Source organism: Ursus maritimus, unplaced genomic scaffold, assembly GCF_017311325.1.
Source record: "Ursus maritimus isolate PB19 unplaced genomic scaffold, ASM1731132v1 scaffold_6, whole genome shotgun sequence".
Classification (NCBI taxonomy): Eukaryota; Metazoa; Chordata; class Mammalia; order Carnivora; family Ursidae; genus Ursus; species Ursus maritimus.
Genome location: NW_024426774.1, coordinates 2,578,370 through 2,639,317, shown reverse-complemented (window position 1 = coordinate 2,639,317; position 60,948 = coordinate 2,578,370). Strand labels below are relative to the sequence as shown.

At 45.6% G+C, this 60,948-nt stretch overlaps 1 protein-coding gene across 3 annotated transcripts; it reads left to right on the top strand.

The window, feature by feature from the left end:
• Positions 1-793: 793 nt before the first annotated feature.
• Positions 794-52,798, top strand: GRHL1 (grainyhead like transcription factor 1). Of its 3 annotated transcripts, none has more exons than XM_040622810.1 (16): positions 794-954; positions 4,141-4,302; positions 7,956-8,026; positions 10,146-10,536; positions 11,577-11,653; positions 13,078-13,234; positions 13,423-13,534; positions 14,492-14,586; positions 34,278-34,436; positions 41,702-41,789; positions 43,032-43,171; positions 44,486-44,523; positions 46,657-46,748; positions 47,087-47,172; positions 49,932-49,996; positions 51,136-52,798. In XM_040622810.1, exons 2-16 carry the CDS (start codon positions 4,237-4,239, stop codon positions 51,248-51,250), a joined length of 1,752 nt encoding a protein of 583 aa, XP_040478744.1. In that variant the 5' UTR covers positions 794-954; positions 4,141-4,236; the 3' UTR covers positions 51,251-52,798. The 3 variants fall into 3 exon arrangements, with proteins under 3 accessions (XP_040478744.1, XP_040478743.1, XP_040478745.1); XM_040622809.1 differs by having other exon boundaries at positions 4,116-4,302; XM_040622811.1 differs by lacking the exons at positions 10,146-10,536; positions 11,577-11,653 and having other exon boundaries at positions 4,116-4,302.
• The last annotated feature ends 8,150 nt before the right edge of the window (positions 52,799-60,948 follow it).

Sequence of the window (60,948 nt, the reverse complement as noted above, 5' to 3'; positions counted from 1 at the left end):
GGGTGCCCGGGGATTAGAGGTGGGAGACGCGGCGGCCAGCAGTGAGGTGCGGCGCAGAGGAGGGGGACAGGCAGGCCCTTTGGGACCAGGCGGCTGGGGCTGGAGGTTGATGCCACCGCTCGGCAGGTCCTCACCCCGGCCGCAGGAGGGGAAACAACGGTTGCCCAGTGACTGTCACATAGCGGCCAATGTAAGATGGATGCGCAGGAGGTTCCAAAGCCGGACAGCTGCGGTGGGCTCGGCGAGGAAGGAGACATCTGAGCTTTCTCAGGTAAAAGCCAGAAGCCTCATAAATAAGCGGACTCGGACCAAGAGGCGGCACGAGGACTGGGCGCTTCACAGACCCGGGGAGGGAAGGTACCCAAGGCAGCCGAGCGGCGGACCCCGGGCTGCGAGGCTCCGTTACTGGAGCGCGGAGGGCTTCGGTGGGCTAGCGGGGCGGGACGGACCTGCAAGGCCCGAGAAGGGGGCGCCAAGACACGGCCTGTCCCTCAGGTGAGCCGCCAAGGGCTGCGGGCGCGCGGAGGCCCGCGAAGGGGCGGGAGGTGCGCGCAGGGGCCGCGCGGCCACGCCAGTCCCGGCGGGAGGCAGGCCGAGAGCGCGGGGCGCGCCTCACGGACGCGGCCACGCGGAGCGGCGGCCCCCGCCCCGGCGCCCCAGGTACCGGCCAATCAGGTGGCGCCGCCGGCCGCCCGGTCCCGAGGCCCCGCCCCGGGCCGGCGAGCCGCCAGCCAATGGGCGGTCGAGCCCGGGCGCCCAGAGCGCGCAGCCCGCGCGGAGCCGGCTCAGAGCGAGAAAAGCTAACCCAACCCGTCGGGGCCGCCGCTCCGGACCCGCTGCCGCCGCCGCCGCCGCCGCCTACTCCCCCCGGATCGGGTGTACTGTCCCAACCCGAAAGTCCAGTTCTGCGGCCCGGCAGCGGCGAGCAAGCGCGATGACACAGGAGTACGACAAGTGAGTGAGGCGCCGGCGCGCGAGTCCAGCCGTGCGGCTTCAGGCCGCCGCTGCACACCGGGCTGGCCGCACCTGCCGCGAGGCCGGGAGAGGCGAGGGCGGGCGGGGGTGCGACGCCGGGCGCCGGGCGCGGGGCGAGGCCTGGCGGGCGGGGACGCGAAGAGGGCCGGGAGGGAGGGGGGCTCGTCTCGCCGTCCACTTCATCCCCGCCGCGGCCTCTGCCCTCGGCACCCCCTCCCCCGCGCCTTTGTTCCACCAAAGTCCCCGGGGGAGACCCTTGCCTTGGGGACTCAATTTAGGAGGGGAGACTTCCCTCCTTGATCCCCACCCCCGTCTCAGCGGCCTCTTCAGGGGGACCACCCCGCGGGTGCGCCCCCATCTCCGTTCTGCTGCTGTCAAGGATGCGGGGAGGGAGATTCGGGGCGCCGCGCGGGACCCCCGCCAGGGTCGCTTTTGCTCAGGGGGGCCAGCGGAGCGTTTTGGGACCCGCTCCCCCGCTGGGAAGGTAGACGTCTCGGGTAATCAGCCCCTGTCGTCCAGCCATCTCCTTCAGTCCGCCTGCTAGAACTTCCGAAAGGAGAAATTAGGGAAAAGTTGAAGTGCTCTGATGTCCTGGCATTTTCCCCCCTCTGGCTGGCAGTGTGAGTGAGAAAATTGTTGTAGGAGTTATTTTGCCACTTGCATCATTGATGGTAATTACAGATTACTGTAATTAAAAATCTTCGGAAAATATCAAGAGGATGAAATCTGCTTCGAAATCTGGGTGATAAACAGAACGTACTGTACTAATACACCTTTTGAAGTTCGTGATTGAAGAAATACTTTTGACAAATGCAAGGTGATAATGTAAGATATTAACATTGAGGGACACTGGGTGAGGGATATTTCTATGTTTTCTTTGCAACTTTTCTGTAATTGTAAAATTGTTGCGAAATAAAACACTTATTAGTAAAAAAGTATATTGCACCAAACCAATCTGTATACTTCAGATGGGTAAATCCCTATCAGAGCTGTTCCTTCCAGTTTTATAATTATTTGTTAAGGATCATTTTATTTAAGTGTGCTCTTTTTCCGATTGGGAAGGTTAGATACTGTGTATGGGGTATCTTCAATGGATTAATCTTGTGTTGTAGAATGTGCAGTTAAATTATCACTTGAAATATGTTTCAGAAGTCTTGAGAGATCACCGATGAAGGGTTTGAGACTTACCAAAGGCAGTGATGGGCCTTTAGGGACTAGCAACTGCCTGACTGTCATATGAGGAAGTAGACTAAGACAGGCAACTGGTTACTGTTTATTTCTTGACTTATGGTTTAGATAAGGCAAATTTCCAAAGCTACAATTTTGGCCTTAGGCACACTTTGGAAATGGAAGACACCTCCAGGGTGATCACAAACAAAACCATTTGCAAAAAATATTTTCTGTTGCCTGTACAAATTTGGGATGGGGGTGGGAGAAGAAGGTAAGCTGAAAAACTAGCATTACGGGAATTGAATGAGCCAAGCGCTGTCATAATCTCCTGGAAGTAGCTATTACACTATTAATAATAGCTTAGCCGCACACCAGTAAATCACCCCAAGATACCACTGTTATACTCTGCTCCTAATGGTGTAGGGAATGCCCTTTTGTGTGTTTATTTATTTATTGTGAATTTGAGGTTTGTACACATCGCCTTCATTTTAAATAAACTGCTTCTTTGTGTTTCTTTTGTGTTAGCATAGTACACCCCCTGAAGACCGCTTTTCCTACTAAATGTAATTAGCATTTGGATTTTATGCCTTGGATTTTATGCCTAGACATGAGTTTAAAACACCGACTTCCAACTAAGACCTGATTTTGAGGATAAATTAAGTTGTTGGTCCGCGTTCCCACCCCTTTTCAAAGATGTTCTCCTTTTTAAAAATCTGTATCTGTTTTTAAAGGGCCTGGGTGACTGCCAAAAACCTAACCTTTGTTGATTACTTGAAAAGATAGTCAATCTTTCTACATTCACTTTTAGAGTAGGTAGGTCACCTTTAGGCCATTTACATATTTCATTTGTGTGTTGCAATGAGAGCTGAGCCTTAAATTTGCTTGTTAGAATACTGATAATTCAGAGTAGTTTTGAACATTAGCAATTTTTTTTCCCTTAAAAAAAACCCTGCTTCATTTTGCTGGAGTTTGTGTTTTACTTTTTCTCCTTATTGACTTATTAAATAGTACCAGCTGAACGGTTGTTGAGACTGTTGACATTTCAAGTTTTTGGAATCAGTAATGTTTGTTTTAATCCTTAAAATTAAATCTTCTGTAAGACTTTACTAAGATCTCCGTTGATTTTCTGGATTTTTCCCATCAAACTACAATGTTAAAATGAAACCGTTCTTGCCCAGTGTGAAAATCTAGTAAAGATTTTTAAAAACAGATTTCCCACCTACTTTCTTTAAAAGCTCTTTTTGTTCAGTGGCTTTATTTATTGTTGTAGATTCTTAAGTGTTTATCTCTAAGATAAACAGTTAACTCCCATGCCAGAAAATTATGGCTCCTTATTGATTTACAGTCCCCTTTGGCCACATTCCATGCTCAATCTGCTGGTAATCAGTAGACTATTCTAACTTTCTCATATACCCCCGAGGATTAACCGAAGTCGCTCTTTTTCTTTCCGCCCCCTCCTCCTCTCTCCCTGGTTTGTGGGTAGGAAAGTTTTTAAGGCATGGTATCAACAGGAGAAAGAGGGAAGTAACATGTAGCAGCATGATGAGTGAACAGTGTACACTCTCTTTAAGAGGGTACAGTCCTAACTGTAGATGTCTGAGGAGAATGTTCTATTTTGCCTTGCATTGTCCTTGTGTTTGTTTACTGAAGTATTTGAATAGCCTGGCATTTTCTTGGAGTGTTTTGTTTTGTTTTGTTTTGCCAAATAGTATATCCTGGGTCACATGTGTAGGTTAACTGCAGGTTCCCTGGCTGCCTCAATACCGTATATCTTACTGGGGGACCCGTCGGTGTGCGTTCCAGTGGGTTGTCTCCTGGTCTTGTCTTAATCTACTTTGCTGGGGGGGGTCATTAGGCTATTTTATTGGCATATCAAGGAATTGGTTGTTTGGGTCTTTAAAAGTTTGCTTATGGTTCCTTGCGGTAAAGTATGAGGTGTATCTATATGTGTGTTTTTAATTTCTCTGAAGCAAACGGCCAGTCTTGGTTCTTCAGAATGAAGCCCTTTATCCACAGCGGCGCTCCTATACTAGTGAGGATGAAGCCTGGAAATCCTTCCTGGAAAACCCTCTCACTGCGGCAACCAAAGCGATGATGAGCATCAATGGCGATGAAGACAGTGCCGCCGCGCTGGGCTTGCTCTACGACTATTACAAGGTACACGCGCCTCCGCTGCTGAAACTTCACGACAGGCCGAGATGCACTTGATTCAGCAGCATGTAAAACAGTAATTTGCTGGGAGAATGTAATGCAAGTTGCTTCTCCAGTGACTATAAATAGTTTAATGAGTGCTTTGACTTACTGCGGTTCAAAGCTGAACATCTGCAATCATAGAATCAAAGGGTTGTTTTTAAAATGGGTGAAGCAGCCAGCTGTTCTAGCTCGATCTGACAGGTGAAGCTACCATAAAAGAAGCTGGTAGATGTGTCTTACTGCGATGGAACGTTTTACCAGAGGCACTTGTGCGTGCCCCGAGGAGTAGACAGTGGTTCGTTTACCTGCGCTCTAACCTTTATTCCGATGTAGTCAGAGTGATTTGCTTTTCCTTACATGATCTCACAGATCCTTTGATTTGATTGTGGGATTCATGAAGGAAAAAAAGCTAATTTTTCTAGCCTTGGACTTTCTAATTCTAAGATCGGGATATATTTTCTTGCCTATTTCTATAGATTAGTCTTAATTAAATAGACTCTGTCCTCTGCCTGGAGTTTTATGTGACGTTCCTAACCGGAGATCTGTGTCCTCATCGCCGTCCTAATAACACCGGCCGCCACTTACTGATTACCTCTATCATGCTACACATGTTGCCGGCATGCATGCTATTTCCGATTCCTCCAGAAAGCCTGCAAAATATGTGGTATGATCCCTGTTCCGCAGATGGGAAAAAATGAAGTTCTCAGGTCACGTAACTGGTATGTGTGGCGGTTAGGATCTCAGGCCTGGTGTGGATTGTGCCAGAGTTATCCTCTTCAGCCTGCCACGCTGTCTCCTGTGGAACGTCCTTTGCTTGCTCTATTCTTTGGCATTCTTCTTTCTTTCTTTTTTTTTTTTTTAAAGATTTTATTTTTATTTATTTGACAGAGATAGAGACAGCCAGCGAGAGAGGGAACACAAGCAGGGGGAGTGGGAGAGGAAGAAGCAGGCCCATAGAGGAAGAGCCTGATGTGGGGCTCGATCCCAGAACGCCGGGATCACGCCCTGAGCCGAAGGCAGACGCTTAACTGCTGTGCCACCCAGGCGCCCCTGGCATTCTTCTTTCTGCTCAGTAATAGTATGTGGTGATGGCTATATACCACAGTTTGTTTTTGCCATATTTTTGTTTTTTGAAACTTCCAGACCTATAGAAAATTTCGATTTAATCGGACGATTAACTCCCAGATACTTTCACTTAGATTCACCAGTTGCTTACATTTTGTTACATTCTGGCACTGTATTCTTTCCTGAATATAAGAAATACAGAGGGTGGAGGCACCTGGGTGGCTCAGTCAGTTAAGCGGCTGCCTTCAGCTCAAGTCACGATCCCGGGATCATGGGATCAAGCCCCGCTGTTGGGCTCCCTGCTCATGGGAAGTCTGCTTCTCCCTGTCCCTCTGCCTGCAGCTCCCCCTGCTTGTGCTCTCACGCTCTAGCTCCCTTCGCGCACATGCGCTCGCTCGCCCGCGCGCTCTCTCTCTCTCTCTCTCTGTCTTAAATAAATAAATAAACTCTTAGAAAGAAAGAAAAAGAAAGAAAGAAAGAAAGAAAGAAAGAAAGAAAGAAAGAAAGAAAGAAAGAAAGAAAGAAAGAAAGAAAGAAAAATGCAGAGGGGGAAAAAACAGAGAAGATAGCTTGATTATGATTACCAAATTTGGCTGGGACCTAAAGAAAAGATTTCATTATTTTCTGGTATGAGGCCATGTATCCAGTTTGTTGTGTTTGAGAGACTGAGGTAAGTTTTGTTTTATTCTGTTTTGTTTCTTTGAATATGAAGGGAAACTTGTGTGGTAACTGATGACGCTAGAAGAAATCTTTGCCTGGGAAGTTGAGCCGAAGAATTCCTTCGAAGTGGAACTTACAATATATCGATTCTTCTTACATCTTGTTTTCTTTTTTTTTTTTTTTAAAGATTTTATTTATTTATTTGACAGAGATAGAGACAGCCAGCGAGAGAGGGAACACAAGCAGGAACACAAGCAGGGGGAGTGGGAGAGGAAGAAGCAGGCTCATAGCAGAGGAGCCTGATGTGGGGCTCGATCCCATAACACTGGGATCACGCCCTGAGCCGAAGGCAGATACTTAACCGCTGTGCCACCCAGGCGCCCCTACATCTTGTTTTCTTGACTCAATCAGTGTAAAAATCATAAGTTCCTAAGTATTGTTTACGAAGTTTGAAGTTATGTATTTTTAACTGAAACTTTTGAGAATGGAAATGGGAGAAAACCAGCAAGTTTAGTACCAGAAAGACTGATGTAATAATAGTGATTGCAAGGGTTATGTGCATATGCGTTTTAAATAAAGGGTCCTAAAAGTATTTTACATCTTAGGAGGAGATAAACCATCTGTCCATTAAGGGTGACAATCTTAGTACTAATATGTTGGCTTCTTATGACAGGTGTAACATTGTTTTCTTTTTTAAATGAACTGATTTGTTTCAGTTCTTTGGATATAGTCATCTGTCGTTTTTACATAATAACTTTTTAAGTAGGCTCCATCCACGCCCAGCATGGATTCCGACCCGGGGCTGGAAGTCACCACCCTGACATCAAGACCTGAGCTGAGGGGCGCCTGGGTGGCTCAGTCGTTGAGCATCTGCCTTCGACTCCGGGCGTGATCCCAGGGTTCTGGGATCGAGCCCCGCATCAGGCTCCCTGCTCCACTGGGAAGCCTGCTTCTTCCTCTCCCACTCCCCCTGCTTGTGTTCCCTCTCTCGCTGGCTGTCTCTCTCTCTCTGTCAAATAAATAAATAAAAATCTTAAAAAAAAAAAAAAAAGACCTGAGCTGAGATCAAGAGTGGACACTTAACCAACTGAGCCACCCAGGTGCCCCTATGTAATAACTTTGATAAAGCTTTAAAAGCACATTGTTAACACATGAAACAATTTATTTTGTGTTTAAAGGTAATTGTATTCATACATTCACATTGAAAACAGTTTCAAACATTTAGCAACTTTGGAGTACATGTTGGGAACTAGTCTCGAGTGGGTTGATGTCTGCGGTACACCTGTAATGTTAGCCTGCTTTCACCTCCTATGTAAAGAATAGCAGAATCAATCAAAAAAGGTATAGAACAAACCTAGTTCAGTTTGTCCTTCGGGTACCAGATAATGTGAATTGCACGGTATCTGAAGAAATTTATCACTTGAAGCCGGCACTGGGATCTTGGAAATGAACTGTTAGCATGGCTGATCCTTTTGATTGTGCATTTGATCTGTAAGGAGGGGTCGTGAAAAGGAGCAGCAAGAATACTGAGAGTCCAGTTGTGTTCTCAGCAGCTTCTGGTTTATTCCATAGCGTGGATAAATGGGTAAAACCAAGCCAGAGGTGTTTTTTTTTAAGAGAAGAAACCCAAACTCAATGACGAAGTAAATCTGTGATGCCCTGAGTTTATTTGGCAACTAAAGAATCGTCAGTTTTTACATATTAACCTTGTGACAAGATTTGTAAGCTCTTGAAGGCAGACACTGTCTTATTCGTTGTGTATCCCCACTGCCTGGCATTTGGTGGGCGATCAAGTGGACATGTGAGTGATTGAACTTAACTGAAAAATAAGAGGCTGTATCTATACTCCACTAAGTGAGAACTAAATTGTGTCGTGTTTGTTAATATCTAAGGTTCCAAGAGAGAGGAGGTCATCAACAGCAAAGCCAGATGGTGAGCACCCAGAGCCAGATCACAGCAAAAGGTAACGTCTAATAGCATAAAATAGTACTGTTGTATTGTCACAGGTGTCTGTGACAATAAAGCAGGAGTTTAAATGAAAAAGCTTTAGTGGAACAGGTAAGTGATAATTATGATTCTGTTGCTCTGAGAAGTTGCCAGTTTCTTTAGACATAGTTGCCTTTTTTGCAAAACAAAGCATTAACTTTCTTTTTCTGTGGAGGGATGTTTTTAGCAATAATGTAAGCAAACTGTTCCCTTATTTGTCTTTGAGTTTCTCTTAAGAAGGGTGTGGCATTTAATGCAAAGGTGGGGTCCTTTAAAAAAAATTAAGTACCAGTGATCTTGAATAATGGCCTAAGTAAAACGTAATGAAGCAGCTGTATTCCAAACTCCTGTTGAAGTTATTTTAGGTTATTTAGGTTAAAACTTTCAGAAATTAAGGCTTGACTTTATAGCCCTGAAAAATAATTTAAGCATACCTTGTAAATTTCCCTATGTTCTATTAGTAATAGAAATAAATGGATATATTTATATTATATTATATTATATTATATTATATTATATTATATTATATTATATTATATTATTTATTTGGAGAGTGCAAGAAAGGGGGGGGCAGAGGGAGAGAGATAATCATAAGCAGGCTCCAGGCCTAGCTTGGAGCCCGACACAGGGCTCGATCTCATAATTCTGAGATCATGACCTGAACTGAAATCAAGAGTCAGATGCATCACCGACTAAGCCTCCTAGGCACCCCAGGAGTAAAATATTTTTAAAGAAAGAATGGTCACTCAGAATCCCACTATCTCAATGATTTATTTATTCATATTTGGGTGTGCCTGCACATTTTATGTGGTTGTGGTTGTATTCACAGATAGCATTTGATAGTTTGTGTTCTTCTAGTTAATCCCTTCCATGAGTGTTTTCCATGTTGCTGTTTTCATCTTCATAATTACCCTTTGGAGAAGGACTTACGGCTTTTATTATGTTACTTTTTATTATGGGTATTTTCAAACAACAAAAGTAGAGAAATAATGTAAGCCTGTGTGTATCATTACTAGCCTCAACAGTTACTAAGGTAATTCCTCCTGTTTAATCTATTCTTCCCTCTTCTCCAACTTTTAATGCTTATTTTTGCTATAGTTTTTAAGCAAAACTTAGTTATCCTAACATTAAGGCTCTAATTTTTTTCTACCACTACAGAGCCTTGACAAATAACTTTCTGGATAGCTTTTCCTTTTGTTCTTTCGTTAGGATAAATTCTTGGGAGTGAATTTATGGTGCAAGGTTTGTACATTTCATTGATCTGAAATGTACAAAACTGCCAAGTTGCTTTTTTCCTTAAAGGTATGAGCCTATATTGTTTGAGGGGGCTTTGAAAATTCACTGATTTTACCCTGGACTAGAAATCATCTTCTGTTGCCCAGGATATTTATTAAACCAAAAGCAATTTTATGCAAACATATCTACCTGTGCAATGTAACCATCGGTTTTCTTTTGGTGGTAGAGAAAGCCAAATAAGCGTAGGTAGTAGGGAAAGTCGTGGCCAAGGGATGACCGTTCATACTTCTCGAGCCCTTGTGCGCCAGGCATCATCATACACATTTCAGCACCTCGTCCCATTTCGTCCTCGTCACAACCTTGTGAGGATAGACAGATAGCATTATTACCCCCATTTTATAGATGAGCATGTGCTTGCTAAGAGATGAAATAGCTCAGCAAAGGTCACAGAACTTGAGCCAAGGCAGAAGGACTCTAGTCTGTGCTTGAAGCACGGTGCTGTTCCAGCCAGTTCCGTTCGTAGCTTCAGGCTTCTAGTGAAATATGACCATTGTATTAGGATTATTGAAGATAAAGTGTAGGAGGAGAGCTCTGAGTTCTCTAGATTTCAAATGAAATTTTACTTGATACTTTTGGATTTTATCACTGATTAACCATGAAGTCTTTTTTTTCTTGCTCTAATAATGGGTTGTCATTGCCATTTTCTATTTATTTGGCTTCTCTCAAGTGTATGATTATTATTATTATTACTATTGCACAGGACCCAGTGGCCCATTGCCATTAGGAAAATAAAATTGTCAAAGAACTGTATCAACACTGAGTTTGAAAACACAGTTTTCTTTTCTTATCTTTTCTTAAAGAAACAGCATACCAAATGTGACTGAGCAGTCCCTCATTTCTGCTGGAGAAAACAGAGTACAAGTACTGAAAAATGTGCCATTTAACATTGTCCTTCCCCATGGCAACCAACTGGGCATTGATAAGAGAGGCCATCTAACAACTCCTGATACAACAGTCACTGTCTCCATAGCAACAATGCCTACCCACTCCATCAAGACAGAAACCCAGCCCCATGGCTTTGCTGTGGGAATCTCTCCAGCAGTATATCATCCTGAGCCCACGGAGCGGGTGGTGGTTTTCGACCGGAATCTTAGTGCTGACCAGTTCAGCTCTGGTGCTCAACCCCCAAATGCTCAAAGGCGAACTCCAGACTCTACCTTCTCAGAGACCTTCAAGGAAGGCGTTCAGGAGGTACAGGAAATGCAAGCATCTTCCCAAGACGTTTGTGTGTTTGTATAAGTATTAGGTTCCACCTCTTCCTCGTTATGTAAGCTTGAAACTCAGCCTGAAATGAATGGATTAGGAACAAGAGATTTTTTTTTTTTTTTTTACGAGAAAAGGCCCATGGGTATAATTTGTAAACTAAACCTACAAAACCAGAAATTATTATCAAGGGCACATGGCTAATCTTACCAGTATTTGAGTTAACAATTATGATTTCAGCTAAGTGATTTGTTGGAGAAAGAGAACCCCATACCTAATCTTCCATCAGCAACAGATATCTCCACATGAGTCTGTTTTCAGCTTTTGCCCTAGACCAAAACAAGGCTCCTACGGTTGGTCTCCGTATGACATGACTTCTCATGTACTTGCTTGGTCTCCCTCGGTTGGAAGCAGAGTCAGGGAGGCAGTAGATCGTGCTGATGAATGCGTTGTGTGAAATTTACAGGTTACCTCCAGACACTTTGGGGGGCTTATGGTGATGAACACCTCTCAGGTAAAAGTTAGGGAGTGGAGATGTTCGAAGCCATATTTAATGTCTCTCTGGGGAAAGGAACATCCCTCTGCTTATGGAGTTAGGAGCAGAAGAGTAGTCTTTTCTGAGAAAAATGCACCAATCCATCCAGCAGTGGTGCAGACTTGATATTGTATCTTCACCTAGTGTGATGATCCCCAAAAGTCATGAGATTTTGGTTGCAGATTCTAGAGTTTGAACAGAATTGAGATGTGTGGGGAAGCTGGGAAAAGGGGACAAGGCAGCAGTCTGGGGGGTACCTGCACTGATTGTTTCATCTAATTGAGTGGCATATAAAATGGTGGTTTTTCCTTCAGAATTGTTTTTGTAGAGTTAAGATTTTTTTTTTTTAGAGTTAAGATTTTTATTTTAAAACGAATATCGAGTGAGTAGTGGGTTGCCGTAAGCCACATACTTCTGTGCTGTACCATATATTGGTCTTTAGTAAGCCTGATAACCAGTTAAATAGTTGTGGCTTATTACATTGATATTTCAGGTTTTCTTCCCCTCGGATCTCAGTCTACGGATGCCTGGCATGAATTCAGAGGACTATGTTTTTGACAGTGTTTCTGGGTAATAGTTGTCTTTTAATTTGATTTTTAACTTTCAGCTTTTATGACTTTTTTGTTAATTTGATATTGGAAAATCAGAGGTGGCTTTGGTGGTATTATCTTTGCTAGAGGACATTTGCTTTAGTGCATTTAATTTTGAGCTCTGTACTGTGTTTCATGTTTCCTTAATTCTTGGTGTTGGTGCTTTTTCTTTCCTTCAGTTTCTTTATGTGATGGTAGTAGAATGGAATCTAAAAGAAGAGAAGAGGCGATTAAATTAGATCCCTGAGCTCCCTTCTGTTTCCAAAAGCATATAATTCTGTGAGAATTTAGGAAAAACATCAAGTGGATAAAGGCTTTTATTTTTTATTAGCCTCACTCGTGGTAAAGTAGATGAAGTCAGCTTTTTTCTGACCTGACAACCTCTTCTTTTAAAACCTCACAAAATTGTACCCACGCCGGGAATATGAATATCTTCCAAGTTAATTATGAAAATGTACAAACACCTTCGGATGTTTTTAAAAATCATTTAGGATTTCATTTTATACATTTGTCTTATGCATTTTTTGTATGCTGTATTTTGAAGTAAAAACAGTTTATTTTTAAAGTCAGGGATTTTATGGAAATTGAGACTTCCCTTAAAGACCCGCCTCAAGGTACAAGAGTCACCAACTCAGATGCCTTTAGGATCTAAGATAGGGGTCAGCAAACCTTTTTCTGTGAAGGATCAGATAGTACATATTTCAGCTTCGTGGGCCTTATAGCCTCTGTCGCGACTGCCCAGCTCTGCCACTGCGGCACAAAAGAGCTGTAGATGATACGTAAATAAGGGTTGTGGTTGTATTCCAATAAAACTTTATTTATAAAAATAGGTGCAATTTTCGACCTCTGGTCCAGGAAGGTTATTAAACAACTTGAGGGAGATACATGCATGTTGCTTCAAGGTGATAATAAAGGTAGAGAACTGTGCAGTGCCCATCCAAAGACATTTAAATTACAAGCAAAAACAACAAAAAGTGCCATGCACACCAAATCGAATTTAATCAGAGGCCTACCAGCCACCTGTTTACAGCCTTTGCTGGGCAAATACCACATTGGCAGCATGTCTTGTGAGATTTCCTTCCAAAATCTTTTTCAGCTGCTAGTATCTTTAGTATCCTTAGCTTCTAAACTTCTAATTTTTAACCTTATTACTTCATAGAATTTCTAGTAGACATTTTGTAGCCCCGCATATTAGAGATTTGAGAATGTCTGCGTTGCTTAAGATTATATTTACCGCGCAAGAAGTAGCCAGTGCTATTTATAACATGACACAGTCCGTTGGGTGTTGCCTGGTGGTTGGCTGTTTGCATACATCCACACTGAAGTATTTCAAGATCGCGCTAACGCGTAAAGAAAGCTTCCAAAAGAGTGGATTAGAGAGCTGTGGCTTTTTTTGTTCTTTAGGAACAACTTTGAATATACCCTAGAAGCCTCAAAGTCTCTTCGACAGAAGCCAGGAGACAGCACCATGACATACCTGAACAAAGGCCAGTTCTACCCTGTCACCTTGAAGGAGGTGAACAGCAGCGAGGGGATCCACCGGCCCATCAGCAAAGTCCGAGTAAGTTCTGCCCTTAGTTCTGTTCCCTAGGCCAGCTAGTCAGAGCTGAGTACCCCGGGTCTGAAGATCTAAACGAAGGCTGAAAATGGCAGTTTTCAGCCTTAACTGGAAAATAGGACACCGAGTAGGATTTCCAAAAGATACTCACGCTTTAGTGCCTCCATATTATAATGCATTCTCTTCCATAGAGTGTGATCATGGTGGTTTTTGCAGAAGACAAAAGCAGAGAAGATCAATTAAGGCATTGGAAATACTGGCACTCCCGGCAGCACACAGCGAAACAAAGATGCATTGATATAGGTAAGTAGCTCTGGAGCCTGCTTTTATTCCCAGAGGTGCGAGCATCCAGTTTTCTAATTCCAGTTATTTTTGGCAGTGATCAGCTTCCTGCCGAAAGCATTTGAATTTTTATGCCAGCTACTGATCTGTTCCAAACACTGTTCTCGGCCTCCTGGAATCAGTGCTCTTAACATTACTTCCTTCATAAGGACATGTGGCCCATGCAGTGCCTCCCCAGACGACACTGGGGCCTGAAACTCAGTCGCTTGCTCTCATGAGTGCCCTGCTCTTTGGTCTGCAAAGTTTTTGAGGTGAAATGTCTTCCTTAAGAGATACTGATTATTTATAGATGATGGTAAAGTGGAGGGGGAAAAAAAAAAGAAAGTAAAAGTAAATACTGCTGCCGGGCGCTTACCTAACCATCTCCCCTGGTTCCGTGCTGAACTGCGCGGCTAGACTCTCCGTCCTTAGAGAGACCCAGAGGTGTATCACCTGGGGTATAACCGGGCAAATCCGTATTTAATGAAGTGGCTTTATGAGAATGGCTGTTCTTGCCGTGTATATAATTTTTGTATAAAGCCGTTGTCTGTATCACAAGCTGGCCCTCAATCTTAGTGTTATTTCTTTTGTCTTTTGTAACGTTCGTGTTCTCTTTTCAGAAAAATTAAAAGAGCTGAGTTCTAATCTTGGTTCTCTGGGCTAGTTTTGTGACCTTAGAACAGTTACTTAAACTTTTTAGTCCCAAGTATCTTAACTTTGACATAATAGGAAAAAATTAAATATGTCCAAGCTTACCTGTATTTTAAAAATCCTGTGATTCTTTTTCTTCATCTTTTGAAACTTTTTCAACCCAACAACATGTTCATTTAAGTTTTTCGGAGGCAATAATATGGAAAATGGAATCTTATTTTGAAGTGCTACAATCTCACGTTGGAACCAGAAATCATGATTTCGCTTTCTTTTTCATCACTCATGTAGCTGACTATAAAGAAAGCTTCAATACCATCAGTAACATTGAGGAGATTGCGTATAATGCCATTTCCTTCACTTGGGACATTAATGACGAAGCAAAGGTAGGTGACGGAGTCCAGGGGCTCCTCCACTTCCAGCTTTTTGAGGGAAAGTGGGAGGAGCTTAAGGATTTGCCAACTGATTTTTTTTTTTAATGGTTTTACATGTTTTTGTTCTTTTGCTAAGGAATAGGGAGAATAAGCTTGGTAAAAGGATGGGTTAGAGCCATGAAGTCATGAAGTGCATGAAAATGAGACAAGACTTTGGGAGGAGAAATGCTGTTGTCTCATCAGCGTCCTTCCTTCTGACTTAGCAGAGCCAGCTGGATTCTCAACTTTCCCTCGTTTCATTATTTTATATTTTTTGAAAGTATGGCTTCTTCCAGATGTTGCAAAACTGTCCTTGTCTCCTCTCCTTCCTCCAAAAAGGACAGTTTTTGCCCACCTGCTTCAGCACGTGTGGTGCCATGCGTGAACCTGCAGAGTGGGTGGGGGGGAAGCCTGCCACTACACGCTGTATATCGGGGCACCTGACGCCCCATTCCCTGTGCTCCTTTTCCTTATTTGCAGAGTGGCCTTAATAGCTGCCTCCTCCCTCCTGTGGGCACGTCGCGTAGATGATGGAAACAATGTCCATGAAGCTGTTGGAGTTTCTTCAGAAAAGCTCTTAAATACAAGTTCTTGTTAGCAATGCTCTCCTACCGTTACCTTCAAATACAGCTAGAGTAAGGCTCTCCTCTCTCGGGCTTTTCCTCATGAAGAATTGCCTCCAATTCACATGGTCATTTGGATCATTCTAATTGGAGTATTTGGTCCTCGCGAGAAAAATTAAGCATACTCTTCTGTCATTTCTGCCCTTCCCACAGCATTCTTTTAGTATAATTCCTCTTTCACAGAATTATAGGGTTTTGGTATTTAGTTTTCTCTTTCGGTTACTTGAAAAATTGGGAGCTCAGGCATCACAGGAGAAATGCCTCCTCATTTGTGGGCAGTGGTGTGGAGCTGGCCTTGTCCACGCCTTGCAGACTTGCAGTGTGCGTCGCACTGCTCTGCGGCAGGGAGCAGGTGCAAAGCGAGGACCACCTGCCTGTCCTTCTCAACCTTTCTTATTTTTTCTTTTACTTATTCAACGTGAAGTTCAGCAGTGATGGAATAAGACAACATTAGGTGTTAATTATTCCATAATTTCATTTTTTACTGCCTGGGGTTTGCTTTTAAAAAAATCATGGATTCTTGAGAACCATGTGAACTTTATGTTATAATTGCTTTCCTTTCTTATTGGGGGCGTCCTGTCTAAGGCAAAAGCGTGTCTTCAGTGGAGGATATAGTGAGTTGCGTCTGCCAGTCTGTAAGGAAGCGTACGTTACTGCAATCTAATGAAGGGCTTCTTGCCAACCACCTTGATCTTACACAGGTGTCCTCGGATTGCTTAGTCCAGAGTCTGGTGCTTCATTAAACCGTAAATTCACTACCGAAGAGCTGTTAAGAGGAAAAGGAGACTTTTCATTTAATGTAATTGTTGCTACAGTTACTTTGAAATTAAATATCATAGTAGGACTCAGCAGCCTGTAAGAACAGTTGGCCCTGTGCCCTCCGGGTGCTTCTGTTCTTAGAGCAAAATAGAGATAGACTTCCTGTTTGCCATTAGGGACTAATTGTGAAATTGTGGAGGAGGTGATTGGGAACATCTAAGTCCTGAGTCCACTTTCCTGACTTACCTGTGACCTTGGGTTTAGTCCCTTAGTTCACTAGCTCAGTTTTCTCCCCTCTATCGCCCTAGGAAAATAAAAAGCCTGTGGTAGCCACCTCTCTTTTCCATTGGCACGTCCTCAAGATTAATAAGCACTTGTCAGAGTGCGTGGCGATCTGGGCGGAAAGGCCTGGCATGTGGGCAGGGAGCTCTGTCTGTCTGATGTGTCACCCTTCGGGGTGGGAGTAACGAAAGCCCAGATGATGGGGCAGGATAATGGCTGCTTTCATTCTGAAGACCTTCAGCATATTTGTATTAAAGAGAAATGTTGTTGGAGGTGTGTCTTAAGTAGCCTTAATAGCTACTTGTTCATTGATGTAGGTAAATTCAGTTTTCCCTTCCCCTTCCAGACCCCCAACGCTGACTTGCTTTTTAAGCCTTTGTCTGCTCCCGGAAGCAGTTTGCGCCATCTCTTAATGAGGGTGGTACCTTTTGATGCTGATATCAGACATCAGCTTCAAGCGTGTGTTGGAATTCAGTATCTAGATTCTTTGCTTTCCCTGGCCAAGTTGATGTTTTCTGTTTTTACACTTAAAAGTAATTGATGCCCCAGGGCAGCTAGAGTGAACAAGTATACATGCAGAATCTTGTATAGATTTTTTAAATTTTTGATTCTTTTTCAAAAGTAACTACTTTCCTTGCCCACTTTCTTCTTCTCATTTAAAATATGTTTGTTGATTCTTAATTCCTGTTCATTCTCCCTCACAAACGTAAGAGCAGATATGTGGCATTCCCTTTCTCCCTAACACACTTCAAAAACAAATCTAATATCCCCGTTTGGCCATGCCAGGATGAGTAAAATCAGAATTCTGGCCCCGGGTGTTGACATCTGAACCTTCCTGTAGCTTCTGCGGCTCACTTTGGGGTGACTGTATTTTGAGGACATAGGAGGAATCTTGAACACCATGGCTTATGTTCTAGTTTGGGAAGAACACCGCCCAAACTAGACTCATCGTATGCTGTCCCTGTATCCACTCACATCCATCAGCGTTAGCATATACCTGCTTTGGCCATAGGAACTTGACGAAGTTGTGAAAATTGTAAAAAAAAATCGTGAGTTTTCAAAGTGGCAAGGAGGAGGAAGCTGCTTTGAAAAGTAGAGGTAGCTTAGGAACAGTCCCCCGGGTGGCCCTAACCTCTCTGCTGTGCAGACCTATTTCAGATAATTTTCCTGTCTTCCGGAGGAACTTTGATTTGTCTGGGTAGCCAGGCTTCTTTTAAAGAAGCAGAAATCTCTGGACAAGTTAAAGTCCATCAGACACTCGTATTCCCTTGTGGAATACCTTTATAATCAGATTTCCCTTCGGATGTGCAGCTGAGATCAGCTGCTCGGGGTAATTTTGGCAGGGAGAAGCATCCACCTTTGAAACCTTAACAGGTGGAGCTCTGGTGAGGTGCTGAAGTTTAGAGTTTGTGAGTTCTGAGGGCATTGGCCTCATGGGAAAGAGAGGACTATGCAGTGAGAAGGGTGCATGCGGAAGGTGGGAGAAGGTGTGCACCTTCTTGGGCTGTATGAAGATTTTGTCCAGAGCCAGCTATGCACCTCCCCCATCCTAGGGATTCACAGCGCAGCAAACAGCTAGTGCCTGCCACGGCCGAGGCGCTGTGCTAGACCCAGGCTGATGACAGGGGCGCTGTACCTCAGGTGTATTGTCGGTTAAATGGGCTTTTGTGGGATAGCTTGAGATCCTAAACGTAACCTCATGAGAAGGTGGTTATACCATGTTGCGGATGCACTGTGGAGACACTAATAATTTATAAATTGGGAATATCTGTCCTATTCCAGTTACAGTATTTGCAGAACTCCATGGTTAATTCTGGACAGGCTGCATATCTTGGCCTCTTGCTTGGATTATAAATGTAAGGGTTTACAACAGCGTTGAGATTTGGTTAGTGATAGGAAGTAAGGGCCTCTCAAAGCCTGAAGATCTAAAATAAATAGAGGAAGCAGAAGTTAGGGAGAGAGAATTAACGTCCTTGAATGTCTGTTTTATGCTAGGTGCTGTGCTGAGGGGCCTTCCCTCTGTTGGCACTTAACGACGCAGCGCCCCCTGCTCCGTACCCAGAAAAGAGGACTCAGTCCTCCGAATGAGTCCATGTTTGCTACTTGGTCATCACAGTGAGGCTGTCTGTGGAGGCAAGAATCTAGACCTTGAAATGGACAGAAAGCATTTTTGACAGGGGGGGAGTATTTAAAAGTGTAGCGGCACCTAGGTCTCTCAGTCAGTGGAACCTATGACTCTTATCTCGGGTGGTGAGTTCAAGCCCCGATGTTGGGGGGTAGAGATTATGTTAAAAAAATAAAATCTTTAAAAGTGTAATAATTCTCATTAATAGAGTAGCATTATGGCCTCACTGTTACAAATTCCCGCAGTAGAAGAGCACTTTGCTAACAGGAAATAATTTATGTCGGTTGTCGGATAAGTGATGTTTAACTACAGAGAAGTATAAATCATAGCTGTTATTGCAATTGAGTGAAAACTGGGCCAGCCAGCTCGGAGGGAGCCCTTGGATTCAGGGGAACGCTAATAGGAGGGGATCTCTGTTGATGGACTAAGAACATACCGAGTTATAGATTCCTGGACGGTGCGGCAATAGGAGCATACCTACAGTCCAAAGCGAAGCTCAGGTTTTTTTTAATCATATATACGTAGCTGTGATCTCCATAAATACTAAGCAAATCTTTTATTTTTATTTTTATTTATTTTTAAAGATTTTATTTGGAGAGTATGTTTGGGCGCCTGTGTAAGTGCATATGCGTGTGGGGGGGGGTGAGGGGAGGGGCAGGGGGAGTGGGGCGAGAGAATCCTAAGCAGGCTCCATCCTGAGCACAGAGCCTGATGCCAGGCTGGATCTCACGACCCCAAGATCATGACCTGAGCCAAAATCAAGAGTCAGATGCTTAACTGACTGAGCCACCCAGGCGCCCCAAATATTAAGCAAACCTTTTAAAGATGTAATGGACCCTAGGGATACAAAACATCTAACAGATTTGTTCCAGTAGTGACTTGTAAAAAAACCCAGAAGGTGCGTGGCGGTGCAGCTCCCATTCACAAGTTTGATTTTTAAACCGTCAACAGCAAAGAACTTACTGCCAGCCATGCGTCGAGCTCCTGCTAGAGGAAGCACTGTCAAGAAAAAGATGTGGAGTCTCATTTTGTTTCATTGTCTTGCACATTCATGGCCAAAAACAACCTGGCCTTTTTCCTCCGGTGCTGCTGTGGAGCCTGGTCGCTTTTTCAGCAAGTCTTCATTGGACCTTCAGAAGGCAGCGCTCCATTTCAGTCTGTGATTAGATTTTTCATAGATGGATGGAACGTCTTTTTCTTGGTGGTCTGATCTTATCTGGAGGTGACAGAACCAATTTCTAGGCAGGTTTTGTCTCTTTATGGTCAGCGAGAAGGGGGGGCAGTCAGATGTGGGGCAAAAGCAGAGGAAAAAAGCCTATCAGTGAGCACTTCGTGCTTTTACTTTTGATTATGATCTGTCAACTCTAGGAAGGAACGCTGAAGCATTCTGAAGGATTGTCATTCTGAGCCAAATGTTTTATGTGACTTGGGAGAGGCTCATGTTACAAAAGAAAGAGGATTAAAACAGAATGCACAGCCTGCCTGGGGTACTGAGCAGCTCTACCGTGAGGGGCCCCTGTTTGGATGCAGCATTGGTATCTTTCCCTTTTGTCTTCTTGTCTCAGCAGAAAGTGCGGAGTTCCTGGTGAGGGATTATTGAGGCTTGCAGAGTTCATGCTGTCAGAGGGGTGTAACCATTCTGGTAACTTGAACTTAAGACTTTTAGTAGGTGCTTGTGGGATGCAGGTTTATGAGTTTAATAACAGTTTGTTGTTTTGTCTAAGCATAATATTTGGAATTCATTGTGAGAGTAATTTTTAATTTGTTTGGACTGAGCATATTGCATATGCATTTATAGGGATTCCATTCTAGTGAAGCATCAATTAAGTGCTCTATTAAAGTGAGGTGTTGCCATGTTTGGTTGCATTAAGCAGGGACAGGTTCGGTTTGTTTCACAACTTTAAATTTCCAGTGTGAATGGGAGGGAGGAGGGAGAGAAGTGAGTCAAATATTTTACTTGCAGTTGCAATTAAATGCCGGCAGGTGATTTAAAACAAAAGTGTATACTCCCTGGCCTAAATAGAAGTCAGGAAGCATTGCTACTTTTAAAACAAAGGGTAAGAGACTCCTAAAGTCTAGGCAGATGCAAGGCTGATGCCATTGAATGGGATTATGCCTGTTCTCTCCTTAGAGCCCCCAGGGTGGGGGGAGAAGCGGAACAAGGGGACCATAAGGTAGCCAGGCAGGCTTCTGAATTGTCATGCATCTGACTCCAGGTGCGTCCGTTTATGCAGTTTGAAAGTACATATTTATCAGAGTAAAAAATAAACTTTTTTGGTGCCAGAAACATAGTCACATTCCTTTATAGGTAACGAGTAGTTTTTAAAGTTTTTGTTTGATCAGTTTTGGAAATGACAAGAAGTTTTTCTTGATAGGAAATCGTGGAGAATGCCTTTAATTAGCTGATACGGAGTAAATTCTTAACAATTGGAAGGTTTGCTTTGAAGAAACTGTTCTGGGTCTGATTGTGAAGAAGGTTACTCTTTGAAACTTCTTACATTTCTTTTTGTTGGGCTCTGGCTTGAATGTATCTCACGTAATATACTCCAGTGTCTGAGCAAGAGGCTCGTCCAGATGGAAAATAAAATGCACTGATCCCTGGTGGGAATTCAGAATGTGCAGGCCTTGAGAGCACACGTTTACCGTAGCACACGCCTGAGGGTAGGAGCCCAGCTCGTGGTGTGTTTGATTGGACAAGGGAGACACTTGGCAGCTGAAGAAAGCTTTGGTTTGGTAGTGAAACCTGTATCTTGTGAAACAGGTTTGAAGCATCACGTCTGCTTAGCCACCCTTTGTGCTATCACTTGAATTTGTTGTTTTTTGTTTTGGTTTTTGTTTTTTTTGGTCAAATTTTGCCCCCTTCCACCACCCTGCCACTGTCAAGAAACACTGAGCTCCTCTCCAGGACTTTCTTCTTTGACAGCTTGTCACCTCAACCCTCCTTCTCCAGGTCCTTCCTGGAAATTCCATCTGAAGTGGTTTTAGAAATCTGTAGTTTGAACCCGTTTTGCTCTTTGTAAACAAAATTGGAGAGCTGGGACTCTGGCCGGACATTAGTAGTAGTGACTGGATTACCTGAGCAGTAGGAGGCCTTGGAGTTCACGTTTCTTTCATATGGCAGCTTTTCTTCACTCACGACTCCAAATCCTTTAGTAAATATAAGTGAACTCTCTACCTTAATTACTCATTTCGGGACTTTTTTCTTTAGGTTTTTTTAAAAATGGAAAATACCTTATGATTAGGCCTTTTGATTGGAAGTCAGCTTGCCTGCCACATCTGCCCTTATGACCCATATGCTTACCTGTCCCATTCTGAACCTAGAGATGTTGGAATGTGGTCTGTGTTTGCCTTGTGTCACACCTGCATCCAGTTCTGCATATTTCACAACAAACATCCTCCTTATTTGGGACAACAGGTGCCAAATCCCTGTATCTGCCAAGTGTCCTTAAGTTCACAGGTCCTGCATAAAGGCTCCGACAGAGGGAAGTTAGTATGTGGGTACCTCCGAGGGTCTCTGTGTGTCTCTCTTCCCATCTCCTTCTCTGTTTCTCTGTCTCTCTTTCTCGCTCTTCTCCTTTTCTCTCTCTTGGTCTCTGTGACTTTTCCCCTGGCTCTCTGGAGTCTGTGCAGAAACTGGAACGGCCATGTGGGCGGCGTGGGAAGCAGAACTGAGGCCGCAGAAAGGGTGAGGACTCCCAGAGCCTTGTTTTTTCTTCAGGGAAACACCCCACGCGGAGGTGAGAAGATTTTAGGTTCGTGCCCTGCTCTTCCCAGATCCCTCTCCTCCCTGCTCTCAGCCCTCCAACTCTTCTTCTTATCTCTTGATGGTCGTATGATAGTCTGAGAAACAGCACAGATCCTAGTGGCACATGTGGAAGCTTCTAGTTCAGGCTGCGATCATTCCGTAGGAGGCTGTTTTTAATTACCTCACATCATCGGAGTAGTGGGGAAGTATGACTTTCCTAGGACTACCCAATGAGTCAGTAGCAGAACTGGATTCTACTTCTGAGGTTATGACTCAGTCTTTGATACCTTCTTGGGCTTCATTAATTAGGCCTGCACATACGGGTAAGTAGGAGCCACAGGGATCATGCAGAACTAAGATAATCAGGGTTTGTTTGGTTTTGTTTGTTTGGTTTTGGTTGGGGAGGAGGAATGTTGATTAGGATTAAGTGTGCTGTATAATGCTCAATCAATGTTCCTGTCGACTGAGACCTTAGCCAAGAATTGGATCTTGATTTCTTGATTTAAACTGATTCCCACTCCCATTGGCTTCAGCTGGCATTTCTACCTTCATATGAACGTATTAGAAAAAGGGTGATTCTATTCTCATTAATTAGTGCTGTGGGATCTAGGGTGAGAATGAACTTTGTTTTTGACTTCATGTTGTAATTTCTTATGTCAGGAGGTTTCTAACTAAGAAGAGCTACTTTTAGAAATGTTTTAGAGTGATCTTTCTGACTGATACGGAAGAGAATTAAATTAGAATTTTTTCCAGGGTGTCTCCTTTCAATTTAGTAGATCTGTTACATTCTAGGAATAAAATGATGAACTTTATATCTGTAGCTGACTAAGGGGAATTTTAATACTGGATTGGGTTAAAATGATAACGATTCCCAGAGGCAACTGGCACTGTATCCAGGGTAGCGGCAGCTGTCTCGGAGGGGACCACGTCATCAGCTAAATCTTGTGACGCATATGAAGTCAAATAGGAACCGGGCACAGACTGCCCTTTGATTTGAAGGATAGGGACCTTTCATTTCATGCCTCGTGATCAAAAAACACCCTCTGCTCCCAGCCATTTGGGAGTCCCTTTTTCCCTGTTCTTCTGCTTCCCAGGACAGTTTCTCCATGAGCTGCTGCTTCCGCTCTCTGTGCTTCATGGAGGCATGTGGCTTCGAGAGCGCCGAGTGTGGAGCAGGAGCTACGGGGCCTGGCTTTGTCCTTGCCTCCTGCTCCCTGTGTGTCTTTTACTCTTTGTGTCGTCGAGCCTCAGGCACCGCCGAACACCGTCTCTCTTGAGTTCACAGGTGTGGAGCAGCCAGCGTCCGAACCACGTGATGCTCAGGCTGAAGGGAGATGTTTGTAGGGTGTACAACAAGTGCGGAAGCACGTTTTTGGAATATAAAAACATTTTTCAGCCGTCAGTTTTTTGAAGTATCTTCCATAGATAAATCAACCCACTTTTTTCTTTTCTTCCTTCTAACGGATCTCTTTTCTTGCTTATGTTTACCAGACATTTGAAACGCGCTTGAACTCTCTGGGCATGATCGTACACAAATGACAGTGTGTAAGATTGACATAAGTAGTCAGGTGTGCTCTCGGCTCCACGTGCTGACGCTTTTCCAAAAGTCTGCTGGGTATGATCTGGTTTGCAAGAGCAAAACACCATTCTTCCTTGAAGGATTGTTTTATTTCAGTCATTATTGACCAATTTACATTATTTCTAACATCCTTCCAGGAAATTCTATGCGAGGTAATTAATCTGTTGCTACTATGTGGAAGAACTGGCTTAAGAAGTTGCAAAGGGTTGACTTTCTTAGCCATGCATTCATTCATTCAGCAGATTATTTATTGTACTTCTCTATGCAAGAACTGTGAGGGCATAAAGAAATGATTCAGGCATACAGCCTGTCCTCCAAAGAGATTATGCTCTCTCTGTAATGATACAGGTCATAAGTGAGGTTAAAAAAACTCTGAAGATGTCCAGGGAAAAGGAGTACTTTCAGCTAACGGAATCAGAGAAGGCTTTACGGGAGAGAATGTGCTTGATGTGACTCTTTGAAAGGCTGGACCTGCAGAATATTTTTGCAAAGTCTTATTTGTTTGGATCTTTTTTCTTTTCCCTTATGTTTTCCTCCCTCACAGATTATCTGTTGTGAATTGAAGTGGAAAAGAGACAACTGGAATAGCTTAGTCTACAGGGGCGCTTTGACGTATGGAGGCCCAGACACTGTGTAGTGTAGACGGCAACAGTTGGGACAGTCCCACACCCAGGAGTATGGCATGAAGCTGCAAGCGAAGGGATAACATGTTTATTTATCAAATGCAGAATTGTTAGATACCTGCGATTTCCGTAATAGATGGTCACTGTAGAGAACATCTTCAAACGTGAAAGTGGGTAAATGCAGTAGAAAATCACCTTAGGACTCGTTATGTAGCTTTATCTCTGTCCTAGAACTTACCTTCTCTCCGTCTCTCTCCCCCTCTCTCCCTCCCTCTCTCTCTTTCTGTGTATAGACAGATAGAGAGATACAGATATGTATGTCAGTGAGCCTCGAAATGCCATAATTTTTTCTAAATCAGTTGAGGGTGTATGTGTATATAGCTGATTTAATTATCCATTCAACAGATGCTTATTTCATGTCCAGTGTATGTAAAAAGTTGCTTGGCGTTCTGCTCTCTATCAAGATGACCTAGGTGTTCAGGTCCACTTGGAGGAAAGTTGTGAACATAAATAACCTGTGAACTTGGGCAACAAGTTAGTTACCTGTAAGCCTCAGTTTCCTCATCAGTGAAATGGGGTCAGAATAGTACCGATTTCATAGGTTGTTTCAAGGGCCAGAGTCAGGTGCACTGTAAGAATGCAGTAAATATAACTCAAATATCATGGCAGTATGTAGTTTTATCTGACTGGAGTTTAGGAATTTGGGGTCATTCATGTAGTGAATACATGGTTCTTATTGACCAGGCACTGCCAGGGTGCTTTGGGAATGTAAAGATGAGTAAGACACGGCCCAGTTCTCAGAAAACTAAGAATTTAGTGGAAGAGATTGCCACTGTAGTAAGTACATCAATAGAAGTAAACACATAGGAATAGAACTTCCCTTAGAAACCGGGGATGTATTGTATGGTGACTAACATAATATAATAAAAAAAAATTAAAAAATAAAAAGAACTTCCCTTAGAATGGGGAGGATCAGAGAAGGTTCCTTGAGATGACACTATCGACAAAAAGATAGCCAAGTGTTCAGAGCCAAGAATGGGCCGATAGCCTTGGCAGGTTAGGCGTGTAGAACTGAGACTACCGGACCTTGACAGGTCGAAGGTGAGCAGTGGTGAGGGGATGGGGGATGCTGGGACCACATCCTGAAGGTCCTGGCATGCCCTAGTAAGGACCCTGGACTCCACCCTGTAAATGAGCTTGTCTCAAAACCTCAGGGTCTTGTGGGCCAAATATATTGAGGCTGGAATTTCTGTGAGATTTTTAATATTGTGTTTTCAATTCAGTGGTAATACTTATTAAAATCACAAGTGTATTGAAGTCAAGTCAATTGCTGCTGGGAGGTTCCAGTGCAAGTGTTTGTGCTTAGGTATCAGGTTTGGTCCAGAAAAAGGCCAAAGGAGTTCTTGGGGTGCCCTGTGATCGAACATTTTGCAGCTGTTTGAATTGAGTAGTATTTTTCAAGCTAGGATCTAGGTTACATTTTTAGGGATTAAGGAACTTTTCTCTCTCTTTTTTTACAGATTTTATTTCTTTATTTAGAGAGAGTATGCAAGGGGGAGGAGGAGCAGAGGGAGAGGGAGAATCTTAAGCAAGCTCTGCACTGAGCCCAGAGGTCGAAATCAAGAGTCGGACGCTTAGCCGACCGAGCCACCCAGGCACCCCTGTTTTTTCTCTTTTAAAAAAGATACAAAGGGGCGCCTGGGTGGCTCAGTCAAACATTTGCCTTCAGCTCAGGTCATGATCCTGGGGTCCTGGGATGGAGCCCCGCTTTGGACTCCGTGCTCAGCAGGAAGTCTGCTTCTCCCTCTGCCTCTTCTCCTCCCCGTTTGCTCTCTTGCTCACTCTCTCACTCACTGTCTCTCAAATAAATAAAATCTTTTAAAAATAAATGAATAAAAAGGATACATGTATTATTCACATTTGAGAAATACTGTAGGGGGTAGTAGAAAACATGGCTGGAAGGGTAGATTGGTGTCACATATGGCATCTTGAATGCTGAGGAATTTACTTGCTATTATGCAGACAGTAGTGAGCTATAGAAAAAATTTTAGTAAGAATAAAGGACTAAGATTTGTAGTGATACCATATTTGGCGATTGCCTAATGTCAATGAAGCAGTCTCTTATTTCATTACCTGATTTGTAGCCATTTTATTATTCAGAGGACTCTTTACTAGAGGTTGGGAGAGAGAAGGGTTAATTTGTATAAATCGGTATTAGCTTTTTTCTTAATCAAGTGTTTTTATTTGGGGGGGCACTATTGTTTGTATTTAAAGTTTTGTGAGGATTTGAAAGTTAAGATTTGTAGATAATGTGTAGCTTTTTGCATCCCCGTGATTTTTCTGTCATTATTGGCATTTAATTCAGGACCATTTTGTAATAGGCATTGGAAGAAATACAAAAAATGTAGTAAACCCTGGAAAACGCTTTAAAAATGTGTAACAATCTCTGCCATCAAGGGACTTAGGGCATTTATAATGACAGTGACAGAGTGACAGAGGGGTCGGATAGCATGTTCAGGGCACTTGTTTATTCGTTTCCTGACCTAGGCGATGAGGGTAGAGAGAGATGTGGTTCTTTACCCCAAATTGAAACAGGGTCTGGTCACAGGGAGGGTACAACTTGCTAAGTAGTAAAATGGGGCTGTAATTCTATTTGCGTCATTAGAGAATGCTTCTCACAGCAGTTCTGTAATTGATATGGGTCTTTATCGATGAGCAATGTCAGTGGAGAATGGAATACAGGTTATTTTAAAATTAAGGGGCAGAGAAAATAAAGATCTCCGAAGTACAAATTCCTGTAAAGGATGTGTGAGGCTGGAATGGGGGTTCGGAGCGAGATTTTGGACGGCCCCGATAATTTGGATTCCTTCCTTCTGAGGGAAGAGAACTTCTGAAGGTGTTGGTGATTTTTCTGGCCTCTTTCATCTTCCCAGCCATCAGGGTGATGTTACGGATAAGTCCCTGTGACCTCTCGTGAACTCTGACGAGCCTAACACTTTGTTACTCTGTTTTAGTGTAAAAATCAGATCTCTTGAGAAGAAAACTTGATCGGAGCTTCTGTAAGCTCAGTTCATATCCTTCGCAAATCTAGAGGTGCACATTCTGAAATCCTTCATTCTGCTCATTGAATAAACCAAATTATGAAAGTAAAAGAAAATTATTTTCACCATTATAGCAGCAATGTTATAAAAACATGCAAAATTCTACCCAAATCTCTCTGTGGGAAAAAAGAATTAAGACGATATTATTTGGGTGTCAAGTTCTTACGCATGAATAATAATATAGAACGAGTATTACTGTTGTGATAAATTTTTTTTAAGGAACAGCCTTTTTTTAAGATTTTATTTATTTATGGGGGCGCCTGGGTGGCTCAGTCAGTGAAGCGTCTGCCTTCAGCTCAGGTCATGATCCCAGGGTCCTAGGGTCAAGCCCCGCATCAGGCTCTTTGATCATCAGGGAGCCTGCTTTTCCCTCTGCCTGCTGCTCCCCCTGCTTAATTTTAAAATATTAAAATATTAATATTTTATTTATTTGAGAGAGAGAGAGCACAAGCAGGGGGAGCGGCAGGCAGAGGGAGAAGCAGGCTCCCTGCTGAACAAGGGGCCCGATGCAAGGCTCCGTCCCAGGACCCTGGGATCGTGACCTGAGCCGAAGGCAGACGCCTCACCGACGGAGCCGCCTAGGCGCCCAGGAACAGTCATTTTGTTCATGAAAAATATCCTAATACCGTGTACTTAAGTCAGCCAGTTTCATTATTTAGCTTCTGACTCAGCTTCTTATGGTTTCTGTAACTTTTGACTGATAAATTTAACACTCTCTGTGAATTAGGTGGGTGAAAAATATTTCTGTAATTTCTCCCCACGAGTGAAATTCGCTTGTTAGAGCTCACCGATCTGACGACTCTGCTCAGACCGCCCAGTCAGCACGTTTTACCAGAGTCGTGCCTTGGTTTGTTGTGTTGCTAGAGCCCAAAAAGAGTGAGTGAGTAGGGGGTTCTGTCAAATTTGTCCTCAGCTGCTCTCACCGCACTGGCTGGGAAAATGAACCTCTGACGGCAGCCTGTGCTCTGAGCTTCGTGTTTCCTGGTGTCTTTGTCCCCTCCCTTGTTCTCCTTTGAGGAACAGCAGTAGAGACAGCAGCCAGCTGTGTGAACAATAGTGTGCGGCTGCCATAATGCTTCCTGGAAAAGTCATCATAAATTAGTTCGAGATCGGATTTCTCGTTGGGTCTGCGCTTATAAGCATTCGGAATAAAAGATCTGTACAAGTTAATCCTTCGATAACGTAAATCTTTAATTTGTTGTTTTCCTCACATTTTCAACTGAGGTCTGAAAACAAAATTAAATCTCTTGAAAAGTTTTAAGTGTGTGAATTCTCGGCCAAGAATGAGGAACTACATTAGAAAACTGGGCTGGACATCCGAAAGGAATCTTGCAGAGCATCCTCAACCTGTTTAGCAGTGTATTTTTGTGGTTAGTTTTTTTCTTTTCCAGTGATTTTGGTTGGGGACATGCGATGCACATCTTGTGTAAGATTTAGGTTTCATTTGTTTGAATAAAAGCAAATTTTTCCTCAAAATCAGTGGCACGGAAGTGTGAAAACAGAGAAAAGGTTATTATCACGTGTATTTCGTAGAGTTGAACGTGTCATCATCGTCATGCTGTTCACCTCTCTCCGACCCTCTGAGGAGATGTTGCAGTTTTTCTGTAACCGTGTTACGGAAGGTATTTTTCTCCGCGCGGTGACTGCGGCCTGAACTTCTGTTTCCTCCAGACTTGGGGGCCGTGGCCTGTTGTCCTGCTTCTTTGGGCGATTGCCCATTAGGTGGAAGCAATCGCAGGTGTTCCCGCCGTGAGGAACAGACCAGGCCTGTCTCGTGGCTGCCCCGGGACCCAGAGGAGAGCCCTGCCTCGTGTTGCTACCCAGAATGGCTGCTGCTGCTGAAAGATTTGTCACCTTCCTCAGTAAGGTTCCTGGACACAGCTTCTCCCTTACACCTTACCCTAGTCCCCTCCGTGAGTGTGGGTTGCACTGATAAGGAATATGGTTGCATGTGTGAATGACACGTGAGCGACAGGGCCTTCTTAGGAAGTCACTGATGTGGAAAGTGGAAATACTGAATTACAAAAAGGGAAATAGTACTTCCTCACTCATGACTACATTGTGATGATGTAAGGGTAAATTATTGTTCGAGCACCTTAGAGAAGGGTTTGTTTTGACCAGGGCTCAGCAAACCACAGCTCTCTGCAAACCCTGGCCAGCCCGCTGCTGTTAATGTAAGTCAGGTTTTGCTGACGTACCACCACGTGCACTGTCCACGTGCTGTGCTCTTGCACTGTTGCCGTGGGCTTATCCCACGTGTCATCCGCGTGTCATCCGCGAAGGCCGAAACACTGTTAGGTCTTTCCCAGAAACCGTCAGCCCCCTCCTGGTTTAGATGAATACATGACAGCCGCGGTGCGGGTCTGCGGCGTACTTCCTCTTAGTCATGTTTATTCACTACTCCCTCTGCATTTTCCTTCTTTGGTGAAAAACATACGTGTTAAGCACGTGCTGCGCCCCAGGCGCCAGGAACCGAAAGGGCTGACCGAGTGTTCTGTCTCCAGGGGTCTGCCCCTCGGTGGGATGACACCGCAGGTCGCCCGAACCCGCGGTTCACCCACACACATCAACCCCTGTGAAAATCAAATGTTCTGTGAGGAGTAAACAGAAGCATAGTGTGGTAGATTTTTAATAGGCTTTTTTTCTGGTCACTGTCTTAAGAACTATGAGTTCCTGAGGGTTTGCCTGGGCTTACTGAATAATAAGGTTGAGCAGATGCTTTAATCTTTATCTTTCCACTGGTTAAATAAATATTATTATTTGATAGGGCTATACCTCTTAAAAAATTTTTTTATTAAAAAACTTGATGGGATACCTATGAATACATGTAAGAGTATCTGAACTCTATAAAGACAGGAAACCATAGGGTGGGGCTTGTTGTAATCACCTCAGAGTTTTGGAGCCAAAGGAGACCTTTGGTGGATCAAAGTATAAGTACATAGAAGATTAGTCACCTGACAGCAGTGGCTTTTATCCTGACCGACCGCTGGAATGACCTGGGGAGCACCTAGAAGGCCTGCTGTCTAGAGCCCACCCCAGGCCAGTGAGAGCAGAGCCTCTAGGTGTGGCTTTACTGTCTCCAGTAAGGGCTGATGCTCTCTGGTGAGGCTGACCGAGTCAGGGGTTCCCAGGCAGCGCTGAGGCTCCTGGGCCATGCTTTATGAACCTCGGGTTTATAAGATTCTTAATTCCATACGCGTAGTTCATATAATTACTTGAATTGACAACTTTACACGGTTCTTTTAAAATAATACGATTTGTAAAGAAATTGATAAATGTATTACACAAAATTATTGTCACTAATAAATACAGAGTTAGGGATAAAGGATTCATATCTTTCAGTATAAATATGATGAGAGGCCTCAAGAGTTAGAAGTGGTCTAGACATCATCTAATTCAACCTGCATTAGGCAGTGCAGGACCCCGAGCCTGATCGCAGCACTAATTAGCAATGGAGCTAAAACTCCGATGTTTCCATTTTCGGACCAAAGCCTTTCCTGTTTACCACATATGCAAGATACCTAAAGCATGTTGCACTCTTGCTAGTTGTTGGTTGAGGCTTAAACGTAGCAAGTGTGTCCACATCACTGGCAGCAGCGTGTACCGGACTGGCCTGCTTGTTCTTGCCGTGGGGCCTGCCGCGAGAGGCTTCCTAAGCACCACCCTCTTCTTCCCTGTAGGTCTTCGGCCCGCTGTCCTCATACCGCGTGTCCCGGGCCTGGTGTGCTTACATCACACACCTTGCTCACTGTTTACCGGTGTGTTTATGTATTTATCTAGACAAGGTGGTGTTTCTTAATGTTGAGTTGGGGATGCTGTAAACTTTCCTTGTTGCATTTAGAAACACTGCCAAGTTTGGAAAGAATTGATTTTAAAAATAGGAGAAGAATGTGTATAAGAAAGCAACTGCAAGTCATCCTGAGTAATAGGGTAACGTCTCTCTGAAGCCTCCATGTTTATACTGATCCTGGGATTTGGTTCCTGCTTATTTCTGCTTTGAATAGAAACTTGACACTGGGAAGCAAGGGGAGGTTAGGTTTTAGGTTGGATTACCATGAAATCCTCTTGTAAATGGAATATCACTTTGGGTCAAAGACTTCCTGGAATTGTTGAGGGTGAAGTGTATCTTTCCCAGGCTGCTGTTTTTGAGTCCTAAATTGAGCCATGTAGCCTAAAATGATAGAGAAAAATTCAGATTTCCCACTTGGTTGTAAAATGGAAAATATGGTGATTTAGTTACTTGATGTGCTCAGTTGTTTGCATGGACTACTGTCTTTGTTTGTCTTTTTGTCTTTTGTCTGTTCCGTCTTTCATCTGTTCCATAACCGATGTCCCTAACTCAGATTTGTAAATTGTATATGAAGTGTTTTTAACAACGTACTGTTGACCAGTGAACAATACGGGCTTGAACTACAAAGGTCCACTTATATGTCAGTTTTTTCCAATAAGTGTATTGGCAAAAATTTTCGAGATTTGCAACAATCTGAAAAAACTTGCAGATGAACTGCATAGCCTAGAGATAACCGAAAAAGTTAAGAAAAGTTATTGTAAGAATATAGTACAAAATTTGTATAACATACAAAATATGTGTTAATTGTGTTATTGGGAAGGCTCTGGTCAACAGTAGGCTATTAGTAATTAAATTTTGGGGGAGTTGAAAGTTATACGTGGATTTTTGATGCTTGGTAGGGGGGCAGGCAGTTGGCACCCCTAAATCCCACGTTGTTCTAGGGTCAACAGTATAGGAAAAGATATAAAGTCAAAGCACTAAGTTTCTGTAATGGATTTGAACTTCATACATACCACTTTTTCCTATATATCTAGATTTAGGTATTTTTAAAAACAGAAGCATTTTATTTATTTACTGAAAATGGGTTAACTGGAAAGAAAAATCATAGTGGGCTAGAAAAGGCAACCTGAGACCTGGCACTGGGCTGAAAGTAAGTCTTGAGAAAGCTGCCACATGGAGAATATGGGCGTAACCTCGAAGTATTTTCAGTCTAGCCACTGAAAGAAAGCATTCACCTGTCAAAATGGAAAACCATTCCTGGTAGTGGAGAAGAGTAATTAGGGTAAAAAGTTGATTTGGGAAAGACAGGTTGCAGTATAGGTATAAAGGGGTGGGGGGAAGTTCTGGATATGAATTCCAGCCCTTTGCTTTCTACCTTGGGGACAGTTAAAAAAAAAAAAAAAATCTCTGGCCCTCACCTGTAAAAGGGTTAACACGGTTTCTCCAGGTCGTGAAATGAGATCACGTGTATAAAGCAGGTGCCCAGTGCAGATTTGGAAACCTTAGGTGCTCACTGCTGTGACCTCCACTACACAAGTCAGGGTGAATGGGGACAAGTCAGGGTGAATGGGGACGCTCCCTGGAGATGGCGCTGGTGCCAGACCTCTGCAGATGTGGAGAGGCAGAGAGGAACTGTGGAGGTGACTTGGCCTGCGATGGGAGGGACACAGGAGGAGGAAGAAGGACAAAGACATGAGGCAGGAGTGAGCATTAAGGTGTGTTCTAGCGGCCATGAGGAGACTGGCCTGAGTGGGGAGCTGCTGGAGGGACAGGATGTTAACGTGGACAAGTTCTCAGTCGTTGTAGGTGTTTTGGTCTTTTCCTTCTTTGAAATAGTGTGGACTAGAGCAAGAATAAAACCCCTGTGTTTCAGCATTTGCAAACCTTGTAGAGAGCAGTCTTTGTCATTATGGTTACAATTTTCTTCTTACCCTGTCCACTCCCTTCTCTTTACATTTTTAGAGGTTCCCCCATCCCAGGTTTTCTGGCTTAAACTTCTCCCCCTGGGTCTTGGTTCATCCAGTGGCACCCCACACTACTTGTGGTAGATCTGTTCTCAGTTGTTAGAGCTAACGGGTTGTTGGCCCCTGGACTGGAAGGAATCCAGCGGAAGGGTCTTGGGTGTCTGAAAGGCACAGGTTTTTAAAACTGTAATTCCAATAGTATCCACTGTGTGGTGCTCACGCATCAGAAATAAATTCTGAAACTACGTGAAAGGGAGCTCCATGCATTGCGACCTTGTGTGGAGAGGTTAAAATCCATAATCACACAAAAAAAGAGGGAAATGGAGCATGGCTTTTGAGAGTTTCAGTTGGGTTTCTCATAACAACCTCCAGTCCCACTTTGATACTGTCACTCACTGATGTCATAAATTCCAGAGCACTGGGATACGTGTCAGGTACTGCAGTTATCCTAAGAGGTGGGGTAGACATAAATGCAGGCAGATTCCCAGAGTTCGTATGAAGCCATAAAACATCCCTATAGCTCTGTGCTGTCGGTTGGTAAGATTGGTAAAAATGACGTCAAGGAAGACAAACAGACTCTTCCACAGTCTGATGCTAAGTAAATATTTTGGAAGGGAAAACTAACAGAGGTTCAAAGCTGCTGTCTGTTTTTTTTTTCCCCTTTGAATAAAGTCTGCCATTCCTATGACCAGAAGTGGCTTTAAAATCAGCCCTTTAGGGGCGCCTGGGTGGCTCAGTTGTTAGGCGTCTGCCTTCAGCTCCGGGCGTGATCCCAGGGTTCTGGGATCAAGCCCCGCGTCGGGCTCCCTGCTCCTCTGGGAGCCTGCTTCTTCCTCTCCCACTCCCCCTGCTTGTGTTCCCTCTCTCGCTGGCTGTCTCTCTGTCACATAAATAAAATCTTTAATAAAAAAAAAAAACCCTTTATTTTAAAAAGAAGTTTCTTTTAAGTGAGAAGCTGAGCTCTCGTTTAGAACATATTTGAGTAATTTCGGTAACCTTGGTATTTTTACAAGCTGTACCAAGGTTCTCCGTTGATGCCTGTTGTTTATAATACCTTCTTCTTGCCTTTGCAGGTTTTCATCTCTGTGAACTGTTTAAGCACAGATTTCTCTTCTCAGAAAGGTGTGAAGGGGTTGCCTCTTAATATTCAGATTGACACCTATAGTTATAACAACCGTAGCAACAAGCCTGTGCATCGTGCATACTGCCAAATAAAGGTCTTCTGTGACAAGGTAAGATTGTCGGATTGGGGAGGGACAATTAGAGTAAAGCATGTGAGAGACATACTCTTCCTCACACAGAATGACCAGGGTCTTTTTAATATTTCAGTTTGATGTGAATGTATTGCTAATAATATGAAATAGCTTACTCGAAATTAGAAATTATTGTTTTAGCCACCCGTTATCTGGGGGAGAAAAAACAAATCTCGTTTTCACTGAAAGATTAGAGGAGCCAATGAATGCATTTCACTGGGCATGTCTGATAGAGTCAAGATGGCGCACGTGGGCTCCGTGCAGGGCTGTGCTCAGTCCCCGGCGGCCCCTCCGCTCCCTGGGACCGCTAGGCAGTGGCTGCGGTGTTGGCGCGCTGGAGCTTCGTGTCTGAGGGCTCCGTGTGGAAGCCCGTAAAGGGCTGTCCTTTAACTAGCTTACCTCCCTCCGGGCCCTTGGCAAGTCGTCAGCCAGCTCACTGAAGCAGAGGATGAGATGCCGGGTCTTCTTTAGAGCAGCAGGGAGGCAAGAGGAGCAAGCGTAAGCCTAAATGAGGTCAACGTCATTTCCTTTAACTGGAGAAGAAACGGTCACTTTGGCCAGGTGCAGAGCCAGCGGCCCAGCTGGATGAACTCCAGGAAGAGCTGGTAGGCCCACTGTGTCGTGAAGATTGGAGACCATGTTCTCCTCCAGAACTCGGCAGCGGCCATAGAGAAAGGAGTGCTCCACTGAACTAAGACTGAGGGCGACTTCGGCTTTTCCCACTCCGAAAATGTTCGACCATATTTTTTGCCAGTCCCCCCTTTTGGTCCTGTTTAACAACAACAACAACAACAACAACAACAACAACCCTCTCTGTTATTAAGACTTTTGGAAGGTACTAGAAAACTGGAAGTGTATTTGCTGTCAGAGGTGTGCTGTCCTGATTTTTACACTGGGGACCAGAACACAGCATGTGGCTTGCTTGGAGCAGCCTGAGATCTTCCACGTTCAGAGAGCTTTCTCAGACACCCAGATTCCGTGACATTTATTGAGTACCGTGTGCCTGGTGCTGTGCTAGGCTGGATTAGTTTTCTGTTGTTGCTATTAACAGATTACCACAAACTTCGCAGCTCCGACAAGACACTTCCATTATTTCGTGGTTCTATAGGTCAGAAGTCTGAGGTCTTGCTGGGCTAAAATTCCAGCTGTTAGAATCTCTTTCTAGAGTCTCCGGGGGAGAATCTGTCTGCTCTTCTACCTTCTGGAGTCACTCACATTCCTCGACTTGTGGCCCCTTCTACCTTCAAAGTCAGGAGCCTCCTATCACATCCCTCTGACAGTGCTACCATTGCCACATGTCCTCGTCTGGCTCTTTTGCTTTTAAGGACCCCTTCCGTTGTCCTGGGCTGACGCAGAGGATCTCGGACACTTGCCCTGTCGGAGTCAGCTGATTAGCCACCTCATGTCTCCTTTGCTGTGCAAGCTCACGTATTCACAGGTTCTGAGGATTTGGGTGTGGACATCTCTCAGGGGCTTAGTCTCCCCAGGTACCGCAGTACTTCCCACAGAGGCTGCGTTTTACAAATGACGGGTCACATCTAGTGTGGAGCAGGGATTTCTGATCCCGAGTCAAAATTCTTTCCTTCATTCCACATTCCTTTTTTTAACCAGAGGAAAACCTAAAGAGATAACCAAAGTCATGAAAACTATAAGCCCCAATTTTGTATTATTTGATTCAACAGACATAAAATTATTCTAATTGTTACGCAAGTGCTTACTGTGTGTGCGATGTATCTTTCCTGGAACCGTAACTTTGAAGACTGCTCCTGGTCCATGATCACACTTAGAATACTGGCTGTATTGGATGACGTCAGCGTGAGTTAACGTGAACCGGAGTTCTCCGTATCCGATGGCAAAAGCTGTACATGCAGTTTTGCAGAGAAAGAACAGTATTGATTCACAATCTTAAATGAAATTTGGTTTTAATATTAAGACTTTTTGAGGGAAGCTCCTGTACTGGTAGCTGATTTAGAAAATGAAACCCAGAGAGAGCTTCATGAATTGTCCAAAGCTATTCTATTAATCAGTGGTTGTGCAAAATTCAGAAGTCGGTTTTCTTGTCGCGTGAGTGTGTGCCGATGTATACTGTGAAGCAGAAAGCCTTTTCTTCAGAGTGGCAAGACTGCGTGTGGCTTGGGACAACACATGACTTCATCCTGTGAGGTTGCTGCTTGCCTGCGGATCTGTTGGTTTAGATCACATGGGATGGGAGCGTGTTCTCCAAGGTCTTGCACATCATGTTTGCTGTGCGGGCCAGTCCCTGCTTTTCATTGCTTGTGGGTAAGCTCTGCACCGCGGTGAAAGGAGGTCACACAAAGCCATGGTTAGAAACTAGGCCTCTGCCCCTAGCAGCGCTTCGTGTGGCCTGTCTAGATACCCACATACCCTCAGCCTTCGTACCTATGCCTTTCTTGGTAAGGCCCCTAAAAATGTTGCTGACCTATTCTTCCCTTTTGCTGGAGCAGAGATCTCCTTGGGGATGAAAATTGTTGTTCTCCTTTCCCTTTGCAGCCCTCATGGCGCACGGCGGTGGTGTGAGCGTCGTACAGTCGCAAGGGGCCTGGGGGACCTGGGAGGTGAACTTACACCCTGTTTTCATCCTGAGGTTTTAATCTCAGAGCTGTTATGGGTTGATTTAAAACCCTGCATGGGAAGAAAATATTATGTATTGCTGTGTGTAATTAATTTTCAAAGCCCTTAAATCTCTCAACCACATGAAACTCCTCTATGACCTCACACCCACTCCTGACTCTCGTGCATCTCGTTTTAACTTCTGTCGTCCCTTACGGTTGGGATTGCTTCTGCTCTTCTGGGTTGTCTGGGGCCACCGCTTCTCTGTGGAATATCCCAGCCACCTCCTTGATTCTCTTTCTGAGATTTGACTCACCTGTTGTTTGGTGCCTGTCAGACTCTCACATCTTATGAATCTGGTCCACATCCACAGTAAGAAACTAGAAATGAGACATCTCTTGGTATCCTTCAGAAGTATTTACATTGTTTTTCTGTCCTAAGAAGAAGGTTTTACGAGCCCTTCATTATGAATTGCTCAACTGGTTTGGGATAAATGGAACTTTCTCTTATGGCAGAAGCAGCAGCAATTTCACTCTTTTTTAGAGAAAACGAGAACAGGAATTGGATCTCTAACCAATGGAAATTTGGCAGCTTCTCTTGCTACGAGCTTGTATATATGTATATATGTGGGGTTCTTTTTAGGAAACTGTCATTGGCCTTGATTTCCCACAGAGCGTTTTCTTGCTCAGAGCACCACTCGCTGTGACCGTAATCGGGAGCGGGTAGGTTAACTTTGTAGGTCACTGCCTGAGGTGATTGCCCAAGATCAGCCTCTTCAGTTGTTGAAGGAGAGAGTAAAACAGCCTGAATTTAAATGGTTCTCTGTAATGTCACAGAACTTCCTTTAATATTTCTTGCTGAGTCTACTGCTGATGAATTCTTTTAGCTTCTGTATGTCTGAAAAGTATTTCACCTCTGATTTTGAAAAATATTTTTGCTGGGTATAAAGTTCTGGTTGACGGCTTTTTCCTTCAGTGCTTGAAAGACAGGACTCTGCTGTTGTCAGGCTTACATTTTTTTTGCTAAGATTTTATTTGTTTATAGAAAGAGTGCATGAGTAGGGGAAGGGGCAGAGGGAGAGGGACAGAGAGAATCTCAAGCATACTCCCCACTGAGTGTGGAGCCTGATGTGGGGCTCGATCCTGAGATCATGACCTGAGCTGAAATCAAGAGTCAGTTGCTCAACTGACTGAGCCACCCAGGTGCCCCAGGCTTACATTTCTAATGAAATATCTGCCATCATCATTATCTGTTCTTCTGTACCTAAGGTGTCTATTTTTCTATGATTCCTTTTAGATTTTCTCTTTTTACTGGTTTTGAACACTTTGATGTATCTCTTTACATTTCTCGTACTTAGAGTTTGTTGAGCTGCTTGGATCTGTGGATTTATAGCTTTCATCCTATTGGAACATTCTTCAGGCATTGTTTCTTTTTATTTTTTTTTCTTTTTCTTTTTCTTTTTTTTAATGTTTTTTTATTATATTATGTTAGTCACCATACAGTACATCCCTGGTTTCCGATGTAAAGTTCGATGATTCATTAGTTGCGTATAACACCCAGTGCACCATGCAATACGTGCCCTCCTTACTACCCATCACCAGCCTATCCCATTCCCCCACCCCCTCCCCTCTGAAGCCCTCAGTTTGTTTCTCAGAGTCCATAGTCTCTCATGCTTCATTCCCCTTCTGATTGCCCCCCTTTCTTTATCCCTTTCTTCTCCTACCGATCTTCCTAGTTCTTATGTTCCATAGATGAGAGAAACCATATGATAATTGTCTTTCTCTGCTTGACTTATTTCACTTAGCATTATCTCCTCCAGTGCCGTCCATGTTGCAGCAAACGAGAAATCGCTCTTTCTGATAGCTGAGTAATATTCCGTTGTATATATGGACCACAACTTCTTAATCCAGTCATCTATTGAAGGGCATCTCGGTTCCTTCCACGATTTACCTATTGTGGACAATGCTGCTATGAACATTGGGGTGCATATGGCCCTTCTCTTCACTACGTCTGTATCTTTGGGGTAAATACCCAGTAGTGCAATGGCTGGGTCATAGGGTAGCTCAATTTTTAACTTTTTAAGGGAGCACACTGTTTTCGAGAGTGGCTGTACCAACTTCAGGCATTGTTTCTGGAAACACGTTCTTCATCCTCCTCTGGGAATGCCAGTTGCACACGTACACACCGGGTACTTGCAGTCCCACAGCTCCCTGATGCTGTTCATTTTCTAGGATTGCTTTTTCTTTCTGTGTTTCATGTTGGATAGTTTTTGTTAATGTCTTAAAGTTCATCAGTGTTTCCGTTTGCCCTGTCTAAACTGCTGTTAATCCCACCCAGTGTATTTTCCATCTTAGACGGTGTAGTTTTTGTCTCTGGGAGATCAATCTGGGTCTGTTTTACATCTTTCTTGTCTCAATATGTGGTTTTTTCACTAACTTTGTGAACATATGGAATGCAGTTACAATAACCAAGCTAATGTCCTTGCCTGAATTCTGTGTTGTTTCTGGGTTGGTTTCAGTGGTTTGATATCCTCCTCAAACAGTCATGTTTTCCTGCTTCTTTACATGCCTGGCAATCTTACGGGATACTAGACATTGTGAATTTTACAATGTCTGGTGCTGGATGGTTTTGTCATCTTATGAATCTTCTTGAGTTTTGTCCTGAGAGCTAGTGAAGAGTTACTTGGAAACGTCTGATCCTTTCAGGTCTTACTTTTACAGTTTGACAGGTGAGTCTGGATTAGTGCTCAGTATCAGCTAATTATTCTCCACAACTGAGCTGAGGTTTTCCTGACTGTTCTACCAACTACCCTGTGGATTTTAAGTTTCTCCAGTCTGATTGGTGGGAAGAGGCACAATTTTCTCTGTGTGAGTTTCAGACAATATTCTCTAGTTTTTTCGGAGGCCTTTTCCCCCAACTTCGGTTAACTTCCTTATACCTGTTTCTCTCTCAGTACTGAACTGACTACTCGAGGTGACCGTCCAAAGATCTCTGGGGTTCTTTCCCGTGTAACTCTTTCCCCGATGCTACTTTGTCCTGCTTCGTTGATCTCTCTGTCTGGATTTGCAACTCTGTCTCTCAACCCAGGGAACCTGGGTGGAGCAGACCTCTGGACATCCCTCCCTGTGCCACGGCCTGGGAACTGTGAAGGCAGTCAGCCCCTGGAGGACCCATCTTGCTTGTTTCCTGTCTCTCAGGGATCCCTGTTCTTTGTTGCCTGGTAGTCCTGCCCTTAAAAATCCTTGTTTCATGCATCTGTCTTTTTTGTTGTTGTTTAAGTTGTCTCAGGGTGGAGGGTAAGTCTGGTCTGTGATAGTCCCATCTTGAGTGGAAGCACAGTCCCTTATTCTTTATGGGTGGAGCTGATAAGTAGGGAGGGAAATGTCTTATTTTTTTAAAACTACCTTTTGGGGAGTATAATTTATCATCATAGTGAAGCTATTGTTAGACTGTTGGAAAGAACTGAGAGAGATACAGACCAAGTATATGGTAATGGGTGGGAGACTGGAGATATTGACCTGTTTTTCTATGTCAAGGAGGTGATGTTTGTATCAGCATTACACAGCGTTTTTTATAAAAGCAGATTATATGTTTACCAATATGTTAGTATAGTAACACCTTCTAGAAGAAGCAGAAGGTGGTTTGTATTCTGTTTTTTAAAATGTGGTTTCGTTATATAATGGTGCTAGGATCTGTGGGATGATTTTCATTGCCTCTCTTTGCTAGCAGGGAATTTATTTGCAGAAAAATAAGCTACTTGTTCAGACTTAACTGGGTAATTTTATGAAGAAACCTGTACCACCCAGAAATAAATGCTAACAGGTGAAGCAAAATGATTAATTCATAGTTATGTTTTTATTCTACTTGCTTAATTTTGGGTCATGTTGGTTATTAACATGGTCGTTTTTTTATTTTCGTGGGTTCAATTGCACAGCACCGCCATTGCCCATATAGTTGATACATATTGTGTGTATGTGTTCTCTTTATAGGATTGGGGGTACGCTTTTTCCCTTTTAACTGATTATGCAGATTTCTACTTAAATCTTTGCCGGTCGTGTCTGTCCTTGGACACAATTACAGCTTTCAATGATAACGTTGCCCGTGTAGGAAAGCGCACTCAAAGCAGCGTCCACTTGTCTCCTAGACAACGGGAGCGTCACCTAGGCTCTGAAGGCAATGTGGTGCATTAGCGGATTTTCTCAGCTTTTCACTGAACCTGGCCGCAGTCATTGTTGAGGGGAATTTTGCTTTATTTGTTTTTTAAGTAAATGTTATTGCCCCATGATTTCACATGAACAGTTTTAAGAACAGGCTTTTTAGGGGCGCCTGGGTGGCTCAAATGGTTAACCATCGGACTCTTGATTTTGGCTCAGGTCATGACCTCGGGATTGTGAGATCGAGCCCTGTGTCCATGCTGGGCATGGAGCCTGCTAAGGATTCTCACTCTCCCCCTCCCTCTGTGCCTCTCCACTCCCTCTCTAAAAAGGAAATGTAAACAAAACAAAACAAAACCCCAGGCTTTTTAGAGGAAACTACTATGATAAGCTCCATAAATATAATAATTAATGGAGTTCATCTCCAGAGAGGGATACTTTTCTCCCCACCCGTCAGATAAGAATTAAATATTTTAAAGAGGATCGGTTAAGCACAATCATGCCTTGTCTCCCCTGTAGGGAGCTGAAAGGAAAATCAGGGATGAAGAACGAAAACAAAGCAAAAGAAAAGGCAAGTGTACTGACCCCAGCTCCCAGTTGAATGCCTGTAAGTAGAAATGTTTCCTCTGCATGTTTCAGATCTTTTCCATTCAGAGTGGTGACTAGAGTTTGCAAGCAAAAGATACAGTAGCGGATACTTAATGCTGTGAAGTGGTAGCATTGCTCCCTTTACTGGTTACACAGTCCGATGAATGGCTGATCTCAGGCATTTTCTTGGGGGAGCGACAGAAAAGGATTCTTGAGTTTTTCCAGAGTTCAGATATTTGGGCTGTTAGCTTTAGTTCAAGTTACTGATTCCAGTCCTGAAAAATAACACATCTTCTCTCTGAAGAGCTGATGATAAAGCCGGGACCTGTCTAGATTTTTATAATAGTGATACTCTTGAGAATTGAGGATGTCTTACTTCTAAGTGCATAGTCGTCTTATGTATAATAGTCTAACGTTTCGGAATCTGGAAGGCTCCTGTGTGGGCATTTCACAGGAAAGCTCTATTTGTTCCCTTTTTTTTTTTTTTTTTTTTAATGTGACCAGTGTTCATCTTCACAAAATCCTGTCTCTCTCCGCCACAAGGGGGGAAATGCTGCTCTGTGGCGGTGGTGTTTCATCTGTCGGACGTGGGCCGCGAGCAGCTGGCCTCTGAACAGTCTGTCTAGCTCAGCAGACGTTTGCCCTACAGCACAGCACGTTAGCTTCTCCAACTAGCATCAAAGTGCAGACTCCCGATGTCACTTCAGAGAGAGCTGACCAGGAGAGTTCACCACCGAGGACTTCAGGGCAGATGACAAGGGACGAGGGAGTCTATAATTTAACAAATAAAGAACCTAGTCAGTCGCACGTACTCTGAGCCTCTCTGAGGTTAAATTCTGAGGTGAAGTTCAGGCATAAAGGCGTGTGTTCTCAAGTTGTAGGTTACATTGCTGTTAGAATGTGAATTATTTCCTCATGACAGCTAAGGTGAAATGACTTCTGAATTATGTTTATACGGTTATACGTCTTAGCCGTTCAGACAAAAATTAAATATGCTTTGCCTCTGTTCCAAAGTTTCTGTGTATGTTTAAAAATAGCCTTTTCTCTTCTGATTTTGCCAAGATGTTCAGTTGATTTTAGTATGAATATACACAACGTATTTCTTCACGTGAACTGTGATTTTCCTTAGTTCAGGCAACATGACCTGTACCATATACGGTGCTGCCATTTAAGTTTCTTAAAGTTGAGGAGAATGCTCTGTGGCCTGCATCCAGTATGTGTATGTAAGTGGTTGACTGTGGTGTCTTCATTCTTTTTTTAGTTTCTGATGTTAAAGTGCCACTGCTTCCCTCTCACAAACGAATGGATATCACGGTTTTCAAGCCCTTTATTGATCTCGATACTCAGCCTGTCCTCTTCATTCCTGATGTGCACTTTGCCAACCTTCAGCGGGGCGCTCACGTAGGTAACCAGGATCCCAGGGTGGCGCAAGAGAAAGTCTTTGGCATTCATGGTAAACAGAAGCCGAAGTTTAGTGAGGTTTCACTAGTGTTATGGGTCAGCCTTCTGGAATATTCAGTTGGGGTGACGTGATGTCCTTACAGTAGAGCAGGTGTAAACACTGTTGAAGGAAATGAAGTGCCAAACCTGTCAACTTCACTCTGTATGTAGGCACGTATTTACGTCTCAGTTCATTTTAAAAATGCTAGAATAGTGACATAATTGGGAGTCTGAGTCTATGATCTTGCGGATTTAACTTACATGGTTCTGGGCATGAGGGAGAAGCCACGGGGAGACTTAAGGTAGGTAGCCTTCATGGCAGAGAGAACATCTGAAGGCTCTTTGCATCGTTTCAGTTACTGAATCATAGTTGGCGCATAGATAGCCACATCTCGGCAATTAATATAAATTTTCACAACTAGCCACACCCTGCTTTCAGCAGAAGCTTAGTAGAGATAGCAGCTTTGGTCGAGTGGACAGAGCCTGCTTTCTGTGCAGAGCCCCAAAAATGTGAAGAAGATAGTGTGCCACCCACTTTGTGCACAGATTTATATGGTTTAATGACTTTTTAGAGTTTTGGGGGTTGGGAGGGCATTACCAATGTAACCAGTTTCTTTTTCTTTTTTTTTTTTTCTTTAAGGTTTATTTATTTATTTGAGAGAGATAAAGAACGCACAGGGTGGGGCAAGGGGCAGAGGGAGAGAGAATCTCAAGTAGACTCGTCGCTGAGTGTGGAGCCCTACATAGGGCTCAGTCTCATGACCCTGGGATCATGATCTGAGCTAGAGTCAAGGGTGGCACGCTTAACCGACTGAGCCACGCTGACGCCCCAACCATGTATCCAGTTTCTAATGAGAAGCTTTGCGGTGAGCAGGGGTAGGCAAACTTTTCCTGTAAAGGCTCAAATTGTAAATATTTCAGGCTTTTGGAGTCACACAGTGTCTGTTGAGACTCTCCTACTCTGCCATTGTAGTGCCCAAACAGCCATAAACAACATGCCAATGAGTGAGGGTGTCTGTGTGCCAGTAAATGGTTATACAAACAGGCATTGGGCCACACTTGGCTCCTGGGCCCTAGTTTGCCAACCCCTGCTTTAGAGGAGTTCAAGATGCCTATAAGAATCTGGTTATTGAAAAACAAAGCTAAAGGATTTTGTACTAGACTAGACAGATTCAAAATCATTTTCATTTTAGGAATAAGTCACTTATGGTTTGAAATATTTTGAGCATATACTAGAAAAGCAATCTTTTTTTTTTCTTTTTCTTTTTGTCTTAGGTCCTTCCTATTGCCCCAGAAGAATTGGAGGGTGAAGGGTAAGGTTTATGTTTTGTTTTGTCTTAATAAATTCTTTTTGTTTTTAAATAATCTCAAACTGGTAGAAACATTGCAAGTACAATACAAAGAACTCGTTTTTTCCTGAGCCATTTGAGAGTGAGCTGCACGCTCAGTGACCCGTCATTCCTAAACTCCTTAGTGTATATTTCCAGTCTCCCACATAACAGAGCCAGGTTTTTAACAAGACGTTCCCTTCAGTTTTTGTCGTTTGTTAATAATGCCCTTTATAGCAGAAAAGGATCCTGTCCAGACTCACACTGTGTACGTAGTTGTCTCTTTAATCTCCTTCAGTCTCAAACAGTCTCAGTGTCTCCTTGACTCTCCTGACCTAATACTTTTGAAGATTATAAGTCAGTGGCTTCATAGAATGTCCTTCAGTTTGGGTATGTTTGTTGTTTTCTCATGATTAGATTCAGGTAATTACGCATCTTGGCAGGAATGTCATAGACATAAGCCTGCGTTCCCAGGGTGTCCTGTCAAGTAGCATAATTTTGGTTTACCCACCGCTAAGGCCGTTCACTTTGAACACTTGATCAAGGTGGTGTCTGCCAGGCTTCGCTGCCATGAGGCCACTCGTGCTCCTTTTGTAATAAGTGTTTTGCGGGGAGGTGCTTTGTCGCTTTGTAAAAATCTCATTCCTCATCAGACTTTAAATTTACTCTTTTTTTTTTCTTTATTATCGGCATGGACTCATAGTTTCCAGCTCTATTCAACAAGTTGCGAATCATTGTTATCATTCACTTAGCCCAGATTGCCCTAGAAGTTCAGTTGGTCCAGCTGCTCCTGAGCCCCTTCGACGTGCCCTCCGCCCCTGCTCCCTGAGCCTCCCCCAGGTCCAGGCACAGCGTCTTCCAGGCGCTCGTGCTTTCTCTTCCCCAGCTTGAGGACTAGCTGCTTCTCCAAGAAACCCTGCTCCCTTCTGGAGAAGGAACCCAGCCCTGGGTGTGCTCCTTGCTGTGGAGGGGTCGCTGCCCCCTGACACGTGGGTACCCTCCGTGGCCCGTTTGGGCTCTGACTGCCCACACCAGCAGACCCCCTGCTCAGCACTCCACCATCTTGAGGGCCTGGTCCCCTCTTGGGGCTCCCCTTTCAGACCCGTGTTGCGTAGGGAACCTTTTCTCTGAAGGCCATCCGTCACTGCCTCTAGAGCGCTTCGTGTGCTTAGACATATCCTGCAGGCGCTTTCATGGGGGGACTAGTATGTGCTGGACACTGAGACAGACAGACGGAGTATTTTAAGGTTCAGCCCCTATTCTTGCAGCTCTCCTTCTGCTCCAAACCAAGCACTCTCTTCGTTTTCAGTTACTGTACTGTTTTCTTGCTCACCCACACTGAACCCCCTCGCAACATAGAACTTGAACCCCATAACTTAACTTATTTCTTCAAACACACTGGTGTCTATTTCCTCTTTTTATTTGCACTGACACTACTGTATTCAAACCCTTTCAAATTTTATGCTGTGATTGTCCCCAGAGTCCTCTCGCAGGTTCTTCTGCTTATGGGTCCTGGAGTCCCCTCCAGTCTTTGCCACACACATTGATTACAGCATTCTCGTTTCACGAAACTGAAAGATTTCCTAAAGCCTGTGACATGAGTCTAGAATTCCCTTGAGCCAGACGATCCAGGTATTCCCATGAGCGTCCAGGCTGCCCTTCTGGATTCGTCTTCCTGCAGAGCGTTCTACTGTAGCCAGCCTGGCTCTGCCGATGCGCTTCCCCCGTTGCTAACACATTCGCTCCTTTGTTACCACCTGTGTGTGTGTGTGTGTGTGTGTGTGTGTGTGTGTGTGTGTTTATATCTCAAATCCTACTTCCTGAAAAGAAGCTCTCCGTTCCTAAGAAGCCAGCTCAATTTAGTGTAAGAGCAATGGGGAGGTGTCTGGCAGGTGACCTGAGTATAGTCCCAGCTCTGCCATCAAATAGTATGAGCTGGTTCAATCAGTGTCTTTCCTTGGGCCTCAGGTTTTCACCCACAAACTAAGGAAGCTGGACCAGATAAAGAACAAAGGTCATTTTAAATCTAAACTTCAGTGACAGACCCTAAAACTCCTTTTTGTTTCTGCAAGTGATTGAAGCTGAAGTCACTAATCTCCTCATTTGGGTTGCCTGCAGGTCTAACTTGAAAAGGGGTCCGTACGGATCGGAGGAGGATTTTGCCATGGCACCTCCCGCTAAGCTGACGCGGACGGAGGAACCAAAGAGAGGTGCGCTGGGTCATGGCTCTTGTGGGAGCTGTCAGATCGAAGTGGATTCTGAACCTGTCAGAAGCACGAATTGCTCGAACAAATCTTGTCTAGCTTGACTTTCTTGAATATTCTTCCATCAGACCAGCTCTTGGCTTGAAGCATGGACTTAGAGCAGGGTTAAAAGAAGCTGGAAACCGTACTCTTCCAGGTGGATTCGATACTGGTTCACGGGCACTGTTCTTGATGCGGGTGTCTCTTTTTAGTTTAACCAGTATCCAGGATCTGTTCTCTCGTTTTGCTCATAGGAATAACTGTGTCCTTTGTCTTTCCCCCTCCTATTCCTGGCTGCGGATTAGTGCTGCTCTACGTACGAAAGGAGTCAGAGGAAGTCTTTGATGCCCTGATGCTCAGGACTCCGTCTTTGAAAGGCTTGATGGAGGCGGTAAGTCGTAGAAGCCTGGAAACGCTCTTCGGAAAGCTAAACACACTTAAGTAGAATTCCACTGAAACACATTGTATCAGACCACCCAGATTCCGTGTTGTACTGAAATCTCTGAAGCCCGAGCCCAGCCCCCGTTTCATCCAGTCTCGCGGGGCCCTCCGTCGTCTGGAGGGCCTTCCCCACCGGGCCTCGCACCACCACACCCAGCGCGCTAGCTGGTAGACGGTAACTTCTCAGTAACGTCTAGTCAACTGAATTGAGTGCTTTTGTGATGATCTGTGACTTAGGGTTTTTTTGTTTTTTGTTTTAAGATTTAATTTATTTATTTTAGAGAGAAAGAGAGCCAGCACAAGCTGGAGGGGCAGAGGGAGAGGGAGAGAGAGAATCTCAAGCAGACTCCACGCTGAGTGTGGAGCCTGACTTGGGGCTCGATTCCAGCACCCTGAGATCATGACCTGAGCCGAAACCAAGAGTTGGATGCTTAACCGACTGTGCCACCCAGGCGCCCCTGAAATAGTTCTAATATACTTGGTTAAAGGAAGACTGCCATTTCACAAACCATTTAGAAGCTCACAAAAATTATTTTTAATCAAATAGAAATCTTTAAAAACTTCATGCATAAAAACAGTGGCTCCTTGGTCTGCCTTTGAAACTCCCAATCCCGGGGAATGACCAAGCTTGTATTAAGTCCTTACCCAAAGCCTATTTGAGAATATTTAGACGTGTAGCCAGTGATAACCATAATCCTTCCCAGTCGGACCTCGGCACTGAGCAGACTGACCCCGGCCTGCCCTTCTGGGACGTCAGCAAGAGATGGCATGAGAAGGAGGCCAGTTTGGCTTTGCCCCGGGATACGATTCAAGGAATCAGCCCTGTATCCTGGTATTTATCAACCCCCTAGAAATCATAGGCATCTTTGAGCTCACAGTGTGTGCGTCACTGGAAATGGGTTTCCCGCGGCTCTGCTACAACCGCAGTGTGCCGGATTCAGTTAACAGACGTTGGTTAAGCACCTGCCCCGTGCCACGTTCTGTTCCAGCCACTAGAGTCACGAGAGTCAGTGACACATTGCTGAGTGGAGCTGAGGGTCCAGTTAGAAAGGTATAGGGACAAGAAAGTAGGCGAAGAAGCTAAGAAGTAGTTTTCCAGGCACTGATAAATGCAGTGAAGAAAAATAAAGCAGTGCGAGGGGACAATGGGCTGGGGGAGCCGTGGTCTCTCGGGGTCCCTGGGCTCACAGGTGTCTGAGCACATTCCCTCCCCCACCAAAGCCAGCACCATGGGCTTTCTGTTTTCTTTCAGCTTTGTGCGATTTCTCCTAGAGTACTCTTTCTTACCTTGTCTTCGGATGACCTTTCCTCATTTCTTCAGAACAGTGCAAACTCTCAATTATGGAGAGAAAAGAAGTGAAAAAGGTTGAGACTTACTGTGCAGATACAACATGCTCACAACCCATAAAGAATTTGTCATTGTTGTGTGTCTCTCAGGCCTGTGGTTTCCTAATTGATGCTTCATAAATACACAAGTAATTATTAGCCGGTGATACACAAAAGAAATGGATTTGTTTGGACGATGGGAGCTTAGATTTGGGTTGAACTGGGTGTTTTCGTTAGCTTGAAAGCAGTCTGCAGGTTGGCCTCATGAGGCCCCCTTTCTCAGTGCTCCTTTGAGTTTTGCTCTTCCAGATCGAGTATCAGTGGTAACCCCGGTTTGGGGGTGGTCTGCACAGGTCCAAATGAAGCATTTGGTGTAGACTGAATCAGCTTATCCTTGGATTAATTCACCCTCTATCCTCAAAGATAGCCTCTGTGCTCTGAAAGGAAACCCGCACACTTGATACCACACTGATTTCACTGCTGTCTGGACCTTCATGGATCATGAAAGAGGGTGGAAGGGCTGAGGCTCAGGCGGGCCTGAGGGCCACACCCCAGCGGCTGCAGCCACGTTAGCCGGAGCCTTGGGGTTTTGCGAAGGTCTGTGCTGCTCTCCGAGAGGCTCTAGGCCGACCGGACAGAGGCACGGTCTTGGTTTGTGATCAGGGACTTTGATGTTTACCTGGGCTGTGGGACATCAAAGTGTTGTTTTCCTTCCCATAATTCTGTATCGGAAGTTCACTCCTGCTCTGTGCTGAGCAGGCAGCAGTCCTCGCAGCAGTCCTGTGCTGTAGGAAGTCAGAGTCTCCCTTTCCCGAGGAGGGGAGGCTGAGGCTCAGAACCGTGACTTCTGTTGAAAGCGAGTCACAGCTGATCGCGCTCCGACGTGTGGGACTCGGAGCTAGAGCAGAGTGCCGGCGACGGGCAGGTCCCTGTCACTGCTCACTGCGTACAACCCCGCCTGTACACTGGGGGTGTTAGTTCATGACGTTGTAGCGAGGGGGTCTCGTCGTGACAACAGAAGTGCCACCCGACGTGAGGTGTGAGCCCTGGGGGTGCCGTGGGGTGCCAAGCAGCTGTGTACTTCTGGCGCCAGCTTCCTGTAAATCTGAAACTGCTCTGTAGTCATTTTTTTAAAAAGATGACCGTATAATACACAGAGCGACATCAGTAAACTAGGGGGAAGAAACAGGGCCCCGACTGCAGCTCCCTCCAAAGGCAGGTAACGCCCCTTCCCTCGGGACGCGTGGGTTTCGTGTACCTCTGTGCACGTGCGTGTTTGAAAGACAGAAAACTGAGTGACTGTACCACGGTATTTATAGTTCTAGTTTGTGTTTTAAAGCCTTGAGATCAGCACCTTGTAATTATTTTTCTTTGTTCTTTTAGATCTCAGACAAATATGATGTGCCCCACGATAAGATTGGGAAAATATTCAAGAAATGTAAAAAAGGGTAAGCATTAACTGGCCTTCCTAGTATTTCTAAATAACATTAATATTCTGTGACATTAATGTGATTCACATGCTTTTGTGCCCAGTCTAGAAAAAGTTAGAGAAACATGAAAGCAGGGATGTATTTTTTTCTTAAATTATCCACATAAAATTGATCTGGCTTTCTAAGACATCTTTGTGGACTCTTTTTTTTTTTTTCAAGTAAAATTTTTATTTGCACTTCCCGTGCCTGGCAGCAGAGAAGAGGCTCCAGGCTCCAGAGCCCGTTATGAAATGTACTAAGGAGAACAGCAAGCCCCACCCGGCTCGTTGAGTCCCGGTCATGAGTCAGGCACTGGGTTGGGCACTTCGCGTGGTACTTAATTTCCACATCACCCTCTGAGCTGGGTGTGACCCTCATGAGTTTACAGATGAGGCAGCTGAGGCAGAGAGCCTGCCAGATCCAGGGTCAGGTAGTAGGTTAGTGCCGAGGCCATGGTTCAAGTTCAGTCTTTGCTCCCTCTGCTGTATTCTCCTGCCCTGGACCATGTTTTCAGTCACAGAACATTGCTTCCTTGCCCAGAAATTAATATTTTCAGTTCCATTTCACCTAAGTGACTGTGCATTTGACATGGATAAGCAGAGAATGGCATAAGAATCGTTTGGCTTCGGTCTAAAGCAAATACTTACTAGTAGTTCGGTTAAACTTGGAGGATAACTTGCCGGGGAAGATAATTGGTCAGGGAGCTGTGGTTTCAGATCCCATAGGTTAATTTGACTAATATGCTTTCTAAAGCTGGGTCACTGAGGTGCTTCTTCTGCAGACTTAATTTGTGCATTAGCTGAATGTGTGTAATAGCTCCTGTGAATCGAGCGACTCCTACATGCTGAAGTGATCGCGGTAAATAAGCTAGGATGCTTTGCTTCTTCCCGGGCCCGGCGCTGTTAGAAGAGCTGTACCGGAGCCCCCATGTGGTGCTCCAGCAGTCCTGTGACACAGGCGCCGCTGCTACCTCCGTTTCAGAGATGAGGGCATTGAGGCTGAGGGAGGGTTTGTAAATAACGCGTCTCCCGTGTCGCAGCTGGTACGTGGCCACGCTGCCGTGACCTGCCTCCACACGAGCAGGCGTGAGTACACCTGTCCTGCTTCTCCTCTCCCAGGATTCTGGTGAACATGGACGACAACATCGTGAAGCATTACTCCAATGAAGACACCTTCCAGCTGCAGATTGAGGAAGCGGGGGGGTCGTACAGACTCACCCTCACTGAGATCTAAGGGCACGCCGGCCCGCCACTCGCGGCGAGTTCAAGGAAGGTTACGCGGGTCTCGCTGTTTGGCCAGCTGCAGGTACATCACAGGTATGGGTGGATGTCAACGGAAGGGGCTCCTTTCGAGCTGGAGACGGTGCTGCACTTGGCTTGTAGATAGCGTTCGACATACCGCACTGGCGTTTCCAGACGGCAGAAATCCATGCGCCATTATGTTTGAATTTTCTGATATCAGTACTTAGGATTAAAAGTGAAAACTTTGTTCTAAGATTTTGTAGACTCTCTGGGAACCTTTGGAATATCTGCTACATTATTTATAAAAATATTGGGCTATCTACCTTGTCTCTTCAGTGTCAGTGGGCCTGCTCACTAGTGCAAGTCAGAAAAGGCAATGGGCTTGGGTTTAAGGATTTCGTGCCCTTGCCCGAACTCAGTGTAACTCTGACTGCCTCAGGGTAGTGGGAGTGGCATCCGAAGAGGAGAGGATGCGTCCTTTCTCCCTCAGCCCCTCATCCTCCAGAAAATGTTTACTCAAACAGGGCATGTTACTGAATCTTCCTTTGCAACTTTCTTGAACATATCAACTGCCTTTCTTAGGAAGAACTGAAGTGGGTTACAGTAGGGATCAGTTAAGCTAACGCTGTGTTGTGTGTAAGTGCAATACGTTTTTGAAGGCCTGTCTGTAAATGTGTACATACGTGTCTTATACAAATAGATAATATATAAATGTGGTGTCTGTACATAGAGTGAGGAGACGCAATAAGGTCTACCTTGAAGGCTTTCCCTAAATGAAAGGTTGAGTTATTCTTGGTAACGTATACCAAGCAGATCGAGTACCGTGCTTAGTGGAACTCACTGAGTGTGTTGTCCGTGTTTTCCGCAACGGCAGTCGTCCCCGAGCATAGCAAACCCTTCTCGAGTGGCAGAGATTCTCTTTGCTCTTGAGAGTGGTGTTATTCAGATTTCTGCACTGTTTTGACAAATGAAGTATAGGAAGAACACTACCGCGCTTCCTATCTGTTGTGTAGGCTACAATCATACGTGCCGAGAGAGAGAACACACGGTCCTTCCACCACGTGTGAGACTGTTGTGTAGTAGGTGACACTCCAAATGGAGTCCTTCCTCGTCTTCCTTACGAGAAGTGATTTCTATTGTCTTGTGTTTCAGAGCCTTCAAGCTTTGACTGTCTTGTATGCTGACAATTCTAGAAAGCATTCATGAGTTTATGAGGCTGTATTACGATGGCAAGGGAACATTTTGTACACACGTTTAAATATATAAAAGTACTAAAAAGTGTAATTTTATAACGGAGATAAAATCACGGGTATCTAGGTTCAGGGAGCTAGAATAGGTCATTTGTATAAGTAGGATTGCCGGTTACATTTTTACATAAAAATATTCTAATGAAGTATGTGAACTAAACTGCTGGTTTTCTAAGATAAGATATCATGGGACACGGGTCATAACTATTTTATATTTTGTTTTATGAAATAAATTTTTGTCTTGCTTATTGTTTTTAATTGTATCATTGAAGATGTATTTTAAACCAAAGGGATTAAATTTTATATGTCTGTTTCATAATTGTCATTTCCTGTTACTCCGTTTGACTTTATCATTTCATTAGTCAGTAACGCAGAAGGTGAGATCTTAAATGAGTAGAGCTGAAAAGAATCTCCTTAGCATTTTCTCCTCGTATCTCAAATGGATACTTCTGTCTTTTCCTTCATCTTAATTTTTCCTTACAGGTGTCTGAAATCACCCAAGTAACTTTTAAATAAGGGAGCCCTGAATAATTTTTCAGCTTGTTACCAAAAAATTTTTATTTTATTTTATTTTATTTTATTTTATTTTATTTTATTTTATTTTATTTTATTATTTATCTATCCCTCAGAGAGAGAGAGAACAGTGGCCGGCAGAGAGAGAAGCAGGCTCCTGGCTGAGCAGGGAGCCCAATGCCAGACTCAGTCCCAGGACCCCGGCATGACAACCTGAACGGAAGGCAGACACTTAACCAACTCAGCCACCCAGGCGCCCCTTGTTACCAAAATTTAACCACTAAAGCAGAAGGCATATGCTTTTAGGCCTTAAATCTTAAGGGTTCTTAGTTTTTAAAAGCTTAACAGAAAATGTTTGGTTTAAAAATCTACCAATAACGTTTCCGTTCATCAGACTTTCTAAATCAAACAGCTGTTGTCAGCTTATTCAGGTAATCCCAGGCCTAAATATGACAGACACTAATAGAAATCTCTAATGAATACATGATCAAATTAACGAAGTGAACTCCCTGATAGGTTTCCTGTGACATCTGTTCATTTTCCACTAATGCTCGGGCCACAAGTCAAGAATCTAGGGGCAGACTCCACTCCCGGTCACTCAGCGGTGCCAGAGCCCAGCTCAGAGCCTTTGCTGGACTCCACGTTCACCGAGGCTCCAAGGAACCCCTGGGGTTCCCTTCTGCTCCCCGAGCTTCCCACATTCAGCTGCATTTCTTTCACCCCGACAGTTTGCAGAGAGACTGTTTACAAGTCAGAAGCTCACAAATGAGCCCGGGCTGGACCTGGACCGGGAGGCCCCAGAGTAGGCTTTGCCTGCGTAAAGTCAGCGAAGCAGAAGTCCCCGAGAGAACGTGCCCAAGGGGGGGCGGTTTCGGAGGCCGACGAGACCGGGTAGGGAGGGAGCCGCAGGAGAAGCGAATGCGGGCCTGCGCCTCGGTGGGCCCGGGCACGTGCGCTCACGCACACGGCGTCTAGCCCTCCGCTTCTGAAGGAGGCAGCCTAGCAGTGTCGCCCGGGGTTAGCAACATCTGCATCTAACCCGCACACCTTGGTCCCCGATATGTAGCAGATGTGGGCCACCCCGTCAGTGCGGGGTGTCGTCAGAGCCTGAACCCAGGCCTCCCGCCTCCCCGGGCCCAAGGGCCAGCAGGTGCGGAGGAACGGCGGGCACACGGTGGTTTCTCTCCGTTCACGTCTCCTCTGCCTCCCGCACACTTGGCCCTCAGCTGCTTTAGCCATCACCCCCTTCAAATCTTCTAGCCAAATTTTGTCTTCAACGTCTTATTATAAATGTAACACATGCTAAGAAAAAAAAAGCCATTAGAATGACTCGAGCTCCGTGAGAAGATTTCTGGGAGAAATTTCCTACCTCCCTAATCCCGCTCCGCAGAGAGAACCTCGGCCGCGCAGGAACCCTTACTGCAAACTCACGCGTACTATTCACGCTGTTTCACAAATCGCGGACTGTTTTTTGCAAGCATTTCGTTTATCACTCTCCTTCAGATGAGTTCTTTTTACTCACGGCACTCTACTCTTCCCTCCGTTTCGTCCCCTAGCCCGAGCCCACCAACGAGCCTCCGGCCGGGCTTTGCATGACAAGCACGGCTGCAGGATACAGGCTGACGAGTCTGTCCCCACACGCGTGTACGGGGCACCCGTCGCCTGAGTTCCTGGCAGAAGAGTGCCGAGTCACAGACGATGTGCTGTAAATAGTCTGTGGATGCTGCCCAGTTGCCCCAGCGAAAGCAGTTCCCACTCCCACCCACTGATCGTGAGCGTTTGTGCCCTGACATCTTCCTGCTTTGATTTGTGCTTCTCTGTTTGAGTGGAGTTGAGCATAATTTCATGTTCAGGGGCCATCTGTCCGTATGTCCTTGAAGGAAATAGTCTGTGCGTTGTCCCGCTTTCTCATTTCTTGCGCGCTTTGGTTCAGTGCAGCCCGACATCTGTCCGTCCCATACCATTTGTCTAACTGTGTCCCAGACACTTGACCATGTCCTCCAATCCTCAGAGGCTCTAACGAAAGGGGGATATAGCCCCACCTCACAGACGACACTCAGGCTCAGGAGATGACACTGCTGGGCAGAGACCGACCCGCCCGACTCCAAAGCTCCACTTCTCTCCGTGGTCACAGTGCTGTTTCCTCGGAAACTCTCCCCGCTTACTGGGGACCTAATTGCTCGTTTTATCTCCGTGGGGCACCGGCCATTCAAGAACTTTCCAGGGACTTTGGCTTTCATGACGGGTGTGTCAGCTGGAAGGTTTGGGTTGCTGCGAGTGGTGGAAACACTTGAAGCTGGTTGAACCATAAAGGACGTACTACTTTCATAACATACACGTCGAAAAGTGGCAAAGCTCAATCCCGAAGCTTGATGTCACCAGCAAGCTAATTTCTTTCCTTCTTTGGGGGCCTCATCCTAAGTGTGGCTCTCCTTGTGTAGTCTCCAGATGGTTGCCAGCAGTTCCTCAAACTACATGTCTCCCAGCCCAAGCCCAGAAGGGGGGAAATTCCTAGGCGTGGGATTCCAGCCAAAAGTCCCAGGTTTCCCTCCAACTGGATCGTCCCTGCTTACGCGTGCACTGGTGAACCATCATGGCCCCGGGATGGAAGCCTTCTCCTCTCAAACACAGCTTCATAAATGGAAATCAGGCCTTTGGCGGGGGGGGCGCCTGGGTGGCACAGCGGTTAAGCGCCTGCCTTCGGCTCAGGGCGTGATCCCGGCATTCTGGGATCGAGCCCCACATCAGGCTCCTCTGCTAGGAGCCTGCTCTTCCTCTCCCACTCCCCCTGCTTGTGTTCCCTCTCTCGCTGGCTGTCTCTATCTCTGTCAAAAAAAAAAAAAAAGAAAAGAAATCAGGCCTTTAGGGAAACTGAAAAGAGGGGAGTGAGACAGAAGGAACAGAGGAATGTTTACCAGGCAGCACACCTCTGGTTCTCCTACTTCCGGCTACCCCCTTTCTGACCCCACTCCTGCTCCTGGAGTGTCACTGTCCCCAGAGGCCGGTCTGTGGTCCCTCCATCCTCTGATCCTAGGCCCTTGAACAGCAACAACTCCCAGATTCCTCCCTCCAGTCTAGAGCTCCCCCTTCAGCTCTGGATCCCACTGCCTCCTGGACATTCACCACCAGACACTTCAACTTGGACCAAACTCTTCCATGTCAGTCATGAGCCTCCTCCTGGGGCTCGTGCCGTGATGGCCCCCAAGCCAGACACTCACGGTCATCTTTGGCTCTGCTCTCATCCCCAACCTCCGGTCAGACCTTCAGGCCTGGCGTGTCTTCCTCCAATCCTCGCGTTCTCTTCGCCTCCGTGTCACAATAGCTCCCATTTCAGCCTGTAGCTCACGCACCTCGGGGCCCTCTCGGCTCTCACGCGCTCTCGGCTGTGGCTCAGCTCCTGTCAGGAGAAACCACAAATGGCTCATTCTGACTGCCCGCTGTGTCCACGGCACCCCCGGTCCCAAGAGCATGTCCCCGAGCTCCGAAGTCCTGCCCTTCACAACTTCTCTGGCCTTGTGCCCTTGTCTTTTCCTCAAGGTCTTCTCCCTGTTTGGGCTGGAGAATTTACCTCCATTCTGTATTTTATTTATTTATTTTTTTTAAGATTTTATTTCTTTGAGAGAGAATCTGAAGCAGGCGCCACACTGAGCACAGAGCCCAACGCAGGGCTCGATCCCATGACCGCAAGATCATGACCTGAGCTGAAATCGAGAGTCGGGAACTCAACCGACTAAGGCACCCAGGCGCCCCCACCTCCATTCTTTGCGACTCTGCTCACCCATCAGCAACTTGAGAGCTCTGCTGGGCACTTTCCTTTCTGCACCCTCAAAGTCTTGACGTTCCCCGTGGTGCCTCCGTAGTGTCACGTAACCACCTGCTAAGATGTCTGCCTGTGCTCCTCCCCACCCCCGCCCCAGCCTGCTAGCGCCGTGAGGACAGGCCCCAGGCCTCTCCCGCTCAGCCCAGCCCCAGCATGGTCTCGGCGTTGAGAAGGCCACCAGCAAACGGTGATGTTAATCCTGTGCTTTCAGTTCCCCAGAACAGGAAACCTGGAGCCGCCACCAGCTTCCCTTTCTCTACCTCCTGCCTCCAATCTCTAAGAAAATCCTGCAGCTCCTGCCTTGGAAACATACCCAGAACACAGGCACCGCTCCCTGCCAGCTGTGGCCCGCGCTTGGGCGGTCAGCCCGCCGGACTCAGTCCTCGCACCCGCGGGCCCCCCCATCTCAGCCTCAGTCTCGCGGTCACAGCGACCCTCCCGAAATGTACATCAGAGCAAGCCGCTCCCGCTCCAAACCCTACGGTGGCTTCCCTGTGTCAACCCAGAGGAAAAGCCCAAGTCCTTTCAGTGTAGACAGGATCCGTGCTGCGTGCTTACCCGTCTGACCAACGCCCCGCCCCCGCCACTGTCCCCTCTCGCCACCTTCTTCAGCCATTGCAGCCTTCTTGCTGCCTTGGACCTTCTCTTTCTCCCATCAGCTGAAGGTAGCGACGGCTTCGTCTGCTGAGGTTACCTGACGTCGACAGCAGGCGCTGGCCTAGTAAAACCCACCATCGGCTGCCCGGTCTCGGTCATGTTACCGAGGAGAGAGTCACGGTTTATGAGCCTGGTGGGATGTTGGTGGCATGAAGAAGAAAATGAGTAGAAGGCTGAGTCTTAGGCTCGCCCTTCTTGGCAAGCACGTTTCTCCACCTGTGGTTGGGAAAGACCACCAGAACCGTTGGCTGTCAGCTGTCGGGGCCAGCGTCACACTCTTGCTGCCGACCTCGGGCCCCTCCTGACTTTCCAGCCCCGCGTCAGTCTGGTCTGTGGGACCTTGTCCTCCTTTACTTCCACAGGCCGTGGAGTCCATCCGCCCTTGACGAGGCTGTGATCAGGTGAGCGGGAAAGAGCAACTGCCCTAGACACTGAGGAAGTACCTGTGTGCCGAGGGGAGAAAAGCCACAGAAACTCAGGGGCCCCGTGACCCCACTCCCCACCCCCACCCCTGCCCCAGGCCCCCTTAACCGCTCTAGTTTTTTCCATAGCATGCCCCTTTCTAACCTGCCATATATTTTACTCGATGATTATGCTCATTGTTTACCACGTACCTTCCTTGCTAGAATGTTCCCTTGAGCAGAGCAAGGGCTTTCGTCTGACTTGGTCACTGATGAGTCCCAAACGTCTGCAGGAATGGCTGGCACCTTGTAGATATTTGTGTGGATGTATTGTGTCGAGCACATTCCATCTTGGCAAATAGTCCCTTTATGAATATTCATAAATTCCCTCCTTGAATTATGATGTTTTGAGCGTGCCATCTGATTCCTGGTGAGGTTCTGGCTGATCTGATGTGCCATCATCACTGGGGTGCCTGGCTGGCTCAGTCGGAGGAGGCCTCTTGATCTCGCGGCCATGAGTTCAAGCTCCACTTAAATAGAAATTTTTTAAAAACTTAGAAGAAAATTTGGGGGGCGCCAGGTGGTTCAGTTAAGCATCTGACTGTGGATTTCAGCTCAGGTCCTGGGATCGAGCCCCATGTCGGGCTCCGTGCTCACCGTGGAGTCTGCCTCAGGATTCTCTCTCTCACTCTGCCCCTCCCACACACACCCCTCTCTAAAATAGAATGAGAAGAAAGCCACGGACTGGGAGGAAACGTTTGCAAAAAACATCTAATAAAGGACTGTTGCTCAAAATAGACCAAGAACTCTTAACACTCAACAATAAGAAAACAAACTACCCAATTAAAAAATAGGTCAAAGACCTTAACAGACGCCTAAGAAGACCCACGGACAGCAAAGGAGAATCTGGAAAGATTCTCCACATCATTTATCTTCAGGGAAACGCGCTTTAAAACAACAATGAGATACCCCCGCACACTTACTAGAATGACCCAAACCCAGGGCACTGCCCACAGCACTGCCGACGCCGCGCGCTGGTGAGGCCAAGAGCGGCAGGTGCGCTCGCTCACCGCGGGCGGGAGGGCAGAAGGGGGCGGCCACTTTGGAAGACGGTTTGGTGATTTCTTACAAAACTAACCATACCGTTACCATATGGTCCAGCAGTCATGCTCCTTGGTGTTTACCCAAAGGAGCTGAAGACGTAGGTCCCCACAAAAACCTGTGCACAGACGTTTACAATAGCTTTATTCCTATCTGCCAGCACTTGGGAGCGACCCAGGTGTCCTTTAGTAGGTGAGAGGATAAAATAACCCGTGGCCCATCCAGACAACAGGGTATTTTCAGTGCTGAAGAGAAATGAGCTACAAGCCATGGAAAGACAAGGAGGAAGCTCACATGCCTATTTCCGGGTGAGCTAATCCAATCTGGAAAGACCCGATGCTGCATGATTCCACCTATAGAGCTTCTGGAAAAAGTGCAGCAACGTACACAGTAAAAGGATCAGTGCTTGCCAGGGTTTATGGGAAACGATGAATCGGTGGAACACAAGCTTTTCAGAGCAGAGACAAGATCTGCAGTGATGGGTCCATGTCCACACGTCATTACACAGTTGTCCAGACCCGCAGAATGTACGACACCCAAGAGTGAACTCTAATGTCCTGTGGGCTCTGGATGATGATGGTGTGTCATGTAGGTTCAACAGTGGTGGCAAATACACCCTCTGGTGGGGGGCGTTGATGAAGGGGAGACATGCATGTGTTGGGGTAAAGGGTGTAGGGGAAATCTCTGTCCCTTCCCAGTTTGGCCGTATACCTAACATTGCTATAAAAGTGCAAAGTCCCAGTGAGAAACTCTCCCACACAGATGCACAGACGTGCTCCCCTCCGAGGCCTGGGGTGCCAGGGAACAAGCCGAGGGTCCTGAGAACCCAGCCGGCGCTCCGTTTCTGACTTGCGCGGCTAAACCCAAGGTCAAATTGTGCTCCCCGGGAGGCGTGCGGGCCATCTGTCCCGGCTCCCCAGCCCCGAGCAGACTCTAGGGGTGACCCTGTTCCCCAGGTGGGCACTGTGGGTGGCCTGTGTGACCGGATCTTGGGCTCAGCCATGCAGGGGGGGTGTTGCAGATGGACACAGCCCTCCTGGCCTCCCGGCACCTGAGGCCAGCCAGCTCTCTCTGCCACAGTCCCCCAAGTCCCAGCAAGGTGGATGCTCCCACGTCCGTGTCCTGCTGGGCCAGACCGGGCGGTGGGCATCTTGTCCCGTGGCTGCGGAGGGAGCCCGAGGCGAGCCTGGCGGCCGACACGGATGGCCCAGTTACCAGGCGCCAGCACGGAGCACTTCATCTCTGTTTGCATGCTGTCGGTGATAAGACTAAGCAAACATCCTGCGGACCACGCAGCTGCCGGGCTGTGGCTTCAGGGGGCAAAGGTGCCCCAGGAACCCCTCCTGTTAGGAAGCCAGGCCCGAGCCTGGAGAAGCGTGGGTCAGCGCCAGGAGGGGACGCGGCTACAGCGAAACCCCCTCCGCGGTCCCCTCACACTCTGCCTGCCTGCCTGGGAGGCCCGATGCCGGCCAGGCCTGTCTGAGGTTTGTGCAGCCTTCCCAGGTGGCCGGCAGCCAGGCAGGGGCTGGCCTGTGGGTGTCTGGCCCAGCTGGACGTCGGCTGCCTTCCTCCTGCCGGTCCTGGCGCATAGCCCACGGCTGGCGCGACGCTGAGACCTTTCCCCCACTTCCAGCTCAGGCCTCCAGATGATTCCAGGCCCCTAAAGTTTACAGAAGTCACATGTCACTGGCACAGGGCTTCCCAGGCCATTCCCTGCCTCCCCTCTACTTGCTTGGGCCTGAAGGCCACACGAGCAAGCAGGGAAGGGAACTCTGGCCCCTGAGGAGGTCCGTCGCAGGCCGGCAGAGCTGGGGCCGGGCTGGAGCAGGACGAGGGGCCACCCTCTGTGCACTAAGGCCCCCAGCACCAGCTCCAGATCAGCCCAGCGCCTGCCCTGCCCACCATCGGGCACCTTCCCAACCCCCGAGTGTCGCTGGTGGGCATTAGTCCT

Coding starts and splice junctions, on each gene's coding strand:
- GRHL1 (XM_040622809.1), top strand. CDS start 935: ATGACACAGGAGTACGACAA. Junction 11,654..13,077: donor GTTTTTGACAGTGTTTCTGG/GTAATAGTTGTC, acceptor TTTGTTCTTTAG/GAACAACTTTGAATATACCC. Junction 44,524..46,656: donor GAAGAATTGGAGGGTGAAGG/GTAAGGTTTATG, acceptor GGTTGCCTGCAG/GTCTAACTTGAAAAGGGGTC.